Raw genomic sequence first — 72,089 nt, 5'->3', positions numbered from 1 at the left:
GGTATGTAACAAATTATGCGGAGGGATGTGAGTGATGTAGATGGGATCTATCCCTCCTATATGATGAGAGTGACATCATTATTCTTGATAGAGTGAGACCACTAAGTGCATGGTCATGCCCAAATGAGTCAATATGAGATATTGATCTTATTTGATTAGAGTGAGTCTACTTGGAGTTCAAGATTTAGATTGATTAGAGGATGACATGTGTTGGTTGCTACTCAGAAAACCTAATGGTTCCACTGTACAAAAATTTTGTACAAAGGTCTGAACCTTTTCCTAGCTACCATGTGTTCTTTTAAATTAAACTTGGATCGCCTGCGGAACTTAACACATTTGATCCAAAGTTTAATCTATTTGTTCTTTTAGGTTTAGACTCGGATCTCCTGCGGAACTTAACACGTTCGATCCAAATCACCTAAGTTATTAATTTCATTAAATATTAGTTTCCAAGATTGGCTCCCAGTACTGACGTGGCGAGGCACATGACCTTCTTGGATATGGGAACAACCACCACCGACTAGACAAAGCCTTTTAAGGAAAGTTAATATTTAATTTCCTTAAATAACTTTAGGTCAACCGAAAAGAACAATCAAATCACAAGGAAAAGAAAAAACAAAAGAACACAACATCGAAAACAAATTCGAAATACTAGAATCGTATGCCTCTTGTATTTGGTATTATTTCCAAAAATAACTAGTATGATGCGGAAAGGAAAAATACTAGTTATACCTTTTAGAAAAACCTCTTGATCTTCTACCGTATTCCTCTTCTAACCTCGGACGTTGTGTGGGCAACGATCTTCCGAGATGAGAAACCACCAAAGCACCTTCTTCTCCTTTCTTCAAGTTTCGGCCAAGCACAAAGCTTCCAAAAGATGAAGATCTTTTTCCACCAACCAAGCTCCAAGGGATGCAAGAAACAAGACTCCTTTCTCTCCTTTTCTCCAAGCTAGATCCGGCCACTTCTATGCCACCAAGAGATGATGAAGTCTCGGCCACAAGAAGGAGAAGAGAGAAGGAGAAGGGGAACCTCTAGGGGCCTGCCACACCAAGGAAGAAAAGAGAGGAAGAAAAAGAATAGAGTTATTCACCATGAAGCCTCCTCTACCCCCTCTTTTATAATTCTTGGTCTTGGCAAATAAGAAAATTTAAATAAAAACTTCCTTAATTCTTTTGCCATGAAAAGGAAAATTTATTTAATTAAAAATAATTTTCTCTTCTCCAATTTATTTGGCCGGCCACCTCTTTCCCCAAAACAAGGAGAGTTTTAATTAAAACAAAAATTAAAACTTCCTAATTTGTTTCTAGAAATTTATAAAAATTTCTCCAATAATTTTAATCCCTTCATGATTGGTAAATAAAAAGAAATTTTATAAATTAAAATCTTTTTTTTAAACATGTGGATAATTTCCAAAAAGGAAAGTTATCTCTAAAAATTAAAATCTCCTTTCAATCTTCAAATAAGGAAAGATATTAAATCTTTTCTTAATCTTTTGTAGAAACTAATAAAAGAGAATTTTTAATTTTTAAACTTTCTTTTAAATCATGAACATATTTAAAAGGAAAGTTTTTATCAAAATTAAAATCAACCTTTTAACCTACAAATAAGGAAAGAGATTTTAACTCTTCTCTTAATCTTTTGTAGAATCTTATAAAAGGAAAGATTTAAATTTTTGAATTCTCTTTTAAATCATGTTATCCACATAAGAAAAATTTTAAAAATAAAAATCCTTTTATTTTAATTTGGGCCGGCCACACCAAGCTAGGGCCGGCCACCTTGAAGCACCCATGAACCAAACTTTGGCCAGCCCTAGCTTGGTCTCCAAGCTAGCTTGGCCGACCCCTATGGGATGGGTAAGAAGGTGGGTATAGGTGGGTATAGTACTCTATAATTAAGAGGCTACGATAGGGACCGAGAGGAGGAATTGGTTTTGGTCTCCCGATAAAATTAAGCATCCCGTGTTCACCCCGAACACACAACTTAATTTTATCAATAATAATTTATTCCACTAGAGAACTATTATTGAACTACCGCACCAATCCCAAATTACATTTTGGGCTCCTTCTTATTATGAGTGTGTTAGTCTCCCTGTGTTTAAGATGTCGAATGTCCACTAATTAAGTGAGTTACTGACAACTCATTTAATTAATATCTTAGTCCAAGAGTAGTACCACTCAACTTCATCGTCATGTCGGACTAAGTCCACCTGCAGGGTTTAACATGACAATCCTTATGAGCTCTTCTTGGGGACATTCTCAACCTAGTATCTCTAGGACACAGTTTCCTTCTATAATCAACAACACACACTATAAGTGATATCATTTCCCAACTTATCGGGCTTATTGATTTATCGAACTAAATCTCACCCATTGATAAATTAAAGAAATAAATATCAAATATATGTGCTTGTTATTATATTAGGATTAAGAGCACACACTTCCATAATAACTGAGGTCTTTGTTCCTTTATAAAGTCAGTATAAAAGAAACGACCTCTAATGGTCCTACTCAATACACTCTAAGTGTACTAGTGTAATTATATAGTTAAGATAAACTAATACCTAATTACACTACGACCTTCCAATGGTTTGTTCCTTTCCATCATGGTCGTGAGCTACTGTTTATAATTTATAAGGTACTGATAACATGATCCTCTGTGTGTGACACCACACACCATGTTATCTACAATATAAATTATTTGAACAACTACATTTATCATAAATGTAGACATTTGACCAATGTGATTCTTATTTCTAGATAAATGTTTATACCAAAAGCTAGGCTTTTAGTATACATCCTAATAATCTCCCACTTATACTAAAAGACTAAGCTGCTATATCTGCTTCCATACATCTGATTCCCAACCCTTCAACATGCCCATCAAAAGCTCTTGCCTTAAGGACCTTAGTGAAAGGATCTATATGTCATCACCTGATGCAATCTAGGCGGCAACAACTTCTCCTCGTTTATACGATTTCTCGTATTGGGTGGTACTTGCGCTCTATTGTGTTTACTTGCCTTATAGACTTATGATTTCTTCAAGTTTGCTACTGCACCAATATTATTACAATAAATTGTAATAATCTTTGGACAAACCAGAAATCATATCTAAGTCTATCTTGAGGTTATTGAGTCATTCAGCTTTTATGGCTACCTCAGAGGCTTGCCATATACTAAGCTTCTATGGTGGAGTCCAGAAAAACACCTATGCTTATCACTGTTCCATAGTTATGACTTTACCTCCTAAAGTAAACACAAAACCCCGAGGTTGACTTGCTATTGTCCCTTTCTGATTGGATGTTAAAATCCATGCAACCCACAGGGAACAAATTATCTGCCTTATAAGTTAGCATATAATCTCTAGTGCCTCTAAGGTACTTCAATATATGCTTTACCGCAGATCAATGTCCTTGTCCAAAGTTGCTTTGATATCTACTAACTATGCTCACGGTAAAATAGATATCCAGTCTCGTACACAGCATTGCATACATTAGGCTTTCCACAGCCGAAGCATAAGGAACTGCCTTCATGTCCTTTATCTCCTTTGATGTCTACGGAGACATTTCTTTAGATAAAGTTACTCCATGCTAAAAAGTTAAGAAACCTTTCTTGGAGTTTTGCATGCTTAAAGCGAGCAAGGATTTTTTTTTCGATATATGAAGCTTGGGATAATTAAAATATTCTTTTCTTGCGATCCCTTATTACTTTGATCCCAAGAATATATTCATTCTCCCAAGTCCTTCATATCGAATTGTTTGGACAACCATACCCTTACTTCTGACAACATTTTGATATTGTTTCCAACTATCAAAAATGTTATCTACGTATAGTACAAGAAATACCACCACGTTTCCATCACACCTTTTGTATACACAAGACTTATCCGGTTTCTAAATAAATCCATAGGTCTGGGTTACTTTGATAAACCAGATGTTCCAAGACCTTGAAGCTTTGCCTCCGTCCATAGACTAATTGAGCTTGCACACAAGATGCTCTTAGCCCTTTGCAATGAACCCTTCTGGTTGCTTTATATGGATGCTTTCTTCAAGACTTCCATTAAGGAATGCTGTCTTGACATCCACTTGCCAAATAGATAAAAGAATCCGGATAGACTTAAGCATGACTACCAGTGAAAAAGTTTTCTTTTTCATCAAGCCTTTGCTTTGAAAGTTTCAACCTTCCTGTCTATCCCTCTTTTCTTATTATAGACCTTTTTACACCCAAAGGCTTTTACACCATTTGGTGGTTCTACAAGTTTCCAGATTATATTATAATGCATATATTCTAATTCTGTTATTCATTACTCTTTGCCAAGATGTTGCATCTTTATCTTGGAGTGCTTCGTCATATGTCTGGAAATTAGGTTCATGTCCTCCAGGGATCGAGTCCAAAAACTCTCCCAAAATATGAATCTTTTTAGGTTGCCTAACGACCCTCCCACTATGATGAGGCACTTTCTACAATTGTGTATCATTTGTGATACGTGTTGCAGTTTCCTTATGGTATCTCATCTTGTACAGTTGGTACTAGATTAGACATGTCCTTTATAATTTCTTTAAGAACAAATTTACTTATGGGCTTGTGGTTTATTACATAGTCCTTTTCTAAAAATCGATCATTGACTCTAACAATGACCTTCTGATTTTTAAGACTATAAACCTACTTTCATTTCTCTAAGATAACTTACAAACAAGTGAATTCCTGTCCAACTTATTATTGTCTCTCTTCAGCATATGTACTGGACTACCCGAATCCGAATATGCTTCAAAATAGGCTTATGCCTATTTAGCAATTCTATATGAGTAGAGAGTTATGACTTTGGAAGGTACTATGTTCACTTCTGTTTCCAGAGTATATCCTTAAAATGAATTTGGTAATTTTCCAAATAACTCATTATCAATCTACTTATTTCCATAAGAGTCCTATACCTTCCTTTTTCTACACTATTCTGTAGGGATGTACCAGGTGCAGTTAGTTGGGATTGAATCCCTACTTCTGATAAGTAACTCCTAAATTCTCCCGAGAGGTACTTGCCACTACGATCTCACCGTAGTGTCTTGATACTTTTACTTTGACGTTTCTCCACATCAACCTCGTACTCTTTGAACTAATCAAAGCACTTAGACTTGTGGCACATCAAGTAAATGTATCCGTATCTCAAATAGTTGTCTATAAAATAGACGAAATATTTGAAACAACCTCTTGCCTGGATAGTCAAAAAGTCTTCACAAATTAGAATGAACCTATTCTTATATATCTTTGGCTCCAAACCCCTTAGACTTAAAAGCTTCTTGGTTATTTTTCCTTCCAAGTAAGACTCGCAGGTTGGAAAAATTTCCACTACCAATGAACCCAAAAGTTCATCAGCTACCAATGAATCCTACTCAAGTTAATATAACCTAGCTTTAGATGCCAAAAATATAATTGGTTCATTTCCAAAGGTTGCTTTCTCTTAAAAATTAGAAGATGTGTTACTAATTTCCATCGTGGGATTTATTGGATTTATAAATTGCCAACCAACGTACCAGAATAGATAACTTCCCTATTTTTCTTGACAACAACTTTGTTATCAAAATAGACACAATATCTATTCTTTAATAGTTTAGAAACTGAAAACAAATTCTTTCTAAACTTAGTACATAAAGACAATTTCTAAAATCCATATTTTATTCCTATCAGAGGATAAGCATCTCCCACTGCAATAGCTACCACTTTTTGCAGTAGTGCCCATGTAAACGGTGATTTACCTTTCATATAGTTATCGGATTTCCTGGAACCCTTGCAATTAATTGCAGACATGCTCAGTGGTTCCTATATCTACACACCAGGTACCGGTAGATAATACCACTAAACATGTATGAATAAAATACACCTATCTTGTTCTTAATTCTAAGAAGACAGTCTACCTTAATGTTCAAGTCCTATTTCCAATCATTACAATTGAGACTTACTGAGTCTTTTCATAGTATAACAACTAGGGAATTGACAAACATTTTAAATCCTAAGAATCACAAAAATATTTGGTCAAGATCAATTCCTTAAAATCCCCATGAATTTTGTATGCCACGATAGTGTGGACGTATACAAAATCAAAGAAGAGATTTTATCCATTAATTTTATTATCTCGTCAACTTTACTTTATGATGAATAAAATTAATAGTTGATCTTTCTTTGATCAAATATTTGGTCAAAACTTTTGAATTTAAAATAACATTGATTCCTCAAACAATATTATTTAAATTCACCAACACCTCAAACACCGTGAATTTTGCATGCCACGATAGTGTGGACGTATACAAAATTAAACATTTGTAAGAGGAGGGGTTTACCCATTAATTATCTTGTCAATAAATCTTTATGACAAATAAAATTACCTCAAACACCGTGTATTTTGTATGCCACGATAGTGTGGACGTATACAAAATCAAACATTTGTAAGAGGGGTTTTTAATTTTATTATCTTGTCAACTTATTTATTTGACAAATTAATAGTTGGTTTTCTTCAGTCGCACAAATAATAGTAGTGACTCCGATGGGGAGGATACTATTAGACGTGCCTAAGTGTATACCATTACTTGACACTAATTCTATTAATAAGATTGTGCCCCTTCCGAAGGGGAAGATCACACGCTCTTAATTAACTTCCTATAGTCATCCAAAATGGAAGTTTAATCTAGTGATCCGCAAACAAGCTCATCCGATATGGAGGAAGGCACTTAGAGCCAACGCGCAAGCTTGTTGCATCACTTATAAACCAGTAATGGAGACCGTGGAATTTATTTAAAAATAAATCCCTCTCCCACTTAGTTATTTAAAGTGAGGAATTTTGACTATGCTAGTCTACTTAACATGCATACTAACAAGCACACACAGTCACAGCATAAAAAGAAATAAACAGAAAAACTAATTTTCAACTATTATGACTTTTATCTATTGTTGTCCTCCGTGTGTCGCCAACCCTAGCTGCTGCCATCTTTGGCCACCGCCACCGGGTCTAGTTGTCGCATCCATCTTGCTCCTTGTTCCGCTGCGCCTCTGATCCTCAAAAGGTTCCACACCTTGCAAGATTTGATCCGCGACATAAATAGAATTTTACATTTTTCGATCCTATATTCCTCGAAGGAATGTACATGTAAACTAGATCGAACATAAAATAAAATTTACATCCATCAATCCTATATTCCATAAAAGGAATGTACATGTAACTAGATCAAAAAATAAAATCCTAATAAAACTAAATACATCTCCTGCTGTATTTTATAATACAATCATGCACACACAATAAAATGCCCTTGACATGTCCAAGGGTCCAATCACACACATAATAACTATAAGTCATAATAGTTGGATCCTGCATCCACAAAGTTAGCACATCCTACTATTAACCTACCTAAATTATGTATGACATGTGCATAATTAAACTAATACCAAATACACAGAGGCAAAACCCTAGCTCTGATACCAATTGTTGGTTGCTACTCGGAAAACCTAATGGTTCCACTGTACAAAAATTTTGTACAAAGGTCTGAACCTTTTCCTATCTACCATGTGTTCTTTTAAATTAAACTTGGATCGCCCGCGGAACTTAACACATTTGATCCAAAGTTTAATCTATTTGTTCTTTTAGGTTTAGACTCGGATCTCCTGCGGAACTTAACACGTTCGATCCAAATCACCTAAGTTATTAATTTCATTAAATATTAGTTTCCAAAATTGGCTCCCAATTGTGGCGAGGCACATGACCTTCTTGGATATGGGAACAACCACCACCGACTAGACAAAGCCTTTTAAAGAAAGTTAATATTTAATTTCCTTAAATAACTTTAGGTCAACCGAAAAGAACAATCAAATCACAAGAAAAAGAAAAAACAAAAGAACACAACATCGAAAATAAATTCAAAATACTAGAATCGTATGCCTCTTGTATTTGGTATTATTTCCAAAAATAACTAGTATGATGCGGAAAGGAAAAATACTAGTTATACCTTTTAGAAAAACCTCTTGATCTTCTACCGTATTCCTCTTCTAACCTCGGACGTTGTGTGGGCAACGATCTTCCGAGATGAGAAACCACCAAAGCACCTTCTTCTCCTTTCTTCAAGTTTCGGCCAAGCACAAAGCTTCCAAAAGATGAAGATCTTTTTCCACCAACCAAGCTCCAAGGGATCCAAGAAACAAGACTCCTTTCTCTCCTTTTCTCCAAGCTAGATCCGGCCACTTCTATGCCTCCAAGAGATGATGAAGTCTCGGCCACAAGAAGGAGAAGAGAGAAGGAGAAGGGGAACCTCTAGGGGCCTACCACACCAAGGAAGAAAAGAGAGGAAGAAAAAGAATAGAGTTATTCACCATGAAGCCTCCTCTACCCCCTCTTTTATAATTCTTGGTCTTGACAAATAAGGAAATTTAAATAAAAACTTCCTTAATTCTTTTTCCATGAAAAGGAAAATTTATTTAATTAAAAATAATTTTCTCTTCTCCAATTTATTTGGCCGGCCACCTCTTTCCCCAAAACAAAAGGAGAGTTTTAATTAAAACAAAAATTAAAACTTCCTAATTTGTTTCTAGAAATTTATAAAAATTTCTCCAATAATTTTAATCCCTTCATGATTGGTTAATAAAAAGAAATTTTATAAATTAAAATCTTTCTTTTAAACATGTGGATAATTTCCAAAAAGGAAAGTTATCTCTAAAAATTAAAATCTCCTTTCAAACTACAAATAAGGAAAGATACTAAATCTTTTCTTAATCTTTTGTAGAAACTAATAAAAGAGAATTTTTAATTTTTAAACTTTCTTTTAAATCATGAACATATTTAAAAGGAAAGTTTTTACCAAAATTAAAATCAACCTTTTAATCTATAAATAAGGAAAGAGATTTTAACTCTTCTCTTAATCTTTTTTAAAATCTTATAAAAGGAAAGATTTAAATTTTTAAACTCTCTTTTAAATCATGTTATCCACATAAGAAAAATTTTAAAAATAAAAATCCTTTTATTTTAATTTGGGCCGGCCACACCAAGCTTGAACCCAAGCTAGGGCCGGCCACCTTGAAGCACCCATGAACCAAACTTTGGCCAGCCCTAGCTTGGTCTCCAAGCTAGCTTGGCCGGCCCCTATGGGATGGGTAAGAAGGTGGGTATAGGTGGGTATAGTACTCTATAATTAAGAGGCTACGATAGGGACCGAGAGGAGAAATTGGTTTTGGTCTCCCGATAAAATTAAGCATCGCCCCTAACACACAACTTAATTTTATCAATAATAATTCATTCCACTAGAGAACTATTATTGAACTACCGCACCAATCCCAAATTACATTTTGGGCTCCTTCTTATTATGAGTGTGTTAGTCTCCCTGTGTTTAAGATGTCGAATGTCCACTAATTAAGTGAGTTACTGACAACTCATTTAATTAATATCTTAGTCCAAGAGTAGTACCACTCAACTTCATCGTCATGTCGGACTAAGTCCACCTGCAGGGTTTAACATGACAATCCTTATGAACTCCTCTTGGGGACATTCTCAACCTAGATCACTAGGACACAGTTTCCTTCTATAATCAACAACACACACTATAAGTGATATCATTTCCCAACTTATCGGGCTTATTGATTTATCGAACTAAATCTCACCCATTGATAAATTAAAGAAATAAATATCAAATATATGTGCTTGTTATTATATTAGGATTAAGAGCACACACTTCCATAATAACTGAGGTCTTTGTTCCTTTATAAAGTCAGTATAAAAGAAACGACCTCTAATGGTCCTACTCAATACACTCTAAGTGTACTAGTGTAATTATATAATTAAGATAAACTAATACCTAATTACAATACGACCTTCCAATGGTTTGTTCCTTTCCATCATGGTCGTGAGCTACTGTTTATAATTTATAAGGTACTGATAACATGATCCTCTGTGTGTGACACCACACACCATGTTATCTACAATATAAATTATTTGAACAACTACATTTATCATAAATGTAGACATTTGACCAATGTGATTCTTATTTCTAGATAAATGTTTATACCAAAAGCTAGGCTTTTAGTATACATCCTAACAACATGGTCTATGCCTCACATTGATCAATCTAGATGTCAAGGATAGAAGGACATTGTCACATATTATGAGAGTCACAATTAGTAGTCACAAGGTGATGTTGGATCTTAACATTGTTGTAACTTGGGTAGTAATGATGTGTTGCTAGATACCGCTCATTACTTATGCTTCTAAATGAGTTTAGGAGCATTGCCAACGTTACAAGAACCTATAAGGTCACACACAAAGGGCAATTAGATGGAGAATAGGTTCATATGATGAACCAAGAGGATTAGGTTCATGTGATGCATCAAATTGGATTAAGAGTAATCCAAATTAAACTAATTGAGTTGGACTCAATTTGATTCATGTGTCCAATGAGTCTAATTTAGATTATGACTCATTGAATCAATTTAATTTAATGAATAAAAATTCATTAAATCAAATTGACTTGAATCTATGGTTGGATTTGATCAACCATGGGAGATAAATGGGTCAAGTTTGACTTGATTTGAGAGGGAAGGTGAATGGTCATGTTTGACTTGACCAAATGCCACTTCATTGGTCAAGTTTGACTTGACCAAAACCACTTGGCATGGGCCGACCAATCATGGTGTTCCACATCGTCAAGGTATGCCACCTAATGAGTGAGATCAAGAGCCTTGACTCTTGATATTCCATGGATGTTTATAACCTTCCAATAAGTGGCCAACCACTTTAATTGAGGAATCAAGAGCATTGTGTGCTAATTGATTCCTTCTTCTTCCTCCTCTCTTCTCTTCTCTCCCTCTCATCCTCCTTGGCCGAAACATCCAAGAATGCTAGCACACTCTAGGTGTTTTTCTTCCATCTCTTGTCCCGTGTGGATACTTCTAGAGGTGTGTACACTTGAACACACTTGAGATCCGAAGAACCTTGGACGAGCGGGATTTGCGAAGGGCTTCACTTCAAAGGTATATCCCTTATCATGTAGATCTAAGGTAGATATAGGATAACAAACATGTACATGAATTTATTTTAATCTTCGCACGGATCCGCTGGCAAGACTTCGGGATTTCCGCAACGCAAAAAGCGGTTTTTGCGGTCCGTAAGTCCCAACAGTGGTATTAAAGCTACGTGCAAAGCATGCACTTGTTTTATTTTGTATTTTTATGAAAAATATCAGATCTGTATGTTTCTATAAATTTTCTATTTTTATGTATTTTATGAGTATTTTTCTCGTAGAGGCGAAACAACAAGTGTTTGGACACTTGTAGGCTTCGACTGCCGAGAAACACCTTCCGAAACGGCAAGGTCTCGTCCAAAATATTTTGGGACAGCGGCTTAAGGCGTTGTTACATCATTGTGGGACACTCGTGAGACTCATTTCATGAGAAGGGGTGCTGCCCCTAACCCCGCAAGGGGCATTGTCCCGCGATCGCGCCCGAAAACCGTTAAACGGGACCGCCGAGAAGTTGTAACTCATAAAATTGTAAAAAAATAGTAATAAAATTATAGAAATTTATGGAATTACATAATTTAGAATTATGTATAATTTTGTGATGATCATGGCCTAAAGAACCCAATTTGATTGTAAATATATGTTGTAATTCATAATATGGCCTGCATGCCATTTTTGTGTGATTGTGCGTGTTGTATTTGATACGCGACCTATGCGTCGTGCCTTTCTAATTTAATTCTTGTTGTAAATAGATTTTAGACTCGAATGTAACTCGAGTTTCAAATTTGTAATGTACAAAAAAATGAAGCGGTGGAAGGTCCACTCGAGACGAAGTTACGAGGAGGGTGCGAGCAACACATGACGGTCAAAGGGAGGAGCTTGAAGAAGCTATTGACCCTAGGTTGACCGTCCGATCTTCTCATTGGCTTGAGAAGATCGTAGTAGGGCCATAACCTTATCAAAATTTAATTAATTGCTTGTGTGTATGTGATGCATGCTAGAGTAGAGTAATTAATTAGTGCCTTAACGATTAGATTAGATCTTAATCACGTATATGATACATCTTAACGATTGGATTAGATCTTAATCGCGTATATAATACACATTAACGATTAGATTAGATCTTAATCGCGTCAACTCGAAATGTCTACCACGTTTTGATACCCATCACTACCTCGATCACATGTTGTTGTTGAATCTGCCAAAGCAGAGCAACGCATATTATCTTGGTAGGGTGCAGAGGGACAATCTTGGTCCTGCCTATCAAAGCTTGGGTGAGTACAAACTCAATTAGATTGAGTAAAACTAGTTAACTCAATTGGATCGGGTTTAACTATAGCCATTTTTCAATGGTTGGAAGATAGGACAAAATCACATTTATATTAACTCTTGGGCGATTTAGCCAAAGCTAACTCAAGTTTTAATATACATGCGGATCTTGATCCTATAAACAAGAGTTGCATAGAGATGTAATTGGTAATTAGTTACCTACCGATCATACTAAGTCTTGGGTGATTTAGCCAAAGCTAACTCAAGGCGTAGTATGATGTGGATCTTGTCCCGCAAGAATTATAACTAGTTGGTTAGAATCTAGTGAGTGTGGTTTGACCACATTCATGACTCGATTATACAAAAATTCTATAATTCAGTGGGAGTATCATTTAATTAAAGGCCTAATTAAATGATTAGTAGAATATGATATTTATTTTCTATATTTTTCTGTTGTAGATTGCCATGTCGACAAACATGAACATCTTCTCTCTGCGTTCTGTCCTTGATAAGGACAAGCTCAATGGAGCTAATTTTCTGGACTGGTACAGGAATATGAGAACAGTTCTCACTCAAGAAAAAAAACTGTACGTCCTGGAGCAGCCCATTCCCGAGGCACCTCCTGCCACTGCCACGCGAGCTAACATAGATGCTTATAAGAAACATCAAGATGACGCATTAGATGTGTCATGTCTCATGCTCGCAACCATGAACTCTGAGCTTCAGAAGCAACATGAGTTGATGGGTGCTTATGATATGGTTGAACATCTTCGTCAACTATATCAAGGACAAGCAAGGCACGAGAGATTCGAGATCTCCAAGGCACTGTTTCAGTGCAAGATGCAAGATGGGACTCCCGTAGGACCCTATGTGCTCAAGATGATTGGGTACATAGAAAACCTACAGAGGTTGGGGTTCCCACTTGGCCAAGAGCTGGCCACTGACTTGGTCTTGCAATCCTTGCTAGAGAGCTATAGTCAATTCGTCATGAACTACAACATGAATGAAATTGACAAGCCACTGCCTGAACTGCTAAGCATGTTACGAACTGTTGAGCTTAACCTTAAAAAGGTGAAGCCTAACTCCATTTTGATGGTGCAAAAGCATAAAGGCAAGGGTAAGCCTAAAGGTAAGGGAAAGTTCCAAGCCAAGGGCAAAGGCAAGGCATTGAAACCTAAAGGAGGGGTTGCCAAGGATGCTACTTGCTTCCACTGCGGTCAGACCAAACACTGGAAGAGGAACTGCAAAGTTTACCTGGAAGATCTTAAGAAGAAGAGAAGTGAGACTTCCACTTTAGGTATATATGTTATAGAAGTCAATCTATATATTTCTGCATCATGGGTATTAGATACCGGATGTGCTTCTCACATTTGTACTAATGTGCAGGCGTTGAGAAATAGCAGGACATTGACGAAAGGCGAGGTGGACCTACGAGTAGGCAATGGAGCACAGGTTGCTGCTGTTGCTGTAGGGACTTACTTTCTATCTCTGCCCTCTAGGCTTGTACTAGAATTAGATGAATGTTGTTATGTGCCTGCTCTTACTAAGAGCATAATTTCAATTTCTTGTTTGGACAAGAAAGACTTTTTGTTTATCATAAAGAACAAATGTTGTTCTGTCTATTTAAACGATATGTTCTATTGTAGTGCACCTCTGATGAAAGAACTCTATATTCTAGACTTAGAGAACCCCATCTATAACATAAATACCAAAAGGTTCAAACCAAATGAAATGAACCAAACCTATCTCTGGCATTGTCGCTTAGGTCATATAAATGACAAGCGCTTATCCCAACTCCATAAAGATGGTTTGCCGGACTCATTTGATTTTGAATCATATGAGACATGCGAGTCATGCCTACTGGGTAAGATGACCAAGACTCCCTTTAGTGGACACAACGAGAGAGCGACTGACTTGTTAGGACTTATACATAGTGATGTATGTGACCCTTTCAATGTCGCTGCCAGAGGTGGTTATAGGTACTTCATTATATTTACTGATAACTTCAGTAGATATGGTTATGTGTATTTGATGACACATAAGTCTGAATCCTTTGAAAAGTTCAAAGCGTTCAAGAATGAGGTACAAAACCAGCTTGGCAAGAGTATTAAGATACTTCGATCAGATCGAGGTGGAGAATACCTTAGCCATGAGTTTCGTGACTATTTAGCTGAGTGTGAGATTCTATCCCAACTCACTCCTCCTGGAACATCACAGTGGAATGATGTATCCGAAAGGAAGGATTGTACCTTATTAGATATGGTACGGTCTATGATGAGTTACACAGATCTTCCTATATCTCTTTGGGGCTATGCTCTGGACACAACAACCTTCATACTCAATCGTGTTCCATCCAAGGCTGTGATAAAGACACCATATAGGATATGGACTGGGAGAGATGCCCAGGTGTCTTTTATAAGGATTTGGGGTTGTGAAGCTTACGTTCGACGTCAAGTCTCGGACAAACTGGGACCCAAATTCGATAAGTACTATTTCATAGGATATCCCAAGGAAAGGAAGGGATATTATTTCTATATTCCTAGTCAACACAAAGTAGTTGTGGCTAAGACTGGGGTTTTTCTAGAAAGGGACTTTGTTTCTAGAAAAACTAGTGGGAGTACGTTCAATCTTGAAGAAGTTCAAGATATGGACCATAGCACTGAAGCCTTAATGGAAGTTGAACTGGAACCACAAAGTGTTGTGGATGATGAGATTGCTCCACAAGGAGTTGAGGAACAACAACCAATTCAAGTAGACATACCTCTTCGCAGGTCTGATAGGGTACGCCGTCGGCCTGAGAGATCTCGTTTCTCTTGTCTAACCATGATGACATTATGCTCGTTGAGAATGAGCCTACCTCCTATCAGGAAGCTGTGATGAGACCAGATTCTGAGAAATAGCTAGAGGCCATGAGATCCGAGATGGAATCCATGTACACCAACCAAGTATGGACTTTGGTTGAACCACCTGAAGGCGTCAAACCCATTGAATGTAAGTGGGTCTTTAAGAGAAAGACTGATAAGGGTCATCTGGTAGCTAAAGGTTTCAAGCAAATTGATGGTATTGACTATGATGAAACTTTTTCTCCAGTAGCGATATTTAAGTCCATTCGGATCATGCTTGCTATTGCAGCATACCACGATTATGAGATCTGACAGATGGATGTCAAAATCACGTTTCTGAATGGAAACTTACTTGAGGATGTGTACATGACACAACCTGAGGGTTTTGTAGATCCACAGCATACTGGCAGAGTATGCAAGCTGCATAAGTCCATTTATGGACTAAAACAAGCTTCTCGGAGTTGGAATCTTCGATTCGATGATGCGATCAAACAGTTTGGTTTCATCAAGAATGAAGATGAACCCTGTGTCTACAAGAAGATTGTTGAGAACACAGTTGTCTTCCTTGCATTATATGTGGATGACATACTACTCATTGGGAATGACATTCCTTTGCTGCAGTCTGTCAAGACTTGGCTGGGGAATTGTTTCTCAATGAAGGACTTAGGTGAAGCAGCCTGCATTCTAGGCATAAAGATCTATAGAGATAGATCTAAGAGATTGCTTGGCCTAAGTCAGAGTACATATGTTGACAAGGTATTACTACGGTTTGCCATGCAGAATTCCAAGAAAGGATTTCTGCCGATGTCACATGGTATGAGTCTTTCGAAGACTCAAAGTCCCTCTTCTAGAGAGGAGAGAGACCGCATGGATAAGATCCCTTATGCTTCAGCCATAGGATCTATCATGTACGCCATGCTATGTACTCGTCCTGATGTTTCGTATGCTTTGAGTATGACTAGCAGATACCAGTCAGATCCAGGTGAGTGTCATTGGATAGCGGTCAAGAATATTCTTAAGTATTTGAGAAGAACTAAAGAATATTTCTTGATATATGGAGGCGATGACGAGCTAGCTGTAAAGGGTTACAGTGATGCTGTTAGTTAGAGCTCTAGAGCCAATCATATGATGATTGTTGTATGGACTCATTGTATCATATTCTTATGTATATAAAGGCATTTGTTTTGGTTATTATACTTACTTGTATTGGTGCCAAATAACTAAGTATAATAGTATTCTTGAGTAGAAGGTTCTTATCTATATCAATCGATTGGTTGAATCGATAGTGAGATAGTATAGAGAACACTACTCTTAATCATTCCTAGTCAAGCATTAACATTCAGGGACAATGTTAATGCGACGAGACTAGCATGTAGGTCAACTCAATGACTTGATCTCACAAGTCATGGATATGGAGATATCATGTTGACATATGGGTATGCATTGGATAATGTATACTGAATGACCCGCCATGAGAGAGTATCATGGATCGTTATATGAGTGTCATATACTTTCTCATGTGGCTATTAGTATGATTATTAGTCCTTGGACCTGAAGTCACCATGGTTCCCTACATAAGGAGTTACATACTTTGGCTTCGTCAAACGTCACCCGTAACTGGGTGGACTATAAAGGCGATTACTGGGTATGTAACAAATTATGCGGAGGGATGTGAGTGATGTAGATGAGATCTATCCCTCCTATATAACGGGAGTGACATCGTTATTCTTGATAGAGTGAGACTACTAAGTGTATGACCATGCCCAAGTGAGTCAATATGAGATATTGAGCTCATTTGATTATAGTGAGTCTACTTGGAGTTCAAGATTTAGATTGATCAGAGGATGACACGGTCTATGCCTCAAATTGATCAATCTAGATGTCAAGGATAGAAGGACACTTGTCATATATTGTGAAGAGTCATAATTAGTAGTCACAAGGTGATGTTGGATCTCAACATTCTTGTAACTTGGGTAGCAATGATGTATTGCTAGATGCCGCTCATTGTTTATGTTTCTAAATAAGATTTAGAAACATTGCGAACGTTACAAGAACATATTGGGTCACACACAAAGAACGAGTGGATGGAGATTAGGTTTATATGATGAACCAATTGGATTAGGTTCATATGAACCAAAATTGGATTAACAGTAATCCGAATTAGACTTATTGGGTTAGACTCAATTGGATTCAATTGTTGAATAAGTCTAATTTATAGTTGATTCATTGAGTCAATTTATATTAATGAATTGTGATTCATTAAATTAAAATTGACTTGAATCAAAGATTGGATTTAACTCAACAAGGAAGATGTGTGGTCAAGTTTGACTTGACCAAATGGGAAGTTGAAACATCAAGTTTGACTTGACTAAATGCCACTTCATGAAGGATGATTCATCCTACATGGCATGGCCAACAAATACATTCTTGCCACATCATCTCCACATCATCAAGGGAGAGCAAGAGGCATGGAATGTCCATGTGTGGCCGACCATATGAATGCAAGATTCATTGGCATTGAATGTAATTTATTGGCATTCCATGTGTGGTCGGCCATATGAATGCAAGATTCATTAACATTGAATGTAATTTATTGACATTCCATGTGTGGCCGGCCAAATGAATATGAGATTCATTGGCATTGATTTGGGTGTGATGGTTGTTGTCTTCTTCCTCCTTAGCTCCTTCTTGTTCTCATTCTCTTCTTGGCCGAGAGTTTAAAGCAAGGGAGAATAAGGTGAGTGAGTTTAATCCAAGAAGAAAGGTAAGTGAAAGTCACATAGAGAGTTTTAGAGGAGTGTATCCTCTCTTCTTTTTCCCTCCTTTCTTCTTCCAATCCCATCTGAGAGCCCTAGGGAGTGCAAGCACACTTGTGGTGCTGTCTTCTCCATCCTTGAGTGTTAGAGAACACTTCTTGTTCGTGTGGATACTACTAGAGGTGTGTACACTTGAACACACTCGAGATCCGAAGTACCTTAGATGAGCGGGATTTGCGAAGGGCTTCGCTTCAAAGGTATAATACTCACCATATAGATCTAAAGTAGATCAATCTAGAGTAGGAAATAAACACAAGATTTTTTTTAAAATTTTTTGCACGGATCCGTGGCTAGCATTTGGGGTTTCTGCAATGCAAAAAGCGATTTTTGCGACTCGAATTGCTAACAGACGCCAGCTTCCAAACTGACCAGGATGACTATAGATCGCAGTCTGGGTTCGTGTTTTGCTTGAATGGTGGTGCTGTGAGCTGGAAGAGTTCGAAGCAGGACACAGTTGCTGATTCTACAACAGAGGCCGAGTATATTGCTGCATCAGAAGCATCAAAGGAGGCAGTTTGGATCCGCAAGTTCATTACTGAGCTTGGGATGGTTCCTAGCGTTGCAGATCCTATTGAGCTCTATTGTGACAACAATGGAGCAATTGCATAGGCTAAGGAACCTCGCTCACACCAGCGGACCAAACACATACTACGGTGCTTCCATCTTATTCGAGAGATCATCGATAGAGGAGATGTGAAGATTTTCAGATTACCCACAGAGGCTAACATAGCTGATCCCTTGACCAAGGCTTTGGCACAAAGAAAGCATGATGGTCATACTAGGTCATTGGGTATTAGACCCTACACTGATTGGCACTAGTGCTAGTGGGAGATTGTTAGTTAGAGCCCTAGAGCCAATCATATGATGATTATTGTATGGATTCGTTGTATCATATTCTTGTATATAAATAAAGGCATTTCTTTATGGTCATTATACTTACTTGTATTGGTGCCAAATAACTAAGTATAATAGCGTCCTTGAGTAGAAGGTTCTTATCTATATCAATCGATTGGTTGAATCGATAGTGAAATGATATAGAGAACACTACTCTTAATCATTCCTAGTCAAGTATTAACATTCAGGGACAATGTTAATGCGACGAGACTAGCATGTAGGTCAACTCGATGACTTGATCTCACAAGTTATGGATATAGATATATCAAGTTGATACATGGGTATGCATTGGAGAATGTATACTGAATGACCCACCAAGAGAAAATATCATAGATCGTTATATGAGTGTCATATACTTTCTCATGCGGCTATTAGTATGACTATTAGTCTTTGAACCTGAAGTCACCATGGTTCCCTTTAGAAGGAGTTGCATACTTTGGCTTCGTCAAACGTCACCCGTAACTGGGTGGACCATAAAGGCGATTACTGGGTATGTAGCAAATTATGTGGAGGGATGTGAGTGATGTAGATGGGATCTATCCCTCCTATATGATGGGAGTGACATCATTATTCTTGATAGAGTGAGACCACTAAGTGCATGACCATGCCCAAATGAGTCAATATGAGATATTGAGCTCATTTGATTAGAGTGACTCTACTTGGAGTTCAAGATTTAGATTGATTAGAGGATGACACGGTCTATGCCTCACATTGATCAATCTAGACGTCAAGGATAGAAGGACATTGTTACATATTGTGAGAGTCACAATTAGTAGTCACAAGGTGATGTTGGATCTCAACATTCTTGTAACTTGGGTAGTATTTGTTGGGGATCGGACGGCCGGCTTGAAGGAGGGTTGGATAGACGGCACCCCCAAATCCTCACTTCTTTTTACAACGTTAGTGCGCAAGCGGAAATGCAAACAAAGCAAGTAGAAAGCTAAATACTAAAAGAAAGAATGCAAACCAAGCTACACGATCATTTACGTGGTTCGGATATAAAACTCCTACTACACGGCGTGTCCGTAAGGTGGACGATCCCTATCCGTCAGTGGATTACTCCCCGGAAGACCTCCGGCTAGCTCACGTAGCTCCTTGTGGGTGGAGAAACCTCACCACAACTCTCACAAGAACTTCTTACAAGTTAGGGCACAGGTAGACTACTAATAGGGGTTAACCACCTCTATTTCGTCAACCTCAACCAAGCTCCCAAGGCTTGGTTATATAGGCCACGGGTTGGAAAACCCCGCCTACCAGTCGACTGCCCTCGTGGAAATTCGACCGTTACATCCCAATGGCTCGATACCAGTCGACTGCTAAAACATGCAGTCGACTGCTACAGTAGCGCTACAGTACTGCTGTAGTAGGACTACAGTGCTGCTACAGTAAAACCCTAAAACTAGGATTTTACTCCGAGTACAATCTCTCATGCACTCGTACCCTCACCCTTATAACTCACTTGATGCTTCTTTGCAGCCTTGACATCTTGCCTTCAAGCTTACTTCCTTTGGCTCTCGTCCCTCGGATGCATTCAAGCCCTCGGCTCATCCCCAATGCCATCTTTCGCGTATGCCTCGAAATCGCTTCCCTCGGCCCTTGTCCTCGCTGCCTTGTCCATGGTCCCTCGGATGCTCCATCCTTCACCAGACTCGAAGCCATCAACCTGAGTCACATGTGTATCCTGCATACCTGCACACTCACATACACATATCAAATAACAAGGGTGAACCTAACTTAAACCCTTTGCCCAAACACCAAAACACATGGTCGCACGGACCATTGGGATTGCTCCAACAGTAATGATGTGTTGCTAGATACCGCTCATTACTTATGCTTCTAAATGAGTTTAGGAGCATTGCCAATATTACAAGAACCTATAGGGTCACACACAAAGGGCAATTAGATGGAGAATATGTTCATATGATGAACCAAGAGGATTAGGTTCATGTGATGAACCAAATTGGATTAAGAGTAATCCAAATTAAACTAATTGGGTTGGACTCAATTTGATTCATATGTCCAATGAGTCTAATTTAGATTATGACTCATTGAATCAATTAATTGACTTGAATCTATGGTTGGATTTGATCAACCATGGGAGATAAATGGGTCAAGTTTGACTTGACTTGAGAGGGAAGGTGAAGGGTCAAGTTTGACTTGACCAAATGCCACTTCATTGGCCAAGTTTGACTTGACCAAAACCACTTGGCATGGGCTGACCAATCATGGTGTTCCACATCATCAAGGTGTGCCACCTAATGAGGGAGATCAAGAGCCTTGACTCTTGATATTCCATGGAGGTTTAAAACCTTCCAATAAGTGGCCGACCACTTTAATTGAGGAATCAAGAGCATTGTGTGCTAATTGATTCCTTCTTCTTCCTCCTCTCTTCTCGTCTCTCCCTCTTATCTTCCTTGGCCGAAACATCCAAGAGTGCTAGCACACTCTAGGTGTTTTTCTTCCATCTCTTGTCCAGTGTGGATACTTCTAGAGGTGTGTACACTTGAACACACTTGAGATCCGAAGAACCTTGGACGAGCGGGATTTGCGAAGGGCTTCGCTTCAAAGGTATATCCCTTATCATGTAGATCTAAGGTAGATCTAAGATAACAAACATGTACATGAATTTATTTTAATCTTCGCACGGATCCGATGGCAAGACTTCGGGGTTTCCGCAACGTAAAAAGTGATTTTTTACGGCCCGAAAGTCCCAACAGTAATCGTCGATTGTCGGAACAGCAGCTGAGAAATTTCAGAAAATTGCTTGTAGAAATTTTTGTTCCAAGTAGCTGGCCGAGCCCCCTTTTTATAGCAGCTTCAAGCCTGATCCAGATCCCCTAATCTTCAGGATTAAGCCTTGACTCGACCCAAATCGATTGAACGATCCCCTGGTTTGGTCGACCGAACCTGCTGTGTCACGCCCCGGGGGAGTTCCTATCCAAAGAAATTTCGGCAGGACCTCCCCTGTACGACTGACAATCTGAATCATTTCTACATGCACAATATACCTCAGCCACAGACGGTTGGAATATACACACAACCACGCAGTTTATATGCAGCCTACTCGGCTGATACAATAAAAACATCACCACGCAGTTATATGTAAAACTAACAGCCCACTCGGTTGTACCGGAATCAAACACAGCGAAAATACAACGGACACACATACAAACTAAAAACAAAGACTGCTAGCCGGCTAGGCTTACACAACATAATAAAATAACACTCCAGAAACAAAACCGGAGCACAAGGCTAAATACACTGATATATAAAACCAATAAAACATAAATAGGAATGACAAGTCTCCTGATGTGATGTGGGAATCGGCAGGCAGGATACTCCAAACGACTCCATAAACAACCTGGTACCTGAAAAAGATAGTGTCCACGGGGGTGAGTTCAACAACTCAACAGATACCTAGTTGACATGTATAGTAAACTATAACAAATGGTAATAACTATGGAGTACAGTCTCCTGGACAAAAGCTGGAAGATACACAATAGAAAAGGCTGAAGAGAACTGTACTCACCAGGGCCTCCTATCAGAATAGTCAGGTCGTCAGACCGAGAGTATCATAAATCCTGTATGCATTTCAAACATATGCATCCATCCAAATGCAACATATAAGTGCAGCAAACATAATCAGTAAATGCATAAATGCGTATGATGCCAATGATGGATCCTGGTCACCCCTGACGCCAGTCAGCCATCTCACACACGATGGTGAGACCGAGTGGGTAGGGTTGTGATAACCGTGCACTCTGACGTCACTGCTCCTGATGAGTGATCGAGTGGACGGGATGTTGTCGGAGTACACCTATCCTCCTACCCCAAATCATAAGTGGGGGAGCGCAATGCTCTCATCTCCCGGTACACGATGACGGGGAGGGATCCCTGACGTGCTACCACGCTGCATCACACTACCTATGAGCGAACCAACGGAGCACCGACAGAGCAAAACTGACGTGCTACCACGTTGCGTCACGCTACCCATAAGCGGACTAGCGGAGCACCGACAGAGATGAAACTGGTGATGTGCTCAATAATAATGGAGCAGACTATCGCGCAGCATGCAATCATGCGAATGATGCATGACACTAAGCATGACAAAATCCTAAACAGCATAGCAATATCCATATATATATATAAAATGTGTACCATAGGACAATGAACCAAATCAAAGGTACACAGACCAGATAAGGTATAAAAACCTAGATCCTAAACATAATAAACACAAGGTTGTGTCACTACCCCTATAAGCATGTATAATCAGGTAGGTACTAACATGAAGTGCATAATAAGTAAACAAAACAAGCATGTAACAGGTATCGGGTAGTGACCAACCAAAGCAAAGACGAACATAATCATTACTAAAGGTTATAACCTACTAGACATATCAACATGACATTATCAAAGATAAGTCAAGGTACCCGCCTCAAATATCGCGTGTGCCAAAGGAAATCCCATGTAAGGCAACTCGTCGCAAATCAGAGTCTTGTAATACATGATATACAGATTTAGCTAATTACATCTAAATTAATTAGCTAAATCAAATCTCCGAGAAGCTAACCTAAATCCACATCCAATTATAAACCCTAATTGGATCATCTAACTCCTCCCCCACATCTGATAATCATTTCTATACTCTGAATAGTAATCATTAAATCATATAACCCTCATGAATCACCTACCAACGAAATACAATAAGATATGGTTTCATTCTATCAAAAAAGATCAGATGCTACCTCCTTACACATCCCCTTCTCCTCATCAAACTAGAACAATTTAACTATTGATATATCATCACTCTGCATCAACCTGAAAGCTGAATAAAAGTCACCTCAATATCTACACGTAGCCCTTCATGGATTGCTGCTGGAAAGGGTAGCCGATACCAGATGGAGTTGTTGTCATCCAACTAAAATTCTCCAAACCAGCGTTGTACCTAGACCCATACTCTAGATAAATCAAGCTTTAGTTAATCCTATAAACCAATTCAAGTTTAATTCGACACCTTACCATAGATCTGTGTCAGCAGCGCAAGGTCCCACAGTGGTCCTAGATTGGCTGCATCTGGCGGGTGAAGCAGTAGACAACGCTGATCAAAGCTAGGGCACGGATGAAGAAAAACTAGGGCTTGAAGGTGGCTCGGCAGAACCTGGTGCTAGAGCACAGGGTAGGCGATCTTCTATCGACGCTAGGGCAGAGGACGATCGACGTCGGACTGGGGTGGTAGGCGATCGAGCGGCGCCGGCAGTGAAGTCGTCGCCGGTTGTTGGGTTCGGTGGTAGCACAGAGGGGAGAAGGGCGTCGGCTAGGGTACGGTTGAAGGGGAGGTGTTGCGAGCGGCACCGTCGGCTGTGGCAACACAAGGAAGGAGGAAACAGGAGATCGGGAGATTTAGGGCTTGCCGTGGAAGAGAGGAGATTGGTAACCTAGGCTGAGATCTGCGTTGGGGACCAGCCGACAATAATAGGTCTCCATTAGCCGGCGACGTCACTGGCTAGCAGCGTCGACATCTAGCTTCTCACCATTGGTGGTCGACGGCGATGAATGGAGAAGAAGAAGAGGGGAAATCGACTCGAGGCTTCCTTCTCCGAGAGGTCTTGTACGCGGGGAAGAAGGTGAAGTGTCGACGGTTTGGGAAGGGGAAACCGTCAGGGAAAGAAAAGAAGAGGAAGCGAAGAAGGGACGATACAGGCACGGGGGGAAAAAAAAGAAATAGAAAATAAAAAGGTAAAGAAAATCAAACTTTTCCTCGCTTAAATGGGATAGTCCAAACAGACTTTCCCGAGGCCCAGTTTAATCCCCGTAAACTCGTCCATACGATCTCCGAAAAACTTCAGAAAAAATTCCAAAAATTTCAAAAAATTCCCTTATCATTATTCGCCATTTTTCCGGTATTTTACATGCCGAACTTGCCTGGCCTTCTGTCCAAATGCAGCCCCTTTGGATAACGCTTGTGTTCGGTTGACTGATCCCTCTGTTCGGTCGACCGATCAGCCGACGGTCTCTGCCTCATTTGATCTGATCAACTCGCTCAACCAAGTCTTTGTCTATCTTCGGTTTGGTCGACTAATCCCGAGGTTCGGTCGACAGATCCCTCTGGTCAACCCTTCACCGAGAGCTGGATTTTGATCCTTTGTGTACTGGGGTTCAGTCGATCGATCAGGTCATTCGATTGATCGATCAAGGCTAAGTCTGACACTGTGGAACTATTAGTTTTCTGTAAAACAGAGTTAGGCAAATAGAGCAAATAATATTAAACAATTAAGTTGACAGCCGTCGGACTGTCCGGTTCTAACTTCGGATTTCCTCCGAAAATCTTAGGTCGAACCGACGCCTACTGTTCCCTCAACCTGGAACGCGTCCTCACCTACTCCTCTAAGGAGAGTTTACCTGTTGCCAGATCGGTCCTCTAGACTGACTGGACTTTCCGCCTAGGGTTACCACCCCCTAAGGTTTTCCTTAGCTTAGGGTTATCGTCCCCTTAGGACCTAGGGTTACCATCCCCTATGATTTTCCTTAGTCTAGGGTTACCACCACCCCCTAGGGTTTTCCACCTGCCTAACCGCAGTTAGGACTTTCCATCGCCTAGGGTTACCGTCCCTTAGGACCTAGGGTTACCATCCCCTAGGGTTTTCCACCTGCCTAGAATCCAGTAGGACTTTTGCCTAAGTACACTTAGGATTTTACTTGCAAGCTCATTCAAACTTGTTAGATAACAAGTAACCTTAACTTTGAGCCCTTTGCCATTATCAAAACACAGATTCGATCGTCTGATGCTTCCCACACTGACAATCTCTCCCTTTTTGATTATGACAACACAATTAAAAGTTAAATAAAACATAAAACAATAAAGCGATAATCAGGAAGAGAAATGCAGCAGAAATGTAAATTGCATTTAGTACAACTTGTTATTGCTCCCCCTTAACCACTTAACTTTCTCTTTTTCTTAACTTTAATCTTCTCTCTCCCTTTGCCATAGATAAAAAATAATACTAAATAGAGAGAAGGATGTAAAGATAGAAAATTTATCCTTTTTAACTTTTAGCTCCCCTGAAAGGTAGCACTTAAAAAAACTTAGCTAATTTTTAAGCATGGAAAGAGACTTGGATTTTTCAAAAAGACTTAGTTAATCTTTAGTTGTAAAACTAGCTTAGCTTTTTCCAAACACGGAGCTAAATTAAAAATGCTTTGGAAATACTTTAGCTTTTTCAACAAAACTTTGCTTTGAAAAACAGTTTGATAAACACTTAGTTTTTTTTTAAAAAATGTTTGATAAACACTTGGCTTTAAAAAAATCCCTTGTAAAAATTCTTAGATAAGAAAATGATTTCTTTGAAAATTACATTAAAAAACTTTATCAAATACTTAGCTTTATCAAAACTTAATTAAGTACTTATATTTTTTTAAAAAGATTTTAATAGAAGTTTAGCTTAAGTACTTAGCTTTCTGAATAGAAGTTTTGAAAAAAAAAAACTTTGCTTTAAAAAGTTTGATTTTGAGAGAAACTCAGCTTTAAAAAGATTTGAGAGAAACTTGATTTTAAAAAGTTTGATTTTGTTTTAAAAAAGAGTTTGATGAAAAGCATAGTTATTTGAAAAGGTTTTGATAGAAAGTATAGTTTATGTACTTAGCTTGAAGGAGATTTTCATTAAAGCATAGTTAAGCTTGAAAAATACTTAGCTTAAAAAATTATAAAAAGTTAGCTTAATGAAAACTTAGCTTTCTAAAAAGAAGTTGATAAGAACTTAGCTTTAATATTTAGCTTTATAAAGGTTTTGAAAAAAGGCTTAGTTAAAAGTATTCAGCTTAAAAAGGATTTTGATTAAAACTTAGTTAAAAAAAATTTGATAAAAACTAAGTTAAGTACTTAGATAAAAAAAAGTTGATAAAAACTTAGCTAAGTACATAGCTTAAAAAGTTTTTTGATAAAAAATACTTTTAGCTTTTAAAAATATTGTGATAAAAACTTCACTAAGAATATTTTGATAAAACTTAGCTTTAAAAAATTTTTATGAACACTTAGCTAAGAATATTAAAACTTAACTTAGTAAATGAATTCTTTGAAAAACACTTAAAAAATATTTTATCCAAAACTTAGTTTCTATCTTTTCAAAAATAATTTATTTTTCTTTTCAAAAATAGTTTTAAAATTAAACTTCCTCTTTCACTCCCCCTTAATTAATGCCAAAAAATTTAATTAAGTAATTTTGGTTTGAGAGTCCTAGAGTCCAAGCATGTAAATAAAAAACATAAAGGTTATAATTTATTTTCCTGATTTTCCATCGCACTCATTCTATATTATCAAACATGTTCAACTTTTGAGTGTGTGTGAGATGTGTTAGAGTGTATACTAAAAGCCTAGCTTTTGGTATAAACATTTATCTAGAAATAAGAATCACATTGGTCAAATGTCTACATTTGTGATAAATGTAGTTGTTCAATTAATTTATATTGTAGATAACATGGTGTGTGGTGTCACACACAGAGGATCATGTTATCAGTACCTTATAAATTATAAACAGTAGCTCATGACCAAAATGGAAAGGAACAAACCATTAGAAGGTCGTAGTGTAATTAGGTATCAATTTATCTTGACTGTATAATTACACTAGTACACTTAGAGTGTATTGAGTAGGACCATTTGAGGTCGTTTCTTTTATACTGATTTTATAAAGAAACAAAGACCTCGGTTATTATGGAAGTGTGTGCTCTTAATCCTGATATAATAACAAGCACATATATTTGATATTTATTTCTTTAATTTATCAATGGGTGAGATTTAGTTCGATGAATCAATAAGCCCGATAAGTTGGGAAATGATATCACTTATAGTGTGTATTGTTGATTATAGAAGGAAACTGTGTCCTAGTGATCTAGGTTGAGAATGTCCTCAAGAGGAGCTCATAAGGATTGTCATGTTAAACCCTGCAGGTGGACTTAGTCCGACATGATAATAAGGTTGAGTGGTACTACTCTTGGACTTAGATATTAATTAAATGAGTTGTCAGTAACTCACTTAATTAGTGGACATTCGATATCTTAAACACAGGGAGACTAACACACTCATAATAAGAAGGAGCCCAAAAATGTAATTTGGGATTGGTGCGGTAGTTCAATGATAGTTCTCTAGTGGAATGAATTATCATTGATAAAATTAAGTTGTGTGTTCGGGGCGAACACGGGATGCTTAATTTTATCGGGAGACCAAAACCAATTCCTCCTCTCGGTCCCTATCGTAGCCTCTTATTTATAGAGTTCTATACCCACCTATACCCACCTTCTATACCCACTAATAGGGGCCGGCCAAGCTAGCTTGGGAGCCGGCCTAGGTATAAAATTGGGTGGCCGGCCCTAGCTTGAACCCAAGCTAGTGGGGCCGGCCAAATTAAATTAAAAAGAAATTTAATTTAAATTTTTATTATTATGTGGAAGATATAATTTAAAGAGAATTAAAATTAAAATATCTCTCTTGTAAAAGATCTACAAAAGATTAAAGAAAGAGATTAGATCTCTTTCCTTATTTGTAGATTGGAGAGATGTTTTATTTTCTCTTTAAAAATTATTCACATGTTGATAAAATTAAAATTATAGAAATTTCCTTTTATCAACCATGAAGAGATTTTAAAGAGAAATTTTATTTTTTAAAATTTCCGGAAACAAATTAGGAAGTTTTAATTGTTGATTAAAACTTGTCCAATTTGTTCTCCAATGATGTGACCGGCCATGAGATTGTAATTTGGGAAATTTTATTTTATTTTTCTCAATTAAATCATGTCAAGGAAATTGAGGAAATTTTATTGTAATTAAATTTCCTAATTTGCCTAGGCCAAGGAATATAAAAGAAGGGGTAGGGGTGCCTTCATGAGACACAACATCTATTATTCCTCTCCCTCTTTTGTTCCTTGGTGTGGCCGGCCATCCTCTCCCTCTCTTCCTCTTGTGGTGGCCGAACCCTTCTCTTCCATTGGAGCTCTTGTGGTGGCCGGATACTACTCGGAGAAGAAGAAGAAGAAGGAGAGAAAGCTAGCATCTCTTGGAGCTTGGTTAGTATTTTGGTTTTCCTCCTTGGTGAAGTTTTTCCTTTGTGGCCGAACCTTGCTTGGAGGAGAAGAAGGTGGTTGGTGGTTTCTCATCTCGGAAGATCGTTGCCCACACAACGTTCGAGGTTAGAAGAGGAATACGGTAGAAGATCAAGAGATTTTTTCTACAAGGTATAACTAGTAATTTTTCTTTCCGCATCATGCTAGTTATTTATGGAAATAATACCAAATACAAGAGGCTTACGTTCTAGAATTTCGAATATGTTTTTCGATGTTGTGTTCTTTTGTATTTTCTTTTCCTTGTGATTTGATTGTTCTCTTTGGTTAACCTAAAGTTATTTTAGGAAATTAAATATTAGCTTTCTATAAAAGGTTTTGTCTAGTCGGTGGTGGTTGCTCCCATATCCAAGAAGGCCATGTGCCTCGCCACGTCAGTACTGGGAACCAATTATGGAAATTAATATTTAATGGAATTAATAAATTAAGGAGACTTGGGTCGAACGTGTTAAGTTCCGCAGGAGATCCAAGTCAAAACCTAAAAGAACAAATAGATTAAGTTTTGGATCAAACGTGTTAAGTTCCGCAGGCGATCCAAAATTTAATTTAAAAGAACACATGGTAGCTAGGAAAAGGTTCAGACCTTTGTACAAAATTTTTGTACAGTGGAACCTATAGGTTTCCGAGTAGCAACCAACAATAATAGGAAAATATTTGTACAGTGGAACCTTTGTACAAAATTAAGTAGGAAAAGGTTCAGACCTTTGTACTTAAAAAATATTTTATCCAAAACTTAGTTTCTATCTTTTCAAAAATAATTTATTTTTCTTTTCAAAAATAGTTTTAAAATTAAACTTCCTCTTTCACTCCCCCTTAATTAATGCCAAAAAATTTAATTAAGTAATTTTGGTTTGAGAGTCCTAGAGTCCAAGCATGTAAATAAAAAACATAAAGGTTATAATTTATTTTCCTGATTTTCCATCTCACTCATTCTATATTATCAAACATGTTCAACTTTTGAGTGTGTGTGAGATGGAGTTAAGTTGATTTTATTTTTAACTTTGAAAAATATTTATCATCTTGAAGTATATTTCAAAAATAATTTAAGTTAAATTTAAATTTTGAAAATACTAAAATTTAGATTTTGAAATATAATTTTGAAATATAATTAAACTTTGAAGATTAATTGAACATTTGAAAATAATTAAGATTTTGTAAATTAATTATACTTGTGTAATTGATTATGATTTTTAAAATTAATTAGATTTCGAAATTAATTAAGTTTTTGAAATTAATTATGATTAAAAATTAATTATACTTGTGAAATTAATTAAGATTTTGAAAATAATCATAATTTAATTATGATTTTGAAATTAATTAAGTTAACTTAATTGAATTAATTAATTTGGGTTTGAGTAACTACTTTATATTTTAAATCTAGGACCATCTCACCCTTTTCTAGATTTTCAATCAAGGAACCTTAATAGTTTTTGTGAGATGATTAATTTAATCTTCAATTTAAATTCCAGTCTAAGGATTGATTTACAATTGAGTTAGACTAAGGTTTTACTGTTAGCTAATTTAATATTTATTTTAATGATTGACTTCTAGGTTGTAGCGAGGCACTAGACCTTCTTGGGTATGAGATCATCCACCACTTCTAGATAAAGTCTTTCAAAGAAATTGAATATTTAATTTTCTTTTTGAAAATCCTAGGTCTAACTAGTCAAGTGTGAATCAAGCCTAAGTCCTTATCTATCCTAATCTAGATTAAGCAATTAGTAATCTTGAATGACATTTTATCAATTAATTACTTATATGCATATTCATGGTAATTATGCATGAATCAAACAAATCAAGCATTTATTAGTTAAGTTAACAAGTTACAATTTTAAGTTAACTTTTATGTTGAGTTTTAAGTTTACCGATTAATTTAGTATTTATTGATTGGTTTCATAATTAAAAGATACTTGATTATAACTTGGTTTGTAGAGTTTAAATTTCACCTTAGACTTGTAATCTAAGTCTAGATTTTATGATTTGATTAAATTATTAACAATCTTTTCTAATTTATCAATTTTATCTTTTAAAATATTATTTTGTATTTCTAATTTTCTAAGAGTTAATTTATTATTTTTATTAAATATTTTTGAGTTATTCTTATTTAGATTTGAATTAACTTTATTCATTACATTATTAGCATCCATATCTAATTTTTAAGAGAAATCTAAACTAGTGCAATCAAGATTAGTTAGGATATCGACATGCGTTGTGAAAATTGGATTTTCATATAATGTAAATTTACTAACCTTGATTTCTCCCCTGGATTCTTGGGTCTTCTTTTTAGGCATTTTCTTTTGCAGTGACTCATTCGTTTGCACTTGGAGCATTCAATGTGCTTCTTCCCTTTCCGGATCGATTTCTCCTTCTCTTCCGATTGTGTCGGCCGAATCTTACGAGTAGGGCATTGGTTTCTGTAGTGTCCTCTCTCCCTACACTTAAAACAAGTTATGTGAAATTTAAGATTTGAATTTACAATTTTACCTTTTAGATCTCATGATAGGATTCTCCCCCTTGACTGTTGCCATCTCGAATTTGAACTCAGATTCATCTATCTCTTCTTTGGCCATCAGGGCTATGAAATCGGTATGATCTGATTCTTCTGAGTCGGGTTTGGAGGCCGACTCTGGAGATTCATATTCAGATTCGAATTCAAGTTCAACTTGGTCTTCTGGCTCTAAAGGCATCTCATGAAGCTTGATCAATTTTTCCCAAAGCTCCTTAGCATTGTTGAACTTTCCAACTCGATCAAGCTCTGAATTTGTTAGTCCGCATAGGAGAGTACATGTTGCTTTTGCATCTATCTCGATTTTTCTCCTTGTCTGTGCATCCCACTTGTCACAAGTGATGGGCACACCTTCTTTAGTGGGGAGTATAAATCCAATCTGGATTATGGTCTATATTTCCACTTGGGTCTTCAGTTGGTGCTCCATCTGATCTTTCCAGTACTCGAAATTCTCGTCGGACAAGAGTGGTAGGCGTGTGGTGCTGTACCCATCTTGGTATGCCATTTATTTAATAAATCTAGCACACAACAAAAACAATTAGACTTGTCCCAAGACTAGGTCTAGGATTAGTAGTGTGAGAGAAAAATAAAAATAGCAATTCACTAATTTTGAGAAAATAATAATAATAATAATAAATATTAAAAAATATTAAAAAAATATTATTACAAATTTCTGAAAATACGATATTTGACTAATACCGACCAATAGTGAAAAGATGAAAATGAATTTTTCAAAAATAACTTTGGAGGAAAAAATGAAAGGCGTGAGGTTTTATTTTTAACAAAAACGGACGAAAAAGCGACGAATAAGAATGCTCGAACGGTAGTTGTACCGATTCAGAACGACCCCGCTCTGATACTAATTGTAGGATCAAAAAGCACTAGAGGGGGGGGGGTGAATAGCACTCGTGGCTAATTCATTCATTTCGATTAAACTCGAAGTAAATACGCAGCGGAAATAAGAGAGAGACAAACAAAGCACAAACACTAAGGATTTACTTGGTTTGGAGCCTATAGCGACTCCTACTCCAAGGTCCGCACGTGAGAGTGCTTTCAATGGGCAATCACTATAAACTTGAGAATCTTTACAAATAAGTAAATGCAAGTATTGAACTTAAAAGATTATACTGACAATACAAAAGATGATGGAAGTAGTTGTCGATTGTCGGAATAGCAGCTGAGCGACGTTGAGTCGTTTAAGTGTAGAGTGCAGCTTCGAAAATTGCTTGTAGAAATTGTTGTTCCAAGTAGCTAGCCGAGACCCCTTTTTATAGCAGCTTCAAGCCTGATTCAGATCCCTTGATCTTCGGGATCAAGTCTTGACTCGACCCGGATAGGTTGACCGATCCCCTAGTTCGGTCGATCGAACCTACTGAACTTGCCCGACCTTCCGTCCAGATGCAGCCTTTCTGGATAGCGCCTGCGTTCGGTCGACCGATCAATCGATGGTCTTTGCTTCATCTGATCTGATCAACTCGCTCGACCAAGTCTCTGTCTATCTTCGATTCGATCGACCGATCATGAGGTTCAGTCGACCGCTCCCTCAGGTCAACCCTTCACCGAGAGCTGGATTTTGATCCTTTGTGTACTGGGGTTCAGTCGACCGATCAGGTTGTTCAGTTGATCGATCAGGTCGTTCAGTCGATCGATCAAGGCTGAGTCCGACCCTACAAAACTGTTAGTTTCCTGCAAAACAGAGTTAGATAAATAGAGAAAATAATATTAAACAATTAAGTTGACAGCCGTCGGACTGTCCGGTGCTGACTTTGGATTTCCTCTAAAAATCTTAGGTCAAACCGACGCCTACTGTTCCCTCAACGGAGAACACGCCCTCACCTACTCCTCTCAGGAGAGTTTAGCTGTTGCCAGATCGGTCCTCCAGACCGATTCGACTTTCTGCCTAGGGTTACCACCCCCTAGGACCTAGAGTTATTACCCCCTGGGATTTTTCTCAGCCTAGGGTTACTGCCCCAAGGGCCTAGGGTTACCACCCCCTAGGGTTTTCCTCAGCCTAGGGTTACCACCCCTAGGACCTAGGATTACCACCCCCTAGGACCTAGGGTTATCACCCTTAGGGTTTTCCACCTGCCTAACCGCAGTTAGGACTTTCCATCACCTAAGGTTACCGCCCCCTAAGACCTAGGGTTACCATCTCCTAGGGGTTTCCACCTGCCTAGAATCCACTAGGACTTTTGCCTAAGTACACTTAGGATTTTTCCTACAAGCTCATTCAAACCTGTTAGATAATAAGTAACCTTAACTTTGAACCTTTTGCCATTATCAAAACATAGGTTCAATCATTTGATGCTTCCCGCACCAACAATTTAATCTATGAGTGTTTTGATAAATGTAAGTGGTCAATCGATAAATTGATGACTACACAAACATTAGAAGAAGCGAACAAGAACAGATTGAGACTTACGACCATAATTGAAAGTATTCGTTGACTTTATTTGCAAAGATGTGCGTTGAAAGGACATGATGAATCTTCACCTTCTAAAAATCAAGGTAATCTTATAGAAATGATAAAGCTTATGATAAAAATAGATGTTAATATTAATAATGTTATTTTAGAAAAAGCACCAAGAAATGCAAAATATACGTCACCAGATATTCAGAAAGATATTTTGCATATTTTTACTGAGAGAGTGAGAAAAAAATACGTGAGGAGGTTGGGAGTGCAAAATTCTGTATTTTGGTGATGAGGCTGACATACTAGACAAAAGCAAATGGCTATTGTGTTGAGATTTGTTGATCGTGAGGGATTCTTAATAGAGCGCTTCTTTGGTATTGTGCATGTTGCTGATACTACTAGGTAACACTTAAAACATAAATATGTAATGTAATTAGGCGACATCATTTGCATATTAAAGATATTCGGGATCAAGGATACGATAGAGCTAGCAATATGCATGACTCCTAAAACGGGCTACAAACTCTTTTTTTTAGAAATTCTCTACAAGCATATTATGTACATTGTTTTGCATAAAGACTTCAGTGGTTGAAAAGGAGAGTTCATTTGGCTATTTTTTTTAAAAAAAAATTGACTTCTATTTGTAATCTTATTAAGGAATCACCAAAACGTCACACTAAGTTATTTGCCCAAGCTATTGAAATTGCAAATATGGTAGCCACTGGTATTCATGAGATAGGTACTAAACTTAATCATATAATTTAACACTAATTAATCAAATTGAGTTATCAGCTGATATCTCATTAATAATCCATTTCTCTTTTTTTTTTTGACAATAGTACTGGCCTTAATCACATTAGTACTTTGCAACAAACTAGCTAGACACGTTGGAGTTTTCATTTTGAGTCGATTTGTAATATAATAGATATGTACAAATAAGTGATTGTTGTGCTTGAGCATATGGTGGAGGAAGCATCTTCGAATTCTACACGTGGAGAAGCTATGGGTTCTTTTATTGTGCTCATATCGTTTGATTTCATATTTATTTTATATTTGATGCACAAGATTATGGGACTAACATATTTACTTTATCAAATTTTGCAAGAGAAGTCTTTAGACATATGAAATGCAATGGATCTTGACTCAATTACAAAATTTTTACTTCATTCTTTGATAGAGACGGTTATGATATTTTTCTAATGATTGTGTAATCAGTTTGTGAAAATAATGATATTTACCAGATATGAATGCTTGTTATAGATCTTCTACATGATGTTTGTGCCAGCAAAGAGATTCTATTACATTTGAGCACCATTACTGTTTTGATGTATTTAATGCTATAATAGATTGTCAAGTAGAAGAGCTAAATAGTAGATTCAATGATGAGGCCGTAGAATTTCTTAGACTTAGTGCTACTTTGGAATCTTGAGACAACTTTAAGTTGTTTAATGTTGATGATATTTACAATCTTGCAGAGAAATTTTATCCTGGTGATTTCAATAGACAAGAACTACATTATTTGAGAAGTCAGTTAGAGCATTATAAGTTGGATATAATTCATCATAAAATGTTTCATAATATCTCTACCATTTCTGAATTATGTCGACGATTAGTAGAGACTGAAAAGTGAAAGTATTATCACTTAATTAATAGACTGATTCGTCTTGTTTTAACGCTTCTTGTTTCTACTACAACAACGAAACAATCATTCTTAGCTATGAAACTTCTTAAAATGTCTCTTCGAAATAAGATAAAAGAAGAGTTTTTGACAGATTCTATGATTATCTACGTTGAAAGGAAATTTACTATAAAGATTGACACTAATTCAACAATTGAAGAGTTTTATTCTATGAAAAACCACAGGACACATCTTCAGTAGTTTTATCTTGTTCAATGTTACTATGTCATATTTTGTAGTTAACATTACATATGTAAGTGTTTCTTGATTATAAATTAGTCTATTATTATAGTTTAAATATTAAGTATTTAATTTATTGGATAAGTCAAGTTAGGGACAATAGATTTTCTAGCTACACCCTTATCATAGAGTAAGGGTTATCACCTTTTGCTGACTAACATATAGGGCTTATATGGTTCGATAACCCTTAGGCTCCTACTCTACATCCTATAATATCAATGGATCACTCTTGAAAATATTATATTTTCTCATCCTCGAACAATTATGATAGGTGGAGAAACCTCATGCCATCACAAGAGATTACAAAAAATATAAAAGCGCATGAGTATAAGAAATATAAGGTTTCTAATATGGTTTAACCAACTCTATTTCGTTTACCTTTAAGCCACCTTCAACTCCTCCTTTTATAGCCTTTAAAATTCTTTTGTAAGTCTAGCTACTACCTAACAATTGACTAATTTGTGGTCATCAATCGATTGATCCTCACGATCCAACCGTGATTGCACAACAATAGCTCATTTCTATTTTACACATCAACCACCAATTGATTGACACCATCAATCGACTCAATCACTAACATAACTATTATGTTCACTAGCTCCTCGACCAAATTGACTGCCCTAGCTAGTCCCCATCATTAGTCAATTGGTTAGCCCCAAACTCCGAAGCCATGTTGGGGTAATGAGTTTATCAATCACCAATCAACTGCTGACCATGACTATAACCATCTCTACCCCCAGGGCATAGCTGAGATAATACCCAAGTGGTAAACTTGCATTAATGGGCAAGGATTCAGGTCATGACTGCAACAAATAACCCTCCCATTTGGAGGTTGCTCAATACCTTATTTATTTTCCTTTTATCTCACCGTGGGATCAACGATGAGAGATACTTGACATGAGCATTATCACATTTTTACATCAATAACTACAACCATCTCTAAGGTCAAATTCAACTATATGGAATTCTACCCTTGTCCCAACACTCACTTCACAGGAGTCTTACCATTGCAGTTTAACTTCATCCCTCAGTCATTCACGTTCAGGCCATAATCTCTTTGATGCACTTGAGCCTTTAGCTCCTTTACAAGCCATCCTTCATGTGACATGCTTATGTAGTTCACTTTCATCGGCTGTCATCCTTATTATCTTAATATTCCTCATCCTACGATCCTCTATCACACGTTCAGTATGTGATTTACATCCCTTCATCTCATTGTGGGGACAGAGATGAGAGGCGCTCGATGAGCAAAATCTTTTTGCTCCATTGGATTATATATCTTCTTGTAGTTTTTTTTCTTCTTCCATAAATCCTTTTAAACTCAAGGTTCCCCACTCTCTTGCAACACCTGACCTTACAAGTGTCGGAGCTTACAATCATAGCAATAGAGATTTAAGAGATTGTGTTATCTAAATCAGTATGCTTTGCTTACAACAAGTGAAAGAATTTATTGTGCTTATATTGAGCAGAAGTTTTCAAACCTATACAACTGTTGATGTATATTTATCGCAGTTGTTTTGATCAAACTTAACTGTGGCATTGATCCTCAAACACAAAGTAGAACCGAGAGTAAATTTTGTTCAGGAAAAAGAAGGCTATATGAATTGGCCGCTAGTTGTTATAGTGTTCAAATAACTCCCTGATCATCTGTCTTTCATCCTTTGTAAGGTCAGCATCTTTGCTTCTCAAATGGGTCGTTAAATTCAATGCCTCGGTGCTCATGTTCCTATTGAAAATCTGCAGTCCAAATAGAGAACACGCGATGATAGATCAATTCAAGAATCCAGAGATCATGGAAGAATTCAAAGTGGAATATCTTACTTCGACATAGTTGTTTACTTGACCGTCACTGTTTGGAAATGTCAACAACTCATGTTCGTTGCACATCCATTCACCATCAACTATATACTTGTACTCGTAACGTCCCTCCTATGACAAAAATCCAAATCAGCATGTGTTTGTTTAGAAGCTGGTCCTAATTAGATAACCACAACATAATATTGTCAATTTGGTTCAACCAAGAAACCGATCCAATACATCAAACACACACAAAAAAAAACATTTCATTATCAATTTCCAACTCTGTTAGATCGTAACATAATTGACCATACTTCGTATCACAAATATCATCCAGTCATGTTTCTAGGTTTAGGCATGCACATCCAAAGCAAATTCCACTGAAACATTGGCAATGCTTCAAGAAGTATTTCTTGATGTTGAACAATGAGTCAATAAAGATAACCATAGAAGTTTAGATTCGATCATGACTTGGTTTATGATGTAATAAAAAGGCATCAATGAAATTCTAGTTCAAACATTTTGTGAATAAGACTAGTAAACTAGCGGAGTAATCACCTACTGATAACTATAGAATTGGTACGTCATGAAGAATCCTGTCTAATAGATTGAGTAGAATAGGGAAATGTGCAATTGTGAAACCAACATGGAGGCACAACACATTCTATTACAAAAGACCCCATTAAGGAAATTTCAATAATGTTGAATTAGCGAAAAAAAGAATACTCACAGGTAATTCCTTCTCAAGAATCCATACTCCCTGATCTTTGTTAAACTTCAGAGGAATTTTCTGAAAAAGCAGAAATGATTCGTTGGTGAAAGAAATCCTTTCATGATAAAAAAATATATATACGAGTGCATATACTTTTGAATTTCAGCATGAATGCCTTGCAATCAGATAAATAAAATCTAGATTGTTACAACAAGATTGACTTTTGGTAATTATATAACCTTTTGGAGCAAAAGGTGATATTGCTCACCCCAAGCACCCAGTATCGTCGGTCTCACGACAATATATAGGTAGGTAAATCACGGGAGGCATTTTGCCCTAGCACAACGGCTCTTTGCACGAGGGAGGTTAGACACCCAACGAGGCATTTTGCACTGAAATGGTAATTATGTAACCTTACACCATGAAAACATGGATATTTGAAAGACATCTACAACATGTTTTTGCCAGTCCCAACTATTTGGGATCAGTTATGTAGAAATTCTTAACCTTCATTGAATTCTATAAAGTGTTTGATGATTAGTAATATTCAAGCTTCTTAGATCACCTTTTTAATTATATTAAACTGTAGTTTTCTCTAGTCTCTTACCCTTGCACATTCAAACCTACTTTAATTGTAAGATTTATTCAACATCTTTGGACATGCCCATATTATCTTACCTATTTTGTTTCGCTTTTATCATATTTGAAGCTCCACATAGTTAACTCTAAAATAGTAAGATTTTTTTATTGGTTATTTCAGTAACCACACATGTCCAAAGATATTTTTAAGGCTATAGTCACAAAAACAGAATAAATTGTGACTTTTTATACTAGTATGAAGTTGGAAAGAAGAATCTGATACTATTTCTGCAAACAATAGAAACAAAAAATATGCAAATTGAGAGTGGTTAACTCCAGTATCTCAACCACAAAACCAATAATAGAAACCTGATCCACCTCACAAGGCACGGTCAAAGCATTGATGGACTCTTTGCCATGTTAGAATACATGGAATATTTAACTAGGAAATAATTAATATTTGTATGCAGAATTGTGATTACAAAATATTTTGGTATTTGAGCATATATATATTACCAAAATAGAAGAAAAGAGCTCAAGGATTGATTATAAAAAGGATAGCCCATGCACGAAGCTCCCGCCAATACGAGGTCCCAAGGAAGATCTATTATTATGCAGTATTACCATGTTTTGCATGAGGCTCTTTCCAAGACTTGAACTTGTGCCCTCTAGGTTACACGGCAGTAATTTTACTATTACGCCAAGGCTCCCCCTTCTATAGCAACTATTGTTTAATTGAAAAGAGAATAATTGCATTCATCACATATAAAGGACACTAACATGCTACCTGATAGCTAAACTAGCAACTTAGGACAAACTATGTATCAATTTCATGTTTTGACACTCCTAAAGTTGGAGCACAGAACTTATCATGTTCTAACAGGGGCAGAAATTGACAGCTTGGGTCAGCATGTAGGGAAATATTGATTGAAACAAGAGAAACTAGAGTTTTTGCATTTACTCTTAAAAGAGATAAAAGAGGAGAAAATATTGAAGGAACTAACGTATAAAATTACTTCAAGCGAGGAAATGTTGGAAAGGAAAATAAGTTATATCATCTATTCCCAAACGAGAGGAAGTGCTAGAAATGAGAAAGTAATGTTTTAAAGTAGCAACTAATGGAGCAACTTGATTAAAGTGTTGTAGTAAAGAAAAAAATAAGGTTAGGATTCCAGAAGTTAATCTGAAATGAAACATCGAGAGAGTAATTTCTTAATTTAACAATCCAACTGAGGTGAGAAAGGAAAAAATTGAGGATGAAATTAAGAATCTAGTAGTTTTTCAACTTTGAAGAATAAGGGACCATGCTATCTTTCTTTTTAAAGAGAAAGCTGATGCTCCACGGATCGATCCAGAGGCTCTCTGTTCGCTTAGGAGAAGCCTGGATCGATCCACTGATCGATCCAGCTCCTGGATCGATCCACTGATCGATCCAACACTTGATTTTTGCCCAAAACCAAGTTCCAAGCCTCTCAAACCAACATCCGGTCAACCTTGACCTGTTGGTACATCATGCCTAGCATCTGGTCACTCCTTTGACCTGCTAGGACTTCCCACCAAGTGTCTGGTCAATCCCTTTGACCCACTTAGACTTTTCTATTCATGCCAAGTATCCGGCACCCTCGACCTACTTGGACTTCCATCGGATGTCCGGTCAATCTTTCGACCATCTCAGATTTCCTCGTGCCAAGTATCCAGTCAATCCTTTGACCTACTGGACTTCCCAACACCGGATGTCCGATCATCCTCGATCCATCCGGATTTTCCTTGCTTCACTCACCAGGACTTTCACCCAGCTTCACTCACTAGGGTTTTCCATCCGCCTAGCTTCACCACTAGGGCTTTCACCGGCTTCACTCACTGGGACTTTCACCCAGCTTCACTCACTAGGGTTTTCTTCCGCCTGCTTCACTCACTTTCACCGGCTTCACTCACCAGGACTTTCACCCAGCTTCACTCACTAGGGTTTTCCTTCGGCTTCACTCACGGGACTTTCACCGCTTCACTCACCGGACTTTCACCTAGCTTCACCACTAGGGTTTTCCTTCACCTGGCTTCACTCACCAGACTTTCACCCAGCTTCACTCACTAGGGTTTTGGCTTCACTCACCAGACTTTCACCTAGCTTCACTCCAGGACTTTCACCCAGCTTCACTCACTAGGTTTTCCTTCTGGCTTCACTCACCGGACTTTCACCTAGCTTCACTCACTAGGGTTTTCAGGTTTCACTCACCGTGACTTTCACCCAGCTTCACCACTAGGTTTTCCTTCTGGCTTTACTCACCGGGACTTTCACCCAGCTTCACTAGGGTTTTACCGGTTTCACTCACCAGACTTCTGTCAGCATCCGGTCAACCTCGACCTACTGACTCTTCTTCAATTAATTTCTCAAACATCTAAACTCAAACCAAGACTCAGTGGTCACCCAGTCAACCTGGGATGTTGCACCAACAATCTCCCCTTGATGTCGACAATACCACAACAACACTTACAATATCACACGTAGTTAGGTAATCCTATAGCCTCAATCTTCACGCCACTAGGTAATGAACATATAAATTAAGCTCTTCATTCTCCCCATAGAGGGCACACTCCCTCTAGGTAAAGCCTAACTTATACCCATTCATAGGTCCTTTCATTCTCCCCTATTGGCACACATCAACCCATCTTTGGGCACACATCAACCCATGCCCAATTTTGGGTACACATCAACAAATCCATTTGTTGAAAACTCTCCCGAAGAGTTGCTCATCGTTGTTCACAACATCACTCGTTGTGATCAACACGATAACGAAGGTCCCATACCCTTCATTTATCCTTAACTTCTCCTCAATGTAGACAAATACCCAACCTCGAGCATTATCTAACCACTTGAGTTCCCACTTGAAATAATGAGGATATCCACTCCCATTTCAAGTTCAAAAGCTCATACGAGCATTTTCTTTAAAGAAGGTTAACCACCTTCCAAGGTTCAAAAGTAATTTTCATGTCTTTAAAGAGTCCCTCCCCTAAAGACATGGTGGTAACTTCGATCAGCACCAACAATGACTTGGAATTCCTAAACCTTTAGAAACCCAAATTTAGAAGTTTTGAGGTTCAAATATTCAAAATTCAAACAACCTCAACCTAAACTTCTACGAAGCCTTCCTTAACCAATCCATCCTTGTTTTCACACGAAAACACCCTTTGTATGTATACAAATGTATTTTAGGGGTTTGGAATGGTTACCTAGACTCAAAGAGGTTCAAAGATGCTGAAATCAAGCATTCCCAGCCAAAATCAGCAACTTGGATCGATTGGAGTTGGGTTCCAATCGATTGAACCTTTCTGAATCGATCCACTGATCGATTCAGACTACCTGGATCGATCGGCTGATCGATCCAGCGAGCTTCTGCTCGCGGGAGACTTGCCTTCTGAATCGATCCACGGATCGATTCGGGCACTCCAATCGATCCATGGATCGATCGGAGCTCTGATAGTTGCTGAAATTCCATTTCAGTCAACTTCAGAAACCCCTAGAAAATTCTACAAAAATCAAAAAATCATGAAATTTCGTGTAGACATTATTTAGGGCATACTTAATCATGGAAAAATAGCTTTCTATGAAAATACATCATATTTTCAAAGATTGACACAAACTTGAAAACTTGCAAAAACTTTAGTGTTTTTCTTCAAGTTTGTGTCTAACTATTCAATGGTGATTACTATCAAAAGATAGCCTTCACCAAGGTTTTCCAAAAACATTTTAAAAACATTTTCAAAACCAATATCCCATCATGTTCCTTGGGCATAATGCACATTACTTGTACATTAGCTTTCCCAATGATGGGAAAACACATAACTATGTGTTTTGATGAACCTAAAAACTCAAAGGAATGCACTAAATCAACATGTTGAGTTTTGTTCATCATCCTAACATCTCACTTGTATCTATTGTGGACAAAACACATACAAGTCACCTTATAGTCTTTGTGAGATGTAGATTTTGGTTTTTGCCCTAATCTAGGGATCATGCATATTTATCTAGGCATTTTAGAAATATTAGACATCCACCTAGGATGTCACTCGTTAATAAGTGTTGTTAAATGCCATTTGTCCTTAATTACAAGGAATTAAACTTAATGCATGATAATGTTATGACATACATCAAAAGAAAATAATTTTCAAAAGAAAATATCCTATTACTACATGATGTATGAATGTCATGACATGGTATTTTTGGATTTTTCATAATAAAACATGAATGCAAAACTAGACATGATGTCATGGCATATGATGGGCAAACAATCATGGCAAGATTTAGCATAAATAAAATATACCTAGATTAACTATCTAAGTATCCTTAAAGTCTTAGCTAAACTTACACCTTAAACCTAGATTGCCCTAAAGTGCTACAAGAGAATGCCAAAGCCTAAATTGGCATTTCTAATTTCCTTGATTTAATGTATGCCAATTGAAAATAAACATGTCCTCAAATGTTGGCATATTCCATTTTTCCTCAAGAGTGATTACATAAATCAAGGCCCGGATTGCCTTAAATTTCCAAGAGAATACCAAAATCCCAACTTGGTATTTCTCAAGGTTTTCCCAATTTGTGCCATTTTAAGATAAAATCAATTTTTCACCATTAGACACATTTTACTCTTTCAAGGAGTAATCAATAATTCCATTTCATTTTCAAAGGTTAACTAAAACCTTGAAAATGCTCCTTGAGTGTCAATTTCCTCAAAGTTGGGTTAACTACCCTTCTAATCGGAGTTGACACTCTCTAACCCATCTATGGGGTAGAGAAGATGTTCCTAGGAACCCAACACCTATTGGTGCTCCTTGGATGCTTTAGGTACTCACTAGGGATAACTTCCCTACATACCTTCCTAGTGACCTTGTTTGGCTTGGTCACATTTTCTAGGTCAACTCTAGGGATAGCTTCCCTTGTAACCTTCTTTGTGACTTTCTTAGACTTCTTAGAAGTCTTAGTCACATTTATTGCAAAAATACTCTTAGGGATGACTTCCCTAGTATTCTTGGCTTGACCACTAGACCTAGGGTTTGTTCCATAACTATATGGAACTCTATGGTAAGAGGGCACATCCTTCTTAGCCTTTGGTTTGTATCCCAAACCTCTATGGCCATTAGATGACCTTTGTGCTCCTAGACCTAGGCTATGCTCATTTTGCCCTTTTAGGATATTTTCCATCCTTTTTAGGGTCCTTTCCATTTTATCAAGCCTTGACCTCAAGACTTGATTTTCTATCACTAAGTCCTTAGTTTTAGATTTTCATTCGATTCACGAGCATATTTGTTCTTGGGCTTGTATCTAAAATCTTTAGAGTTATTGCCCAAGTGTCTATCTACCTTCCTAACCTTAGGTTGGGTAGTTTTGGCATGTAGGGCCACATGTTTTTCCTTAAAGCCCTCATGCTTTCTATTCTTATGGTAAATTGCATTAAAATGATAAAAGTTAGAACTATCATGCTTTTTACCATAATGTAAAGGAGTAGGCTCAATAAATGTTACCTTCTTCTTTACCTTAGAGACTCCCCCTTGACTAGAGCTTCCTCCATGAGCCTTGACCACCTTCTTCCCCTTAGGGCATTGACTTCGGTAATGCCCCTTTTGATTGCAAGAGAAGCATATAATATGCTCCTTGCTCTTCTTTGTGTTGGGGATGATCTCCTTGGGCTTTTCTTTGCCTGCCACTTGGCCCTTCTTCTTGGCCAATTTAGGGCACTTGCTCTTATAGTGCCCATTTCCCCTACACTCAAAGCATATAATATGATTTTTATTTTTAATTGAAATATTTATACCTTTGCTTGTAGGGGTGGCATCCTCTCCGATTGATGTTTCCTCTTGATCCGATCTTGATTCTCCTCCATTTGATTTTTCTTGACTCGTGGAGGTAGAAGCTTCTTCAATCTCTTCATCTCTTGACCCGGATGTAGAAGCTTCTCCTTCTTCTTGATCCGGCGTCACCAAGGATTGCTCCCCCTCAATCCTAGAGGTGGAGGCTTCATCATCTTGAATATGAAACAAGGAGTATGCTCCCTCCTTGTTCCCTTCGTTGCATTCCCTTGAAGATGAAGCTTCTTCTTGAACTTCTTCTTCGGAGGTTGAGCATCTCTCAACCTCGGAGTCCTCCTCTTGGTCTTGATCCAATGAGTCGCCCTCTTTGGATTCTCCTTGATTTGGTACAGTGGAGGGGATCTCATGAATTCTTGCCAATTTGCTCCAAAGCTCCTTGGCATCTTCAAACTCTCCAATTTGTTCCAAGATATTGCTTGGCAATAAATTGACCAAAAGCTTGATCACTTTGTCATTGGCCTCACATCTTTGGATTTGGTCTTTGCTCCACTTGCTCCTTTTGAGTACTTTGCCCTTGGAATTTGTGGGAGCTTCAAAACCTTCCATGAGAGCAAACCATTGCTCTATCTCCATCATAAGAAAATTTTCGATTCTTGATTTCCAAGAATCGAGCTCTAGAATGTATGGTGGAGCCACCCTTGTGTCAAATCCAAGTCCATCTTGGAATTGCATCTTGAAGTTGAGCTTGATAAAATCTTGAACTTGAAGAATTTGCTCCAACTTCTTCACCCCTCTAGCTTTTCTTGTTATGCTTGACCCTTCCGACGATGATTCCGGTGAAGAGCGGCCTCGATACCACTTGTTAGGACCAAAAGTAGCTAGAGGGGGGGTGAATAGCTCGTCGCGTTCGTTCGTTGCTCGGCGTTGCTTGTTCCTTCAAAGATGTGCAGCGGAAATACAAAGAAACAATCACACAACGCTAACACGGTTGGTTTACTTGGTATCCACCTCACAAGAGGTGACTAATCCAAGGATCCACACCAACACACACACCCTCCACTAATATAACTCTCCTTTATGGTAACTACCAAGGCGGAGAAGCCCTACAAGACTCAATAAAAGAAGAGAGGAAAATGATACAAGAAATACAAGCTTACAAGCTTACAATGAGTATAAACCCTAACCCTAGCTTCTTGGCTTTGATCCGCCTCTTGACTTGGAATACTTCCAAGATCCTTCAAGAACCGGCGATCTGAGCTTGAGAGAGAGCTGTCAAGAAATCTGGAGTGAATCGGAGAAGAGACGCCGAAGGAATGAGCGCTGCGGCTTTATCGACGCCAGCGGTCGGATCCCGATCGATTCGAATGTTCTATCGATCGGGAGGCTTTGGATCGATCCACGGATCGATCCGACCTTTCGAAAAGCGCCGGATCGATCCACGGATCGATTCGAGCGCTATCGACCATGGGCCCCAATCGATCCACCGATCGATTGGAACATCTGATCGATCCACGGATCGATCCGACCTCTCGCTCGAGAAGCTCTGGATCGATCCACCGATCGATTCAGCCCCGGATCGATCCATCGATCGATCCAACACTGTTTTTGCCCAAACCAAGTTCCAAGCCTCTCAAACCAACATCCGGTCAACCTGTTGGTACATCACGCCTAGCATCCGGTCACCCTTGACTGCTAGGACTTCCCACCAAGTGTCCGGTCAACCTTTTGACCCACTTAGACTTTTCTATTCATGCCAAGTATCCGGCACCCTCGACCTACTTGGACTTCCATCGGATGTCCGGTCAATCCCTTCGACTTATCTATTTCGTGCCAAGTATCCAGTCCCTTTGACCTACTGGACTTCCCAACACCGATGTCCGATCATCCTCGATCCATCCGGATTTTCCTTGCCCGCTTCACTCACTGGACTTTCACCCAGCTTCACTCACTAAGGTTTTCCATCCGCTAGCTTCACCACTAGGGCTTTCACCGGCTTCACTCACCGGACTTTCACCCAGCTTCACTCACTAGGGTTTTCTTCCGCGCTTCACTCACACTGCCCCGCTTCACTCACCGGGACTTTCACCCAGCTTCACCACTAGTTTTCTTCCGGCTTCACTCACTGGACTTTCACCGGCTTCACTCACTGGACTTTCACCCAGCTTCACCACTAGGGTTTTCCTTCACCGGCTTCACTCACCGGACTTTCACCCAGCTTCACTCACTAGGGTTTTCACCTGGTTTCACTCACCAGGACTTTCACCTAGCTTCACTCACTAGGACTTTCACCTAGCTTCACTCACTAGGGTTTTCCTTCTGCCTGGCTTCACTCACCAGGACTTTCACCTAGCTTCACTCACTAGGGTTTTCACCTGGTTTCACTCACCAGGACTTTCACCTAGCTTCACTCACTAGGGTTTTCCTTCTACCTGGCTTCACTCACCAGGACTTTCACCTAGCTTCACTCACTAGGGTTTTCACCTGGTTTCACTCACCAGGACTTCCCTGTCAAGTATCCGGTCAACCTTGACCTACTTGACTCTTCTTCAATCAATTTCTTATTGTCAAACATCTAAACTCAAACCAAGACTCAGCTTGGTCACCCAGGTCAACCTTGACCTGAGGGATGTTGCACTTTGAAGAATAAGGGACCATGCTATCTTTCTTTTTAAAGAGAAAGCTGATGCTCCTTTTTTTTCTTTGAAAAAAAAAAAGTTCCAAATTCTTTAAGAAAACTGAGTTCCTTTTTATACAACTGCTAGGTTTCCTTATGTGGGTTAAATATGTAAGCACTTCCTAGGTACACCTTGACTTACTGAGATGACACTATCAGAGATGAGCACGCAGGAGGGTAGCTAGTTGGAGATCGTGAAGAGGGTAACGTGATGTTGGCAATGGCTATAGCTTCAGCAAGAATTTTGTCCGGTGAAAGCATCGAAGGGTTCTGCAGAGACGTTAAGATTGCAATTTTCTCCAGTATCACAGAGATACTGGGGAAAATGGTAAAAAAAGACTATTAATGGCTAAATTCAAGATAATAATAATGGCTAAATTTCAAGACTATTAATTAGCTTTATGTATTGCTACTCTAAGAAACCTTAAGGATAAGTTGTGCAACAACATTATTTTAACCAAGAGAGAACAGAAGAATGTAAAATGGTAAAAAAATATCTTTCAAACTGTTAAGTTGTGCAAACTTTAATTAAGTGGTGTGATCAATTGATCATATATGTTTTCTTATTGCAAATTTAAATCAAAAGAAGTCACAATCATAGTTGTAAATAATTTTATCAAAAGCATAGCAAATAGCATACCTGTCCCCATCCAATGTCAAGTCCAGAAATCTCTACCGAGGAACATCCACCATCTTTCCACATTAGGGTCACAGGGCTCTTAGATAGTCCTGTAAGCTACAAACATAGTGCAACAAAGATTAGTAGTCTAGCAAGAAATTATGGTATGAAATCTAATAGTGCATCATATTGATAAGTGCTATTATGTGCAAACTGCAAACAAATTGCAATGGTTACATGTGGTAGTAGCTGTGCATTGATTTCAGCATAGGCATGATGTAGAACTGCAAAAGGATGCTGCAACACTGGGAAGTGGCAATAAGTTTCCTCTTCCTTCAACAACACTAACTCACACCCAAAAATAAGGAAATTAATGAACCTTGGGTGGCGGATGACATTCCTTTTCAACCCATGTTAGCAGCCTAATTGTGATTCATTTCAAGGAAGATAGAAGATGATCTTCAAATAAGAGGAAAAGAGAGAAAGAATTGAGAGCTGAAACATACTCCTATCCTCCTATCTATTTTCCACTCCACGTTATAGAATGCATATCATGCTACTCCCATTTCTCTACACTTTCACTAAATAATCCCACTAAACCAGACAAACTAGTAACACAATCTAGACATAGAACTCCATAAAACTGACCACGATTGCTATTCACCTACTGTAGATAGGGACCACGACATTACTAACAACACATTCTACATATGGCTAACCACTACTCTCTTCCATCATTTCGACCTCATCTTTTTTACTCATGTTGCACTAAACCTCAAGTGCGAAGAAAGGAAACCGCTCAATCAATTTTTGGGGGGGTTTCCAAAGATTTTGTCAACTGAAGGCAATCCCTTGTTGAATTTCTTGCTGTCGATGGGTGGAAATGATGGCTTGTCGACTTGTAGGAATCGGCAATCCTAACGGACGCATGCTTTGCTTAAGGCTTTATTTGCCTCCAGCAATGGTGTGCAATCAGGGTTTAGCTAATTTCCTTCATGGTCCAATGAACCATTCTTCTAAAACTTACCTTACCGAGGAAGAGTTTGCAGTCCCTTTGACTCAGAGACAATGTCGCTAGTATCTGTCAGGTGCACAAATGCAGTGGTTGAAATTTCATCTGTAGGAATGAAGAAGGATGCTTAGAGGGCGAGAGAAGGCTTGTTTGTATTGTGAATTCCTAATTGAATTCAAATGATTATATTCAGCCCATTCTTTTGCCTTATATAGACTATTCAACACCATTTGTTTGGGTTGTTGCTTATCCATACACATCTAAGTTTACCTAGGCTATTGAATCACTTGGACGATCTAGAATGCACCACATCAAGGCACTTGTTCACGCAAATTGGTTGGTTCAATTGGTCGAACCAATAATTGGTCACACCACTTGAGTTGAATTTCGACTCATTGCACATATAACAAATCTACATGGAAGATGAAACTTGTGATGATAATGATCCATACATGCAAAGTGCAATATGAAATAACAAAGAGCCACATTACACAACATTGCTCTAACAAATCAATGGGGATCGATAGAGGGGGAGAATATCGATCATGTTTTTTCATCTTTTTCGTCGTGTGTTCGTTCTTTCTATCAAGTCTAAACCTGTTGGAGCAATCTGTGTGACCCTAGGTTTTGATATTTGGGCAAAGGTTTAAGTTATGATTATTGTTGTATTTGATATGCGTTATGAGTATGCAGGATACAGGTACAACAAAGGCAAAGGCCAAGTGTGATCTTGGCAAAGGCAAAGTCTAAGTGGGATCTTGGCAAAGGTGAAAGTCTAAGTGGAGTCTTGACAGTGTAAGTCCAAGAATGTAGTCTTGGCAACGTAAGTCTAAGTGTGACTTGGCAAGGTTGAAGTCCCGGAGGTGAGGAGCCTCTTGGCAATGGAAGACCCGATAATAAGAACAAAGCTGAAAGAAGCTCCTGAAAGCAAGGCGTGCAGGATGGGGAGGCATATAAGGGTCGCGAGGCTGATCAAGGAGGCTAGAAGACAAGGTCGGGGTTCTGCGAGCAAGGACGAGTGTATGAGATATTGTACTCAGGATAAAATCCTAGGTTTAGGGTTTTACTAGTCGACTAGCAACCGGACCAGTCTGGGCCAGGGCACAAAATATTTCTATGCCCGATGGCTGTGAACAGTCAACCGATAGTTACTGTAGCAGTTGACTGGTGTTTTCATCAGTCGATTAGTTTCGAGCCGTTGGCATGTAACGGTCGAATTCCATAGAGGGTAGTCGACTAGTATACTTATCAATCGACTGGAAGGCGGCGGGGGTTTCCAACCCATGGCCTATATAACCAAGGCTTTGGAGCTTAGTTTGGGTTGACGAAATAAACTTTGTTAAAGTCTATTAGAGTGCTCAAGCTCTTCTTGTGATCTAAGGATTTTTGGATCAAGCTTGTGGTGAGGTTTCTCCATCGAGAAGAAGGTTTGAGCTAGTCGGGGTTTTCCGGGGAGTTATCCACTGACAGATCGGGATCGTCCACCTTACGGAAAAGACATGGAGTAGGAGTAAGTTATCTCTGAACCACATTACATAAACATGTTAGGTTTGTCTGTTTTCTTCTTGTTCATTGTCTTGTAGATTAACTTTCGTCTTGTTAGTGTTGTTTGTATTTAGTGTTCGAAAACACGGGCTTGGCGGCCGCCTAGGCGCTGTGCGGCAGCAAGCCGCGCCGGAAACCCCCCCAGGCGGGTGACCTAGGCGGCTCTCGGCGGGCCTCGGCATAGATATTTAGGTTTTAATATTTTGTACCAAATTTGTTGTTTGCGTGTTTACGTCTTCGTCGTCTCTTAGCACTGCTTCGTCTTCTCTCATCGTCGCTACGTCACTGCGTCGCTGCGTCGAAGGCTTCGTCGCTCCATGGCTTCGGTATGTTTTTATGTTTTTGTTTCCTTACTTTCTGTTAATTTCTTTATTCCTATTGAGTCATCGTCGCGGCACGTCTCTGGCGACGCCGGACGCGTCCGCAGCCGCCAGAAGTGTCGTAGGACGCGTCTGGCAGCATCTCGTGATGCTTCCAGCGGCATTGGAAGCTTTCCGCGACACTTCCAGCACCGCTGGAAGCAACGTCGAACTTCGCCGGACGCGCCAGACGCGTCCGACGACACCGGACCCCTCCCACGAGGCATCCGCGCTGTCACGCGAGTAGCAACAGAGACGACGATTTTTTTTTTAATTTTTTTGGATTTAATAAATTAAAACAATTCCTAACGGGGATAATTTCAATAATAGGGTTGAGTTCATAGCTTAATAAAATTACGATCCAAATTAAATATATTTAAAATTTATTTTTTATAATAAATATTATTAATTTATATAAAACAAATTTAAATATATAAAATTATATATAAAATTCTAATAACCATTATTAATTTATATAATCAGATTTAAATATATAAATTATATATTTAACTTTTTTAAATAAATAATATTAAATATTAATTTATATATTAACAGATTTAAAAAATTATAATAAATATTATCATTTATCAGATTTAAAAATATAAAAAATATTTAAAATTTTAAAAAAATATAATACATATTATTAATTTATATAAATCATATTTATAAATTTTATATATTATAAATTTATATTAATCGGATTTATAAATATTAAAATTATATTAAAATTTTAAAAATTCTAATAAATATTATTAATTTATATAAATCTGTTTTAAAAATAAAAAATATGAAAATTAAATTAAAATTTTAAAAATTCCAATAAATATTATTAATTTATATATAAAACAGATTTAAAAATAAAAAAAATATATTTAAAATTTAATTTATTTAAACAAATATCTAATAAATTTTATTAATTAGATTAAGATATATAAAAAAATATTCTCAGACTTGTTAATGACTTAATGTTATGTTTCATTATTTTGTATTGTATGATATAATTAAATTTTATTATCATGTTATGTCTTGTTATATATAATTTTTTCAGATTATCTGTTATCAATGGCAAGCAATCCATCTTCGACGGCATCTGTCATTCAACCCGAATCCGGGATTCTTAGAAGAAAGTCAAATGACATCGGATGGGAGTTTGGGATATTGATTGATCTAAGAACCTCGACAAAATTAAATGTAAGTTATGCGGAAAAGCAATATCAGAGAGAGTGTATAGGATAAAGAAGCACATTGGAAATATACCTGAAAATGTATCTGGTTGTCGAAAAGCATCTCAAGAAGACCAAAATAAGTGTAAACAGACTATTTTAGAAGGGAGGAACAGAAAGAAGAACAAAATAATGGAAGAACAAAGTTGTAGAGCAGAGGTGGCTATTTCTCTAGACGAAGAAGAAGGTCTTGAAATTGAAGGGATGGATGGAATTAAAAAACCTCTTCCACTTGGCCCCATGGATAGATATGCATCGGCAATTGCTCCAGAAAATGTAGGCTCCAGTGGAAGTAAAGTGCTTCGCCAAAAAAAATATAAATGAGGCTCTTTTCAAAGAGAGAACTCAACAAGTTCAACAATATGTTGGGAGATGGGTTTATGAAAATGGAATCTCATTCAATGCTGTTGATAATGATAGCTTCAAGCAACTAATGGAGACAGTGGGTCAATTTGGACCAGGATTCAAGCCTCCAACTCAATATCAACTTAGGGAACCACTATTGAAAGCCAAAGTTGAAAGAACAAAACAATTGTTGAAGAAACATGAAGAAGAATGGGCAAAGAATGGATGCTCGATCATGACAGATGCATGGAGTGATAGAAAAAGAAGAAGCATCTTAAATTTGTGTGTTAATTGCAAGGAGGGTACTACATTTTTAGATTCTAAGGAGTCTTCAGACGAGGCGCATATAGCTGAACTTATTTTTAAGTATGTTAATAAGTGTATTGAACAAGTAGGAGCTCAGAATATTGTTCAGATTGTAACAGACAATGCCACCAACAATATGGCTGCAGCTAAATTGATGAGAGAAAAGCGACCTAGGATTTTTTGGAACTCATGTGCAACTCACACGGTTAATCTCATGCTTTAAAGTATTGACAAGCTTCCACGATATAAAAAAGTTATTGAGCAATCCAAGTCTTTTACCATTTTCATCTATGCTCACCATAAGACTTTATCATTGATGAGAAGTTTCACGAAGAAGAGAGACATAGTCCAACCAAGGTTACCAGATTTGCATCAAATTTCCTCACATTGCAAAGTTTGATTGAAAAAAAGCTAGTTTAAGGGCTATGTTTACAAGTGATATGTGGGAGAAATGTAAATGGTCAAAAACAAACAAAGGAAAATTGACTTACTCTACAGTGACGAGCATGAGTTTTTGGAATGGTAATGACACTTTGTTTAAAAATATTTGCTCCTTTGGTAAGAGTTCTTCGATTGGTAGATGGAGATAGAAAACCATCGATGGGGGTTCTATATGGGGAGCTTCTTGAAGCTAAAGAAGATATCAAGGTGGCTCTGAACAACGTGGAATCAAATTATCAGCCTATCATAGCCATTATTGAGTCAAAAATGAAGGATAGACTTGATACATCATTGCATACCACTGCTTTTTTGTTGAATCCTTATTTTTACTATAAAGATAGTTATATTGCTCTTTATGAGGAGGTCGCGACGGGGATTTTTGAATGCATGGAAACTTGGCATGCCAATGAGTTAGATCGATACAATTATTAACAAAGAATTTCCAAAATATAGAGATAAGACAGGGTTATTTGGAAAAACATTGGAAGCAAAAGCATGTGAAAAAAATGATGATACATTTAATCCATGTGCATGGTGGAGTACATACGGTGCTCACACACCTAACTTGCTAAGGGTGGCATTTTGGATACTTTCATTAACTACAAGTTCATCTGGGTGTGAAAGAAATTGGAGTACATTTGAAGGAGTAAGTTTTAAACTTTCAGTTTTTAATTAAATTAGCTATAATTTTTAACGTCTATACTCTATATTTAGGTACTAACTATAATATTTACTTTCTCTGTTTTTTTTAGATTCATACAAAGAAAAGAAATAGGTTGGATGTCAATAGGTTGAACAATCTAGTATTTGTCCAATTTAATGCTAGATTGTTGAACAAACAAAAAAGAGAAAAAGAAAGGAATGTCGATGTCCTTCTTGCAAAAGATGCTTCAAATGCACAAGGTTGGATTGTAGATGGTAGGGAAGATGATGAAGTTGAACTAGGTTCCGGGCTCACTTGGCAAATGGTTGATGAAACAAGTGGAGCAGATGAAAATCTATAACCCCGAAGAAGCTCTAGAGTGAGAGAACTTCATGAAGATGATTTTGAATCCGAAGAAGAAGACGACGATCACAATAATGATATTGAGTTTGTGTTCGATGAAGAACAAGTTATTGAAAATTATGGAGAAGAAGAAGTAGAATAAATATGAGTCTATGAGATATTATTAGTTGTGTAATTTTGAACTCATTTTGTTAAGACATGATTTATGTTATTCAACAATTATATTTTGCTTAGTGGTTACTGGTTCACAATGCATTGTAATCTTGAATTGAACTATTGCTACTATTTTCTAATGTTTTCCACCAGTAAAGTTGTTTTAGTTTATAGCAAGGTTTTAAAATTCGAGTTGGATATATGTTTTACTATTTACTACATGATTATGATAACTTACTGCATGTTCTACTGTTCAACTAGTATATTTCCTTTGCACAAAACTATCAGTTTTCTTTTATAGTTTTTCATTTTTTGGTATTGGAAAGTATGCATTTATTTCAGCATACATAGTTAGATCTCCATTGCTATGAAATTGTTTAAGACAATATTTAGATTTGCATATGACATTGTCCACAGTCCACATGAAAAATAAGGGATATCGAGGAATCCGCCTAGCGGCGCCTAGTCCCCGCCTAGTCGGCCTAGGCGCTAGGCACTGGTCTGCTGCCCAACTAGCGCCTAGCGAATTTTAGAACCTTGTTTGTATTTCGTTGCACACTAACAAGTTATAGAAACGATCGAAGCGGGTGATCGACTATTCACCCCCCTCTAGCCAAGCATCAAGGTCCCAACAAATGATCCATACATGCAAAGTGCAATATGAAATAACAAAGAGCCACATTACACAACATTGCTCTAACAAATCAACTTGTAAGTAACTTTGCATACACATCAAATTTGAAATGACAACTTCTTTTAAGCATTTTTCCTAAAAACCAAAGAGAAAATCAAAACTAAAGAGATTTGGATCATTAGTCCAATAGTCAGATCAATTTGTCAAACCACATGTTGACCCAAACTTTGACTACTATTAGAGTGATTGATCTATGTTAATTTGTTACACTACAAATTTATAGATTTTATTCATAGCATGCATTTACATAATAACTTGATTTGAAGTGTCAAGATTGGACTCCCAACAATAACAACACTCAACAATATGAATCAAACAATAAAGCATGGCAAACTAGTAGCATAAGATATTAAACGATGAGATACACAATAAGATATCTATAGGGTTTCATTCCATCAAAAATATATAGGGATTTGATATCCTGCCTGACCGCCCGTTCGCGACTGAGTGCGCGGGGCACCAGGAAGTGATCTAGGCGCCCCGAGTGCATTCACTTTGGGGACCTAGATCACTTCTGGGCGTCGCGGATGGGTGGTTGGGGAGGATATCAAAATCCTACACACACATACATAGAGAGAGAGAGAGAGAGAGAGAGAGAGAGAGAGACAACAACCTGCACACCCCGTTTGTGTGTGACGCATGGGCGACTGAGTGGGCTTCTGACGCCTCGAGTCAATTTCAAGCACTCAGGTGTCCAAAAGTGTTCCAGGAGCCTGAAAGCCCACTCAGTCACCGCGATAGCGCAGACGGGGTGTGCAGGCTAACAAATCTATACACACACTTAAATTAATATTATCAAAAGGTCGAATATACCTTTCAAGCCATTATTTACATTTACGGGGTATATTTGAAATTTTGACCTTATGACAAAATTAGGACAATTATTTAAAAACCATTCTTTCTTTCAATTTCTTTCTTTAAAAAAATAAGAATTGGCATTGAACCTTCTTTATTTAATTTTTTTTGGTTATCCGATTTGTAGGCAAAACCAACAAAAGAGCAATTCAATTTTAGTTATTTCTATTTTGACCGTAGAATCATTGTAGTTTTCGTGACTATGCTTTTGAGTGTGGCTATGGACTCATTACCATTATATCATGACAATATTTGTAGTTATTTGAGCTTGTTCTTGGTGTTATCATGACAAAATTATGTTAATATATAATTATACAGAGAAATAATCATTTAAATTTAAAATTATAAATAATTAATACTCCCAATTAATTAATAATACCTTGATTGGAAATGAGAATCACGGATTCACATGAATTGCAAATCACGATTTTGTTCCTCATGAAGCAAAGACAAAAGCTACATGAAAACCTTTATCTTCCTCCTTGTGACTCCTTGAGAACCACTAAAGCATGAGAAGATGAGGCACTCTTTCTCCTCAATAACATCCAAGATAGATGCCAACCCTAGTACGATCTAATCTCCCACCTTTGCATGATGCCTTCCTCCTCAAGAACACCCAAAGCTTAAAGAAGACAAGGCAGAAAGGGTGTCATTGTCTTCCTCCTTAAGAATACTTGAGAACAAGCGCCAATTTCAGTGTATCCACCTTTAAATAACACCGCAATTCAGAAACTGAGTGAATTGCATTTCACTCTAATTGAGCTGATTTTCTACATCTCAATTGATTAGCAATTATTAATATTGAACTTAGTATTAATTTGACCTTAATTAATTAAGACTTTCATAGTCTTAATGGATCGATATGAGCTGATCCTGATCCAACCCGGCCAATCCCAATGCATATTGGTTGATTGCACCAACTATTGTAAAGAGTGAGATACATATTCTTTCTACCTAGGAAACTCACATAGTATATCTGTTAAGGATATGAATAACTGAAGTATTGTTAAAATACCAACATCAAGAATAAAAAAGCTAAAGCACAATCTATGGTCCCATTCAATTTACTAAAGTATTAACTAGTGCTAAATCTGCATGTTAAAGAAAAGGAATTTGTAAAATAAAACAAAAATAATCAATTATAATTACATACATCTGATGAGAAAATATTTGAACACACAATTTATATAGGAAACAAGAGGCATGTTAAATGAAGGATATTTTTTTTCTACAAATAAAAATGACCATATATTGCTACATTTTTTATTGCATCCAACTTCGGGAAGCATGCTCGCCTACTCTGAAAAAATATTATGAGAAAGATGACAAAGTGACACAATGCTGCAATCTGAATCTTCATTTACATAAATTAGCAACAAGTTTAAACAAAAGTCAAATATTCTCAACAATGATTGCCAAAATTGCAACAAAGTGCCTAAGGTTTGTTATGTTTCTAAATGATGTGAAGCTGGTTTCTTGTCAAAGTATCACTTAAGTTTCCATCCACATTCAAGCACCAAGTGACTTTGTTTCTTAAATTTTAAGCAGAACAAAAAAAAGATAGTTATATACATCAAGGCACCTGCTTAAGTTTGAGAAAGTAATGCTGAATATTATTATAATACCTGCAGTAGTTGATGGCCTTCATTCAGCTTATAGCCTTCAATCCAAAACATATATGCCAACTACAGTTTAACAAACATGAGAGAAGTTACATTAAATTTCCTCATAATGCAAAACTATTTTAATAACAACTGTAATCAATAAGCTTAGTTTTTAAGAGTTAAAGCTTTCAATTAGTGCGTGACTGTCCAAGGAGGAAGCTAGGGCAGTGTGAATGCCTGAATGGCAAAGAGAGCACAACTGATCCACATGGCCCAAACAGTCATCAAACCACATTTGTCCCAATTATTTGGGATTGGCTATTAATGAGTATATGAAGACTGATGCATCCCGATTATTTGGAATTGGCTATTAATATCTAGGAGTGTTAGGTGTAGCTTCAATAGGGAATAAAATGATTGGAACTTCGTTGAGAGGGTATGGACATCTTGAACGACTAGTAATGCATTTTATAGCTATAAGAGCATTTTATGGCTAGAAGAGTTGAATCGATTAGATTTGAAGGTGTAAAGGATAGAGGGAGGGGAAAAACACATTTGTTGATGTAACAAGCTAGCATATCCTTATAAAAAGCATATCTTTATATTGAGTATATGAAAATGGATGCGTCCCAATTATGTGGAATTAGCTATTAATATCAAAGAGTGTAAGGTGTAGCTTCAATAGGGAATAAAATGATTGGAACTTCATTGAGAGGGTATGGACATCTTGAATGACTAGTAATGCATTTTATAGCTATAAGAGAATTTTATGGCTAGAGGAGTTGAATCGATTAGATTTGAAGGTGTAAAGGATAGAGAGAGGGGAAAAACATTTGTTGATGTAATAAGCTAGCATATCCTTATCAAAAAACATTTTGTTGATTTGAAATGTTAGTGATATAGCTTCTTATATAACTCACCAGTACATGAACTAGCATATCCTTATAAAAAGAAAAGATCAGTATGAATGATAAGAATGAGAAATCCACAGAGTTGTTTACTACCGCAACACCAGGTGCTCTTCCAAGCCCAGCTGTACAATGAACATAAGTTACTCCACGGTTGCGCTTAATAGCCTTGTATAATTTGCTAACAACTGCAGGAAGTCTCATCCTTAGATCAAATGCATCAAAATCCCTATGACACCACCAATAATAGAATATAAGAGAATAATTCCTACAAATTTCGAACTATGAAATACTTCTTAATTATTACTTTTCAGTACCGATTAGAATCTAGGAATGAGAAGAAGAAATCTATTGTGCAACAATAGATGTATCAAAATAATTGTGATCTTAATGCAGGTGATAAACAACAGATTTGCATTACCTATGTGTCACTGTAAGCCATCTATATTAAAATCATATTAATTTAATGTATGACTCCATCAATAACAATATCCAAACTCACCTAATTTCAGCCCGAATATGCTCAATATCACCACATGCAATGGCATATTCACGGATGGCACCAATATCCACCCCAAAATATCTGCATATATGAATGAAGGAAACAAGCCGTATAGGCAAATCTTTCCGATAGCATTAAAGAATAGTATGAACAGCCTTCATACAATTTTCTCAAGCACTATTACTGAGTCAAAGAAATGAACAATAGAACCGTAATGATATATCAAGTAGATGAAGAGATGAAGGGAAAAAAATGAAGAATAGAACTTAAAGATGTGTAACCATCAAACAATACAATTTGAGAATTAGAATTCAGCATGGAAACAGCTAGTGTTATCAAGGCCCTTAATAATATACTTGACATCAGTGAAAAAGTAAAGTGAACATACATCCTAAGATGAAGTGGAGAGTAGGTCAAAGATTTAAAGTAACATACATATGAGGAGTTGCAATCACTCATAGCAATATCATTATCCCAAAGGGACTGTTGTGAAATTATGATTTCCATTAAAGTGGGAAAATGATATTTAATTGCATCATATGATCTACACATTGGGAAGCGCCCATTTTTCAAGAATTTCCATTCTTAGACTTCAAATTGTACTCCCTTACAAATAAAACTAGTCCATCAAGATCATGTATTAGGTTAATTTTGAATAAAGATTGTCATGACCAATATGTAACAATTAGGATACTCAAGATCTGGGTCTTGCTGCAAGCAGAATATAGTCCTCACTCCAATTTTACGAAGTTTGTCAACATCTAGTGGAGTCTGAATTGCAACAATCTTAGATCAAAGATAGAAAATAAATAGCATTCGTTTAGTCAAGAAGCAAAACAGAAGAAAACCTGTAGACAGGAACCAACTATCAGGCCTGGATATATGAAATTATAGTTCATTCCCAGCTCATGCCTATATGTCAGCACTGAACACATTTGCACAAGTGCAACCTTTTAAATGGTAAACTAGCACCTAAAGAGTATCAAAATATACAACTCTCCAACATAACAGAATTGACAAAATTACCAGCACCCATTGCTTTTGTCATATCATTGCTATATGTCTCAGACTTCTGATCCTTCACTTCAGCATCAACATTATCCGTATTTGAAGAAGATTTTAGAGAAACCTGGAAAGGATGGAATTGATGAATGCCTATGTTGCATGGATACGGGTACGGGTATCATATTGGACACAACACAAATACGGCGATATGGAAAATTTTGAAAATATAAGACACGATACGGCTAGGATACAACAATTATTAAAAAATATAAAAAATATTATATATATAGTATTAAAAATTAAAAATTCTAGAATAGAAAATCATAGTACATCAATCATAATATCCATTACAAATAAAAAGCAAACATAACAAAATATAAAACACCAAATCCATCTTAAACAAGTAAAAAAAATTAAACATCCATATCGGTCTCATCACTAACACTGCTTTCATCAGTAATTAATTTATTTATTAATTAGTCCTCAGAAATTTATTATTTTTCAATTTTAACTCTTGCAATCTTTAACTTTCTGCAATTGAGCCCAAACGTATCTGGAAACATGTCCCCATCCGTGTCCTAGCCTTATCCGACTGGTCAAACTTTAAAAAGTCAATGACATGGTTTTTGCCATATCCGACATGCGTATTTGCATGTCGTGTCTGTGTCCTGTTCACCACTTCAAAAAAAAAATTTGGAATGTCCATGCTACACAGATGAATGCAATGATCAAAATTCGAAAAATCACAATGATTGTATATCATTGATGGGAATTAGTTGAACAAAGTTGCATCCATTCGACACTTAGCCTGTTTACTCCGGAGCGTGAAGGAAAGGGCTGATTACACAAAAACAAAGACAGTATTCCTCATTTACCTCACTCAAAAATGGTTGGCACTAAAAAATAATCTATGGACAGATTCTAAATTTGTCTCCTATTTTTTTGTCCACCGGATATCTGGCAGAAAGAAATTTCCATCCTCCTCTTAGCAAGTACTTGACAAACTCAAGTGACCAACAACCATCATCATCAACAGGGAACTCATGGCAGCAAGTCGCTAACCACGAGTCCTAGTAGGAAGCCGCAATTGCGAGCTCGTGGCCATGAGTTGTAGCCACTAGCTGTAGCCGCTGCAAGACCGTATGTCATTGTTCTTCCTTCTGCCTGCATTTCACCTTTTCCCTTTTGACCAGAATTTGTTTTCTTATACTAGAAGGATAACTCTCACCACTATTTTTATTTACAGTACAAATGAAATTATTAATGTAATTCACTCTAATTGTTAGTGTTACTCAAAAAAATTATAACTAGAGAACAATCGCGAGCATACAGACGACCAACATTAGATTTGTCAAAAACCAATACAAGTTGTATGAATATTATTCTCAGACTACCACTCCTAAACCCTAAATCTCAACTATTCAATCCCTCGATCACCAACCAAAACCCAACCAACAAAAAGTCTCCGACAACTGAAACACACTCAACCTGAACAAATCATCACAGAAAAAATATGCCTACGCAAAACGGAAGCTAATTACATCAAAATAGAGAGGCGAAACGAAGGGTTCCACTCACATTAACAGCGATGTTTCCTCGAAGATGATGAGCTCGCATCGCCCCCTAAACAAAGAAATGGAGAGGAAGGAACTGAGATTCGAAGAAATCGTGACCAACAAAGAAAAAAAAAAATAAATCCACAGAAGAAATAACCAGATTTGAGATCTGCGGTGTTCTCGATCGGCCTCCCAAGGCGGGCAAAGGCGGAGCAGACCATCGGAGAGTGTCCATGGCTGCGTGGTGCGATTGACGAAAAAGGAAGATGCCTTTTAAAGCGAACCTCTCGATCTCTTTATATAGAGGATGAGGCTTGGTTTGTTGGATCATAACCGACCGGTCGGTCTAAGTGGGTCCAAGGTCGGTTTGATTGAGTTCGGGGTCGAACCCAAATGAATTCCATTTTGGAATTTTCTAATAATTGTTGCGTGCATATGAATTCCATTTGAAATTATTGAATTCAAATTGAATTCGAACTCAATATTTTATTCTATTATTCACCGGCCAAAACTCGAACTGTATAAAATTTTGATGCTCAATAGGCTTCAATTAAGATTCAAATTTCTCGAACCGAACTCAAGTTCGAACGGCTTAAATCAAACTTAAGTCTAAATTTTATTTTGAAATGAACTGAAATTAAAAAATTTGTATTTTTAACTTCGAATTAAATTTAAATATTATATATATATTTTTAAGCTTAGATATCAATATTTTAGGTTTGGAACTACCCAGAGTAGCATAACTGGATGCCATATACAAAAGAGTGAAGAGTAAGCAAATGACATCCAATAAATATAGAATAATTAGGATGACGTGACACGAGGAGGTGGAGACCCCAGTGCTGCGTCCCCTCTCAGTCGCGCAGCGAGACGCCCATATGGGGGACGCAGCATAACCGAACTGTGGAATGCTAAAAGAAGGATGCAAGCACTAATTTCCACAATAAAAAATAATATCTCTATATAAATAGTTTACTGCTTCATCTCTTATTTATACCATTTAACAAATCAATCTTTATAGTGCGATCGACTAGAATATCCCGTCTAACTTACTAGCCTAAATAGCTTATTTAGTATATTTAGGTTGCCCCACTCAACTAATCAAACTTACTTTTAAGTTTGATTGGCCCAACTATTGGAGTAATTGATCCCTAATAAGGTTGACCAAGTTGAATAAATTTAGATTGACTTGAGTTGTATTGAGTTTTGATATTTCATTAATATGTTAATTGGTCTAGAAATTAAATAGGTTAAGATTGACGAGATATTTACTAATCGATCAATATTTTAGTTGGTTAAGGAAGAGTTAAAGTTGATCGGATATTTGACTAGACAGAAAGTCCAAGTGAATCACGGTTGATTGAACATTTGATGATTAGAAGTCTAACATGAAATTGGCCCAAGAAGAAAACCCAATTGAGTCACAATTGATTAGACACTTGACGGTCGAAAATCAAATGTTCAACAGGGAGTTGACATGAGACATAAAGTTTTGGTAGGTTAAGGTTGACCAAATGCTAGGCAACGAGAAAGTCCTGACATGTTAAGATTGACCGGATATTAAGCAACAAGAAAGTCTCGGCAAGTCAAAATTGACCTGATGTTAGACAACCGTAAGTCTCAACAGGTCAAGGTTTATGGGATATCAGACAAAGGAAGTCTTGATAGGTCGAGATCAACTAGATACCGGACAAGATGAGAAATTTGACTTTGATAAGATTGAAATATGAGTATTAGTCAATTGATATGGTGTATTGATCGACTAATGAATACAAAACCTCAAAAATTACGGTTGCTATGATACTACTATAGTATTTATTGCAACAGTATAATAAACAGTGTTTTGCTATAGTACTGCTACAGTAATAATCAATCAAACAAATGATGTGTTTGATCAATCAACTGAGGGCTTCAAAATTGACCGAAAGCTTTAGAATTCGAGTGTTCAACTCGATTGATCTAGATCAGAATTAAACAGAAGAAAGTTGATTCGAATGTTCAACTCGACTAATGGTTGATATCAATAAACTAATGTCAATCAGGAGTTGAACAGAAGCAGGTCGATTCGACTCAGTTGATTGCTCAGATGAATCAGTCAATTGATGTTGAATTATCAATAAAATTAGATAGATTTTAAAAAGTTTAGAGGTTGTTCAACGGTAGGAATAGTGTAAGAGACCATATCAATCAACTGATGGATAAAATCAGTCAACTGATAAGTGAAAATTAACCCCGACCTAAAGGCTTTAAAAGAGGGATTTCAGAGAGATTTTCAATGCCGATTCTTAGAGATTTAAGGACGAAGTGCTAGTGCATTTGCAAACCAACAAGAGGCATTCAAAGCAATCAATAACGATTAAAAGCGAAATTCTTGTAAAGTTGTTACTTACATTGTATTTAATTTTGTATATTTGCTTTCTTGTTGTATTGATTGTGAAAGAGTTGTAAGAAGCTTCTCGACTTCTAGAAGGCATCTGAGAAGGAGAAGATTTAATAGTGGCAGATTGCTAGGATTATGCCTTAGATTATTCGCCTTAAGCGGTGGATACCAAGTAATACTAAGGTGTTGTGTATGTAGCATCAAGTATTCTATTGCGCATTTATACGACGAGCACACAATCAAGATGAAGTAATCAGAGCTATTCACCCCCTCTCTAAATCGCACGGGTTCTAACACATGGTATCAGAGTGAGACTAACCTTCATTAGACTAACTTTCATTGGAGCACAAAGCTAGAGATAGAAGATAAAACTTCAGATTTTGAAGGAGTTAAATGGAGTTCAATGACGTATGAATTTGGATACGACACTCGAATTCCACCTTCTTTTGGACTAGGAGGGTTTGCTCAATGGAAATAAAAAATAGAGAACTTCTTGATGATAAATGTAGAGCAATGGTTTACATAATGAAAGGTTTTGAAGCTCCTAGAGATACAAAGGGAAAACTTTTTTTGGAAGAGTAAATGGAATGAGAAAATTTAAAAATTTAAGGCAAATGATAATGTAACTAAATTTTTAGTTAATATTTTGCCTAACAATAATTTGTGTAAGATAGACAAATATCAAGATACCAAGGAATTATAAAGCAAATTGATCAAGCTTGATGAAGATCCAATCTCGACAAAAGTGAAGATGAGTCCAAGGAGGAATACTCATTGGCTCAAGAGATTGAGGATTCGAAAGTTGAGAGGTGTTTAACATCCGAGAAAGATATTGAAGAAACATCCACTCTAAGAATTAAAGGGGATATATCAACAACATCAAAACAAAATGAAACTTCAACATCCGGATCCAATAAAGAAGAAAATTGTGTCACCTCAATAAGTCAAGAGAGCTCAAAATATGAAGGTATATTTGAGTGTAGGAACAAAGGACATTGTAAGAGTAAGTGTCTACAATCAATCAAGATGAAGGCTCAAGTGACACAAATGGCAAGGGAGAATCCAAAAGAGGTCAGCTCCATGATATGAAAGGGCAAGGAGAGTATTGTATACTTCTCATTCAATTAACAAGGACATTACCGGAATCAATATCCAATAGGGAGGAATCCGACTAAGAACAAATGAGAGAACTCAAATCAAGGGGGAGATTCTAAGGTAATATTTAATAATATAATTTCTTTGTATCATGATAAAAACATGCTAGAGAAGCCTTATGAATTTAGAGTTTATGATCATGAAGATAAGAAGCATGATAATTATAAGTACAATTATAAATTATATCATGCTAAAATAATCTTACCTAAGGATAGAAAAGTTGCCAACAATCTAGATAAGAACCTAAGTATTTTAGACACATGCCTAGAAAAAAGAATATCCAAGACGATCATGAAAAATCAAGAATAAATACCTTAGAAGTTGAAAATCAAGTTTTGAAGCTAAAATTTGATCAATTAGAAAATACTCTTAAGAAAATGACAAATTAGTTAAAGGGTACAAGAAGGAAAATCTAGATTTAGGTAGACAAGAGTCATCTAAGGGTGAGAAAGGTTTGAAATACAAACCTAAATCCAAGAAAAGCATGACTTCATACCATAAAGTTACATATAACTATGAAACCAATCCTAAATCTAGGAATCAAGTCAAGGTTATAAGGGATTGTTGGAAGCAATCTTGAGAGTCCAGTGTGACCATGAGTTTTGATATTTGGGAAAAGGATTTAAGTTAGATTTACCCTTGTATTTGATATGTGTATTTGAGTTGTGCAGATTTGTAGGATACACATATGACTTAGCTTAATGGTTTCGGGTCCGATGAAGGTTGGAGCATCCGAGGGATTATGGACAAGGCAGCAAGGACAAGTCAAGGGAAGCACACTTCGAAGCATACACGAAAGATGACATTGGGACAAGCCATGTGCTTGAATGCATTTGAGGGATGAGAGGCAAAGAAAGGAGGCTTAAAGGCAAGAGTTCAAGGATGTGAGGAAGAGTCAAGTGAGTCGTAAATGTTTGAGTGGAGAGAAATGTACTCAGAAAGGGAAATCCTAGGTTTAGGGTTTTACCAGTCGACTAAGGTCGGACACAAAATGTTCTTGTGCCCGTCAGCTATAAAAACCAGTCGACTGGTATTGTAGCCAGTTGAATAGTACTGTAGCTAGTTGACTGGTACTATAGTCAATTGACTGGTACACTATAGCAGTCGACCGATAAAGAGTTGTTGGCAGAATCATGAATTTTGTGGACTATCGTTGGCCAGCACTAGTCAACTGGTAATAGTAAAATCAACTTGTTGATTTCCCCAAGTTCTATATAATAGAGCTTGGGGTGACTGACTTTGGTAACGAAATTAGAGGTGGGTAACCCTTAATTAGAGTCTCCAAGCCTTCATAGTAATCCTTGTGTTCTTGATCGAGTTGTGGTGAGGTTTCTTCACCAACAAGGAGGATTGTGCTAGCCGGAGTTTCGGGAAACTAATCCATCGACGGATAGGGATTACTCACCTTATGGACAGTTATGGAGTAGGAGATTTATCTCCAAACTACGTAAATCGATGTGTCATTGTGATTTGCATTTCTTGTCTTTGGTTTTTAGTTTAGCTTTTGTATATGTATTTAGTTAGTATTCCGCTGCACTAATGAATATGTAGGAAGTGAACAATTTGGGATAATTGACTATTTAACTCCCCTTCTAGCTAGCCTAAAGATTCTCTACAAGTGGTATCGGAGTGAGGATGCTCTTTGTCAAACTAACCGTCGAGGAAGTTAAGGATGACCGGTTTGATTGTTCCACCGAAGTATAAAGGGGGAAGTCTATGGGATATCATCTTTTCGATGGTGAAAATGGAGAACTTTTTTATGACGGATTGGGACAACATGATAGTTGTCAAGGAGCCGTTTGAAACTTCAAGAGACAAGAAAGAAAATAAACTCTGACCACTTTATTGGACCAAGGAGCAAACATCACAATCAAAGGCAAATGAGAAGGTAATATTTATTTTGATTGATATTTTTCCTAATTACGTGATGAGTGATGTATGTGAGTGCAAGAACATTCATGATTTATGGAGCAAGAAAAAGATGGTTCTAAGTGAAGAACCTAAGCCTACACATGAAGAAGAAAAGTCCAAAGAAAGAGACGTAATGGATCAAGTGGAGGAGGAGCAACCAGAAGGTGACGCATGCTCAACTTCCAAGGAGAAGGAAGATGAGGAAGTGTCATCCACATCTTCAAGGGTTGAAGAAGAATCCAAGACAAGTAAAGAGGAAGTCTTGGAAGTCAACCTTGCAAGCATCTCCATTGAAGTCAAGTCAAAGGACCACATTATTTTCTTCGATTACAATGAGAAAGGGCACTACAAGAGTAGGTGTCCAATGGATAAGAAGAAGGTAAATGTTAAACTCACTTAAGTTATTTTAGATACCGATGTGGGTTGTAGGAAAAGCCAAAATGATGAGAATGTGCATTGAGTGCATCACATGTGGAGAGAAAGACCACTACCACACCAAGTGCCCTAAGAAAAGGGAAATCAAGAAGCTAGCGCATTTGAAGAAATGAGAGAATAAAAAAAACTTAAGTTAAGGGGGAGTTTCAAGGGTAAGGGAGGTATACAATAATTTTAATTGTAATTCAAATTGTTATTTTCTCATACATGCTAAGATTAATAATAATTATCATCATATAGCAATGAAAAATTTTGGCTTTAGGTATTATGATAGAAGAAGGGTAAATTTTAGAATTAACCCTAGGGTACCTATGCATGATAAACCTAAACAAATTAGATTCTCATTACCTAAGAAGAAGAAGGTAATGGAGAACCTAGGCAATAATCCCAACAAGGGGAAATACATGATTAGGAAGGGTAAGTCTAAGAATGTTCAAGAAGGACAATAAAAATCTAGAATTAGGAATCTAAAAAAAGGAGAATCAAATTTTGAAGGCAAAGTTTGATAGTTTGGAGAAAATCTTAGAGAGATTCAATATTAGATCTAAAGGATTAGGTATGATGTTAGGTAGCCAAAGACCCAACAATGAAAGATTGAGTTTGGGATACCAATCTAATCTCTCCAAGGCCAAAGGAGATCATATGATAGGGTGGCATATGATATTGGCAAGGGAGGAGCAACCAAGTGCAAGGGAAAGTCATCCAAGGCCAATGAGAAGAAATAAGCAAAGGTTGCATATAATTATGGCAAGGATGAGGTGTCCAAGGTTAAGAGCTCTACGAGGAGCTAAAAAAGTCAAATGAGGACCCATGGGCAATGGATCTCAAGTGGACCTTGCTTGAGATTCTAGATGAGTCATAATTTGTGCCAAGTAATTTGGAGATGAACTTGAGTTTCAAACTCAAGGAATTGATATAATTGAGTTGAGTTGTCATGCAAGAAATATGAAATCAGGTTCATATTGTATTAAAATTGATTTTACATGTATAGATGTCATATAAACTAATGTTAGGGATGCATCATGATTTAGTATGGACAGATACATCAAGAGGAAACCAAAACTAATACTTTAGGTCAAGATTCAATTGAACTATTTAGATAGTTTTATATTTTATGTCAATCTTGGGATCCTTGATAAATATATTTTTAAATATATTTTTTCCAAATAGATAATGGTAAAACAAACCTCTTCATAAAATTTAGAAATTTTTAAAGGTTTGTGAAATTTTTTGTGTATTTTTGAAATTGAGTTCAAAATGTAGTTTAGGCTGAAAAAAGGGTGCCAGTCAACTAATACAGAGATTGGTCGACTGGTAGCACTGCTCATTGAACACAAAATGGTTCTATAGGGTTGATTCGATGAGAGCAGTCAACTGGGGTCTAGTCAATTGACTAATACAGTCTGAAACTGTTTCTTAGCATTGGGTTTGATCAGGACAACTCGTATAGGTTTATGAGATCCTTAGGGATAAATACACCAGTTTAAGGTCAGCTTGGATGATCAAGTTTCGATAATTAGGATATTGTTGGAAGTTTTTTAATATTAGGCAAAGGGGGAGAAGTAATGTTTAAATGGAAAACCTTAAATACCTTTGCGACGAGAAATTCTTAGCTCAATTGGGAGGTTAGGTATAGGAGGAGGCTTGTGATAGGTTCCAATGTATGTTACGTATTTTATTAGCATGGTTGATTGCTATTATGTTTTCTCTAACTTAAATATATCGTCAAACATCAAAAAAGGAGAGATTATTGGAAGCAACCTTGGGTCTGGTGTGACCATGAGTTTTGATGTTTGGACAAAGGGTTTAAGTTAGGTTTACCCTTAATTTGATATGTGTATTTGAGTTGTGTAGATTTGCATGGTACACATATGAATTATCTTGATGACTTCGGGTCTGATGAAAGATGGAGTATCCGAGGCACCATGGACAAGGCAGTAAGGACAAGCTGAGGGAAGCGCACTTCGAAACATACGTGAAGGATGATATTGGGACAAGTTACGGGCTTGAATGCATCTGAGGGGCGAGAGCTAAAGGAAGGAGGCTTGAAGATAAGAGGTCAAAACTGCAAGGAAGAGTCAAGTGAGTTGTAAGGGTTTGAGTGCGAGAGAAATGTAATTGGGAAGGGAAACCATAGGTTTATATTTTTACTAGTCGACTGGCAACTGGACCAGTCGACTGGGATAGGGCACATAATGCTTCTGTGCTAGACAGCTGTGAAAACCAGTCGACTGGTAAGCAACTAGTTGACTAGTACTATAGTTAACCGACTGATATACTATAGTGAGTCAATTGATACACTGTAGTAGTCGACTGATAAAAAGCTGTTGGCAGAATCATGAATTTTATGGAGTGTCGTTGGCCAGCACCAGTTGACTGGTGCAAGGACTAGTCTACTGGTAGTAGTAAAATCAGCTTGTTGATTTTCCCAAGTTCTATATAATAGAGCTTAGGTAGCTAACCTTGGAGACGAAATTAAAGGCGGTTAACCCTTAATTAGAGTCTCCAAGCCTTTATAGCAATCCTTGTATTCTTGATTGAGTTGTGATGATGTTTCTCCATCGACAAGGAGGATTGTGCTAGTCAGAGTTTCCGGGGACTAATTCGATGACGGAAAGGGATCATCCACCTTATGGATAACCATGGAGTAGGAATTTTATCTCCGAACCACTTAAATCGGTATGTCATTGTGGTTTGCATTTCTTGTCTTTGGTTTTTAGTTTAGCTTTCCTATATGTATTTGGTTAGTATTCTGCTATACTAACAAATACGTAGGAAGTGAATAATTTGGGGTGATCGACTATTCAACCCCTATTCTAACCGGCCTAAAGATCCTCTGCAGGGATGTCATCCCTAGAGTTGATCTTGATGAGACCACAATGACTAAGGCTTTTAAGAAACATAGAAAAGACATTAAGAATGTATCTAGGGAGGTTATCCCATGAGTATCAAATACACCTAAGGAACTTCAATAAGTATTAGTAAAGTTGACATTTTAGGATATTTTTGAGGTATAATGATACTTTGAAAATGAGACTTCTAAATTGAATCCCTGAGGATTTCCTAATGTGCCAAATTAAAAATCTTAAATTGATCAAAATTTGCAAAATAGGATAAAATTCTAAAGTGTGCCATGTGTGGGCTTTTGGCACACTTGAGGAAGATATACTACTTATGTTACATTGAGTATTTGACATAATGATTAGATGAAAATTTTAAGTATTCTCTTTGTGCTATAATTACCATGCTTATGTGCCACATCACATGGCATGACATTATATTATACATTTATCTTGTTATGATAATATGAATTGATATTGTTATGTTATATTATATATATATATATATATATATATATATCATTCAAGTTATGACAGATTTCTTTTTAAGGTTATGCATTTAATGTATGTCATATTCATTTACATGTATTATTTCAATCCTATGTAATTAAAGACAAATATAATATTGGTTGACATAATAGGTATGATGGTCAAAGTTTAAAATGCCTAATCGAGATACATGATCTCTTGATTTAGGAAAAACCTATTTTTACATTCCACAAGATTATAGAATGACTTGTATGTGTATCAAGGCATATTAGACACAAGTTAGATGTTATAATAATGAACTAAGTTCAAGATGCAATTTGATATATCAAAATGAGTTTTATTTTTATCAAATCAAATCAATTTTGCATGACCAATCATAGGAAAAACTAATGTGCATGTGATGTGCATTAAGCTCGTAGATTATGATTGAAAATTATATTTGAAAATCATTTTAAAAAATATCGGTGAAGTCTATTTGTTGATATAAAATATCGGTGAAGTCTATCAGTCCGGGGCGCCCAGAATGCTTCCAGGCGCCCGGACCCGACTTATTGACCAGATCGAGTTTTGACTCAATCTGAATGTTAGGGGATAAAGTTTATCCCCCCAGGGCACCCGGACCCTTCAGGGCGCCCTGAACAGTGCTATAAATATAGCACTGATATGCACAGTTTATTGAATTCACTTGTAATCCATTTCTCTATGCTTTACTTTTCTATCTGTGCTGTTAATGCTGTAAGAGGCTACTCCGCCTGAAGGAGACATCAGATAGTGCGTCATATTTTTCTTGGATTAGTAATCTCCTGATTGCAAACCAAGTAACTTCTTTTGTCTGTTTGCTTTTTATTAGTCTCTTTATTTTAATTACAAGTGCTATTATTTAGTTGAAAATCCAAGAAAGGGTTGTTTTATTTTGTAGGGCAATTCACCCCTCCCCTCTTGTTGGCCTCCAGAGGGACCAATAGAAAGTCCTGGTGTCGCGAACTAGGTGAAAGACTAGGTGGGTTATAGAGCGGGCGTCCAGCAGAAAGTCCTGGAGCATCTAGCGTTGAGCAAAAGTCCAATTGGTCTGGAGGATCAACTGGCAAAAGGTATATTATCCTGAGTGGAGTAGGTGAGGACGCGTTCCCCTATGAGGGAATAGTAGGCATCAGTTCGACCTAGGATTTTCAGTCGGGAATTCGAAGTCAGAATTAGACAATCCGGTGACTGTCAAATTCTTATGTTTAATTTATTTTGTTGTGCTAAACTCTGTCTTGTAGGATGCGTTTCATATTTTGGACTAACCCATCTTGCAGGGGGTGAAAAAGAAGGAAAAGCCGTGGATGCAAGTGGAGGGTGCCCTCCATGTAGTTGGAGGCGCCCTCAGGAGGATAAGCCATGAAGAAGTCAAGGCTTATCAACGCTACATTTTTGGCGGGGTTGAGGGTACCCTC

The 72,089-nt window shown here is 37.2% G+C and overlaps 1 protein-coding gene across 1 annotated transcript; it reads right to left on the bottom strand.

The window, feature by feature from the left end:
- Window positions 1-37,184: 37,184 nt before the first annotated feature.
- On the bottom strand, window positions 37,185-61,721 carry LOC122020579 (phosphoglucan phosphatase DSP4, amyloplastic-like). The gene is made up of 14 exons (XM_042578555.1): window positions 61,601-61,721; window positions 61,466-61,510; window positions 59,909-60,011; window positions 59,731-59,807; window positions 59,577-59,653; window positions 58,883-58,963; window positions 58,477-58,609; window positions 57,494-57,553; window positions 57,127-57,168; window positions 50,574-50,588; window positions 47,951-48,046; window positions 38,274-38,333; window positions 37,568-37,675; window positions 37,185-37,483 (listed from the first exon to the last, which is right to left on the bottom strand). Exons 1-14 carry the CDS (start codon window positions 61,676-61,678, stop codon window positions 37,358-37,360), a joined length of 1,101 nt encoding a protein of 366 aa, XP_042434489.1. The 5' UTR covers window positions 61,679-61,721; the 3' UTR covers window positions 37,185-37,357.
- Window positions 61,722-72,089: the final 10,368 nt, after the last annotated feature.

Source organism: Zingiber officinale, chromosome 9A, assembly GCF_018446385.1.
Source record: "Zingiber officinale cultivar Zhangliang chromosome 9A, Zo_v1.1, whole genome shotgun sequence".
Taxonomy (NCBI): Eukaryota; Viridiplantae; Streptophyta; class Magnoliopsida; order Zingiberales; family Zingiberaceae; genus Zingiber; species Zingiber officinale.
The sequence above is the reverse complement of the archived record's forward strand: the minus strand, read 5'-3'. Positions and strand labels throughout refer to the sequence as shown.

Bases quoted from the DNA above. Each gene is read 5' to 3' on its own strand.
- LOC122020579 (XM_042578555.1), bottom strand. From the start codon at position 61,678: ATGGACACTCTCCGATGGTCTGCTCCGCCTTTGCCCGCCTTGGGAGGC. The intron at 58,610-58,882 runs GTGAGTTTGGAT...GTGGTGTCATAG, and splicing joins CATATTCGGGCTGAAATTAG to GGATTTTGATGCATTTGATC. The intron at 38,334-47,950 runs GTATGCTATTTG...CTGCTTTTTCAG, and splicing joins TTGACATTGGATGGGGACAG to AAAATTCCTCTGAAGTTTAA.